Raw genomic sequence first — 72,089 nt, 5'->3', positions numbered from 1 at the left:
TCTTTTGCAAATCCAATATAGGAAAATTATCCAGGTCATTTTGTTATTTCTGTATACCTTTTAATCAGTGGTGGTTGCCAATTTTGTTACTACTGGTTTAGGCACGCTCCCTAATGCTTTTGCACATGTGCAGAAGCATCCAGGTGGGTGGGCGGAGCCTCCTGCTACCACTACTACCGGTTCAGCTGATCCGGGCCAAACCGGCAGCAACCAGCTGGTTTTCTTTTGTATATCCAGTGTAGCATTTTTTCCCCATATCATTCTTGCAGCCCATTTTTAAATTCACTTTCAGATCAGTTTCAATCTTGTTAGGTAAAACTCTTCCTCCTTTTAAATGCAGCCTATTCATAAAAGCAGATACTCTTAAAATTAACTTCTGGTTTCATTGTTCAAAAATATCCTTCAATATGTTCAATGTTAAATTAGTTTGTTCATTAACAATTGTAAATCAAATATAAGTGTTCTTTAATTGTTATCTTTAATTCCTTCTATTTCCCTCTAGTTTCCAAGTTTCATTTTATTACTTTAAAAAAAGAGAAAATAAAACTGAATCATATTCTCATGGGAAGGATTCTTTTAATTAATTTCAAAATCTCATTTCAAGTTTGGGTGAATCCTTAGTCAATTTGTAACTTTCTAAAGGTGAAGTATTAATTATCATGTTGCTCATTCCAAAGTAAATAAATAATACATAAATATATAAATAAATCTTTAATTTTTATATAACATGTCTTTCACTAAGGATTGACAGAAACTAACCCAGTATTTTAGACTTGGAAATCCAAAAGTTCATAACATTTTAAAAGCAGTTAACAGCAATTTCCAAAAGTGTTTATGAAAGTATGCAAACTCATAGTTCTTTTAAAGGTTCTGACTGTGATTTGAGCAAGATGCTCATCTCCCAAAACAATAAATTCGTCATGAACAGTAACAGTCTGGATGATGTAGATGATTTCAAGCCCTCTCTCTACACAGAGAGGGATTATGAAGAGTTGGGTTACATGCTGGCTCTTCATTCTGCTGGAGTCATTGTAAATTCTCAATTTACCATGTCTTCCCTGGAAGTCCTTTTTCCTAAGGTCTTGTAATTGTGATGTTGTTTACACATGAACCTTCCTGTTGATTTTTCTTTTATTTTACTAGATTGCAGTTTGTATTGATTTTTTTAAAAAAATGGGATATGCTCTCTTGTTTATTGTTCTAACCTGTAAGCTGTTTTGAAATGTCATAAATAGCAATATAAGCATTGTTTAACTAAATAGATTTCAGTTGGTTCAGCTAGGCTCAAGCTGCACTGCTTAAAGATCTAGTAATAAATTCAGAGGATAAGGTCAATTATGGCAGCATAAATTCTATATAATTCAAGCAAATGTAGAAAGGAGGAGGGAAGAGGAAAAATACTATGTAAGCCAATATGCTCCAATCCATAACTTTGTCTTCCTGCTGTGTTCACACAGCTCACTGAGCCATATATTAACCAAGAATAATTTAACTTAAGAAATTGTATCATCCTGCTGCATTTAGCTTAATATCCTAGTTTATTTCAATAAACCATGATTCTATTAGGCATAGATAAGCACATTATGATTATACAATGCATATCTTTCAGTATTTTATTACAGCCACCAATTTTTTCCAAGGGCAAAGAGGCTAATTGTTTCAGCACCATGGAAAGCTCCTGATGTGCAACTTGAGGGATAAATAAGGCTTCTAAGCAACCCACTCCCCAAAGAATGTGGATCATTAATAATAGGACTCCTGACAAAGTGAAAGTACTCCTTTGTGTACTCTTCCCCCGAATGTGTTCACTATGTCACTAGGGTAGGCTGTGTTGATTTCTTGGGGCAACTAGTGGCTTAGCTTGCACAATATAGCAGACTGAAACATAACTAGTTAGTTTATGATGCCACCACAATTATCAAATAGCAAATAGTGCTTCAAGAGAATATCATTACTGTTACACTTTTTAGCACTAAATTAATAATAGTTTATTCATCCATTTCTAAGTAGCAAAATCAATATTTCAAGCATGTTTAAATTTTAATTATTATTCCTATTTTAAATTATGTTTTTCATTTTGTTCTTGCATCTGAAACAAAACTCCAATTTTGATGTAGTTCTATAAATAAATTAATAAATACATGTCCACATTTGGGCCAAGGGCATTAAGTTCCCTGTCTCTATTTTACAGATTTGTGATGTCCATAAAATGCTAGCTAATAACACATTTTTCCATGATAAGCAATATATTTGGACAAATGAATGAAACTGTCCTCATGTAAAAGCAGAACAGTGGTGCAAATTATAAATAGCCTAGAATACTGAATATTTTAAAGCAGCTTCAAATAGCAACAAATCAAGTTTTTTTTATTTAAATTTAAGTAATACCTAAGGGAACATTGTGTGAGAGATGACATTATGTACTTTGACATTTATAGATATTACAAATTCTGAAGTTATTTCCGAGTTTCTCATCTTCTAAAGCAGACAGGAACAAACATATGACTAAACATAAAAAAGGGAAAAGAAGGCATGTAAACAAAGCCCCCTATTCCATCCTATCTCCTTTCTCAGCCATTTAGGAGCATCCTGTGTGCTGAGGAACAAGGAAGAAAACCAAACTTCCTGCACTTCCAAACTCTTTCTTTCCCAGTGTTTCTGTCTAACTCTCAGGTAACCCCTTGCTCCTAGGTGCTGTTTACCATGATCTTCTATTATGAGAAAGAATATGGATTCTGGATTGCCTATGGGCTTGGTGCCCCTGAGAGGTGACATTTATTTTAACTGTATCTGGAAGAGAGAAAGAGAAATATATATGGCAATCATGGGATGATATAGAAAGAGGAGCTGGGTCACTTCTGGTTCATAGAAATGGACATAGGAAGGGCGAAGCTATTTTCTCTTTTCTGTTGATGACATTTGGATTTATTCTAGTACACACACACACACACACACACACACACACAACATATATATATATGTGTGTGTGTGTGTGTGTGTGTGTGTTTTGTTTTTTTTATTTGTGCTGATAAATAAATAAAGGGAGACTAGTATAGATCTATTTCAAGCTATTTAGCTCTCATCAGCTAGCCATACCCTTACTGGGATTTGAACCTGGGCTATATTGCACACTAGGCATACTAGGCAGAGATCTTAGCCATTAGGCCACAGGCTCTTATCCGTTTATATATTTATTTATTTATTTATTTATTTATTTATTTAAAGTCACAAACCCTGGTATGCCCAAATATGGGAGGAAGGTCACACTTCCACTCTCTGTCTTCGGCTCGTCACAAGAGACCATCCAGACAGAAACCCAATATTTTTTACTGTTGCCTTTTTGTTACATTTGTTATATTTATGCTGATAAATAAATAAAGGGAGACTAGTATAGATCTATTTCAAGCTATTTAGCTCTCATCAGCTAGCCATACCCATGTTGGGAATCGAACCTGTGCTCTATTGCCTCTTAGGCAGATGTGTTAACCATTGAGCTACAGAGCTCGACTCCTTATCAGCCAGCCAGGGTGAGAGTAAAAAATATTGGGTTTCTGTCTGGATGGTCTCTTGTGACGAGCCAAAGACAGAGAGTGGAAGTGTGACCTCCCTCCCATATTTGGGCATACCAGGGGTTGTGACTTTAAATATATACCTCTCACCCTGGCTGGCTGATAAGGAGTCGAGCTCTGTAGCTCAATGGTTAACACATCTGCCTAAGAGGCAATAGAGCACAGGTTCGATTCCCAACATGGGTATGGCTAGCTGATGAGAGCTAAATAGCTTGAAATAGCTCTATACTAGTTTCCCTTTATTTATTTATCAGCATAAATATAACACACACACACACACACACACACAGATATATATATATATATATATATATATATATATGTGTGTGTGTGTGTGTGTGTGTGTGTGTGTGTGTGTGTGTGTGTGTGTGTGTTTTCCTTAACAGACTTGGGTTAAAAAGATTCATCCTTTCAACTTAAAATGGTAATTATAAACTTTGAACTGCTCATCCAGGTAGTCCCTAAAGTACTGCATAGAAAAAAAGTTCAACCATAATATTTTCCATCATTCCAAAATTGGAAGTAGAAATATAAATGGAGTTCCCATTTGTTCCAAGGAGGAAAAAAACCCACCTGTCTTCTCCTACCATTAAACTAAGTGGTAGCAACCAACCTGTCAATAATCTGTTGAATGAATAAACACTTTCTGGTTACTCTTGGTTGACACATGTTCTGGAGAAGAGCCAAGAGAACCAAATACTCAATAGAAAGGTGTTGGTGTGTGAGAGAGAGAGGGCGGGGAAGGAATGAGCTAAACAGGACAGATTTATTTCATTATCTAGGAGTGGGCTTCAAAAAGTTTAGCAAGAGGTTCTCTGCCCGTTTTCTGGATGGGCGTGGCCATGGTGGCTATGGCCTAGTTGGTCTCTTGCACCATAGCTGTGTCTGTGTGTGTATGTGTGTGTTTGCCCTCCATGGGCTCCAGAGGCTTTCCTCAAGCCTCCTTGAGAGCAAAAACAGCCTCCCCAGGCTCCGGAGGCTCTCTGGAGGCCAAAAATGGACCCATTTCCGGCCTTCCTGAACTTTTGGTAGGCCTGTTTTTTGCCCTCCACGAGCCTCTGTGTGCACCCTGCACTTACCTGCATCCAAAATGGGCTACATGGGGACTCCTGGGAGGGTTGGGGTGGGCGAGGTCAGCCAGGAATGGGATTTGGAGGTTGTCCTAACTGCACAGAATGTTAGCTAGAGCTTCTCCTGAACCCCTGCAAACCCCCAGCAGCTCACCCCTGATTATATCTACATCTTTATTTTCTCTTTCTTGAGGCTGATGCCTGGGAAGTATTAGAATTACATGTAACCATTTCCCACCATCCGCTGAATTTCTGTTTGTCTTGTAGCATTTGTTTCCTTTTCCTTTGACAAAAGATTCCCAAAGACCAGACAAGAGCCCTCCTGGGCTTTACTGCTTTTTAAAAATGATCTTCAGGCATATAAGCCATGAATAGTAATTGTAGCATTACAAGAGGAAGCAAATGATCCTGAATTGTGCAATGGCTTTTAACTGAGGCTATTTACTTGATTGGCTGAGGGAGTGAGAGGCAGCTAATTAAATGTTGGTATCTGTTTTTTAATCAGTTAGATGTTTAGACAATGGAAAGGTGGCAGACGTTTAGGAATTAGAATGACCAATTTGTATTATATCGTTTCATTGTTATTTTGTTGGTTATATAAGGATAAAAGCCAAAAATGCAAACAGTGAGTTGAGGTTTTTAAAAATCTGTCAGTCTGATGCAACACTACTTATATGTACAAATTTAAAAGCTTTTTTTAAGGGAATTGTCCCAATGTGCTGATTATCATATTGTGCTCATATTCTCTCTCTCTCTCCCTCCTCTCTCTCTCTCTCTCTCTCTCTCTCTCTGTGTGTGTCTCTCCCTCCCTCCCTCCCTCTCCCCCCCTCTCTCTCTCTCACACACACACCCCAGAATGAATCCTACTTAAAGAAATTAAGATTCATATGGAGTTCTTGCTTGCTTTAATTAAAAAAACTCCTGGTGCCAGTGATAATGATGCAAAATCATGTGATGGTGCCCCTTGTTTGAAAGGCTGCTGGTTCCTCAGTTTCCTTTAGATAATCTTTCTTGCAATGGAGAGATAGAAATGTGCCACTATTTGAAATACCCCCATGCATTCAGGGGATAAGAACATAGCAGAGAGTTTACAGCAATTATGGGCCAGAGATGATTTTACTCAGTTATTGTTTCAAATGATAGTTGCTATGTACAGGGTCATTTGGATTAAGCTCGGATTACCAAATTATAAAACCTGCATACACATACTGTACACACAAAAGGTCTTTGTATGTTTTGTTTCCTTCAGAGACTCGCCTGGGCTTAAAAGAATTCCTATTTGCTTTGCATGCCTCAGCCACAACAGAAACCTGTCTAGTGATAAGAGGAGACCTTAAGTTACCTCTTGTTCCATCTCTATTTAAATGCAGGTGGTTACTGTTGTTGACACTCAGTGATAAGTGAAGACTTTTTCCATTGGAAAGAATCTCAAGAATCTGAGTTCATTTTTCATATCATTTTCCTGCTAATGCCTTGTTTCACCTATCCTTTTAGAACAGGATGTAGATAAGAGAGGTAAAAAGTCTAGAGGATATGATAATACAGGATCTTGCATCTCTCTTTCTCTGTCTCTGTCTCTCTCTCTCTTCCTTTCTCTCATCTGCAGTCAATAATAGTAATAATATTAGTAACAATGACACACATATTTGTGAAGCATTTCAGATTGTTTTCCCCAGTGAGGCACTATCTTGACATGGTTGTGGAGCTGTAACAGAGGTTCAACCATACTAGACAGACCTCATCAGAGAAGCCAGAAGAAGAGTTCCTGGCCCATAAATAATATGGTGAGACATAATTTATAGAAACCCATACCAGACTGATCATTGCCTGGGTCGACAAGGACATGCTACATGTTGGAGTTTCTGGACATCTGATGACAAATGAGCTACAGGACTGTTTGCTGAGCAGCCAGCACCAACAGCTGCAGGACTACTTGAAGAATCAAGATGCTCTGTGGCAGGGGTGTCAAACTCACAGCATCATGTTGCTGTCATGTGACGTATCATGACTTTTTTCCCCTTTGATAAACCAGGGGTGGGCGTGGCCAGCACATGACACAATGACACACAGGCTGCGACTTTGGCATCCTTGCTCTATGGAAATAACATCAAGAGTCTGGATGAAAAGGATCACTATATATACCTGGGCATCCTTCAAGCTGACAACTGAAGTCAAGAGGAAGTTTAGAAATGAATACACCATGAGAGTGATGAAGAGCTTAAAGTCCAAACACATGGAGGAAATACCAAAAAGGCAATTAATACCTTGATAACTTCAGTCATTAAATACACAACTGGAATAACGGACTGGACTCAGGCAGAACTAAAAACCCTGGATAGGAAGACCAGAAAAATAATGACAATGAAACATGCCCTTCATCCCCACAGTGTTGTTGATTCATTCTACTTATGAAAGAGATGTTGAAAGAACATCAGACAGCTGAAGAAAAAAAGGGCATTAGAAAAATATCTGAAGGACAGCGAAAAACATGCACTGAAGCTAGTTCACCATGAAGACTTACTAAACTAGAGAGACCAAACTGGCCTGAAAAGAAAGACCAAATGAAGAATAGAAAAGAGAGATAGTAAGGCAAAATATTATATGACCAGTACATTATGGAAAAAACCAAAAACAAAACAAGTAGCAACAAGACCTAGCAATAGCTAAGACTAGAAAAGTTGAAGAAAGAGACAGAGAACTAATTATGGCTGAACAAGACTAAATCTTAAGAATTCATGCATACAAAGACTGTATTGAAAAGCCAGCAACAGGCAGCAAATATTCCCTTTGCTAAGAAGCTGAAGAAACAATGGTGATCCTAGTTATCTGCTGCAAGGTGACAGAGAACAACTACAAACAATGGAATGGCAAAGTAGCAACAATGGTGCAGTTGAATAATTGCAAGAAATATCATTTGCCTGCAAGCAAGAAGAAGTGGGAGCACAAAATAGACAAAGTAGTAGAAAACAAAGAAGCTAAAGCGCTCTGGGTCTTAAGAATTCAAACAGGCAAGCACCTGCCACATAACACCCTACACTTAACAATTGTTCATAAGAAAGATAAAAAGTCAGGATAGTGAATACCTGGAGACAGCAGAACATAAGAGAAAGAAATGGACAAAATCACCAAAGACCTGCAAATAGAAGTACAATGATTGTGGCAAAAGAAAGCAAAGATAGTACCGATGGAAATTAAGTGCCTTTGGATGCAACCCCAAAACATCTAGAGCACTACTTGAACACCATCGGCATTAACCGTCAGTCAATTGCAGAACACAGCTTTGCTTGGAACAGCTTACATCCATACTGTAACGATAGCATCAAACACTAACAAATTTTGATTAAAGCAGAGGCCTGATTGCTTTTTTCTGTTCAAGATGGGCCACTGATGACAGCAAAACAGTTGCCTATCTAACTGATCTGTGAGCACTTGGAATACTGGCTTTAAAAGGCCATGTTTCCTTTCCCTACAGTAACAGAAATTGCAGCTGAGTCTTCTAAATTGTTTTCAAGATGAATGTGAAGGTACATGCTTGAGCTTTCTGTACAAGACTCTAAACACCTAAGTGACTCTCTGTGTGGGGTTCACAAGTGGGGAAATTACTTCTTTCCATGACCATGAACACCACAAATTTAGAAGCACATGTTGATAATATAAATGTATCTGCAAAGCTCTTTGTGGCAGCAAAGCCCAAGGCATTGTAATATAAGATGTTTGGATTGCCTCCTTGGAGCATGACTTTATTTTTTTCAGTCAATTTCCTGGAAAGTTTCAAATGCTATAGAGGTTCTCTTATGGACTAATAATGCCTCCTCCTTTTTCTGTCCTCCCTCCCTTTCTTTCTCCCTGCAATTATGCTGTTGAAGGAAGAAGCAGTTCTAACTACTGTGCCCTGCCCTACTGCATAATGGAAAGTATGAATGATCTTTAAAAAAAAGTCCTTGGGAACAAGCAAGCTCAAGGTGTCTGCACAAAGTGCCCTGGGAACTTAACCTAGCCTGGCAAGTTCACCGTGGTTAGACTGCACTGCAGTCATTAATTAGCTGTCTTTTTGGCTGCCTTAATCATCTCCTAAGCCCCTGAGAGCTCCTTCTTTCCATAAGGAAGAACAAAACACCACAACTGTTGTACCGTAGCAACAGCAAGATCTGAATGCAGAGTTGCAGCCTTGATACTAACCCCCTTTATAGATCTGGCCTGCTTTATATTTGTTAGACTCCCACACTCATTGTGCTAGCTGGAAATTATGTCTAAATGCATTGCACTGGGATTTGACCCAGTTGAAGTGCAGATATAGTTCACATGTCCAGTGAATCATAATTACTTTTAACTGGTTCATTGTTTTCATTGATAAAACTGGATTTATAGTGGCCTATTAGCCAAATGCTAAAGTTCATGCTTGGTGTTCAGTCAAAGGGATAGAGCTAGATGATTAATTATCCTGATTGCCTACTGAAATCAACAAGACTATTTACCATGTTTTTTATTTTATATATTTGTCTATTTGCTGGATTGGTAAGACTGCCCAACTCAAGCAATAGGATGCTAGGTGTCTTCCAACAGAAAATCAAATAGTAAATCAAAAGAATCACACAACATACAAATTATTATATGCCAACAAGTTTATAAGATTTGAGGATGGGGGATCAGTGTTTGATTCTTGGTGACTGTCTGGATAGGAATTGAAGCTTTCTTGACAAAATTTCAAATGTGGTTTGTCATTTCCCTTTTTTCTAAAACAGAGAGAGAGAGGGACTGGTCCAAGGTCACCCTCCTCTCTTTCTACTTAAAGCAGAACTTGGCCCTGCAGTTTCTAACCTGGTTCCTTAATTTCTATAGCAAACTATATCTCAGATATGAAATACAAAATATAAATTGGCAACCCACTAGTAAAAGCAACAAAAGGAGGACTCTACTCACCTGGATCCAAAAGGCTTGTGGAAAAGCCAGGTTTTAATGACTTTCTTAAAGGTGAGCATATATCTGGAGTGGGGTGGCAGGGGAGATCATTCTAGAGCACAGGGGCAGCCACCAAAAAGGCATTCTGATATGTAGTTTGCCCTCCCTCAACTAGGATGCCCATTGATTTTAATGCAATTTTTTTGTCAACAGCTTTTCCCCAAGAAAGATTTAACCCTGTTGTACCCCAATCAGGACAAATTGTAAATTGGACGAGTCTCAGAACTATATAGATTTTTAGGCCTGTTGTACAAGATACATTCAAATACATATTCTTCCAAAAATCCAGAGACTTTGAATGGTTATGTGCAACTAAACTTTGCCTATATAGTCAGGGATCTTGCTTATTTTACATTTCCTGATTGTATTGATGCTCCAGATCACACTTTCCACTCCTAATTTGCATGTTGAGTGGGATGTCCATATAGCCCTTTGTATACAATGAAGCAAATTAAAACTGTGGAAAGTAGTTGGGCAAGGGCTGGTCTGTTTGCATAACTAGGATACATCCAGATGTTTATCACAAAACAATTAGAAAATCTAATGGTAGGGAAGTCAAATATACAAATATGAATTGTTACCCAGGGCATTTATGATATTATGAATTGTCTACAGTGAATGATATTTGTGGGTAAGCCTCATCGTGTTCTGGGAAGATATGCAGTTCCTTACAAATTTATGAATTAACTGCATCTATTTTAAAAGTTGGTGTTTTAGGTCAACAGATATGTGTATACCTTACTATATTCCCCAAAAGGATTTTTTTTTGTTCTGTTCATTCTGCTGTTAGTAGCTTCCTGCTATTGGCAAAGTGGGTCATATGACTCATCTCCTTCAGTAAAAACTTGCCATATTTTTAGGTGTGGAAAATTTCCAAAAGTATATGGAAAAATACTAGCTGTGATTGAGACAAATAAATTGGACAACACATTTGTCATGGGCAGAAAGATGCCAGAACCTAAGCATCACTTGGTTGATTGTGGGCATTGACAATTCTCATCTGAGTTTCAATGTTGCTTTACTGGAAACATGAGGTAGATGGTTACTTCATAAACCCATTTATGTAATTTGCATGACATCAGAAATGATGTGGCAGTGCCAACTACTAGATAAAATCTGCAGATTTTCTTTCTTTTTAAAGCTTGTGAGGAATATTTCCAACCGTTCTGTTTATGCAGAAAGCTGACATATAAAGTCAGATTATTTATGTACTGTTGGCAATTCATTGATAAGATAATGGCAAATAGGTAAATAATTAATACAGTAGGTTACTTATATAGCAGTAGTGTCTCTTAGTATCTTGGTTTGAATGGTATCAGAATCAGTTGCCTCGAAGTCTCCAGTAAATAACTTACTCATCATCTGCAACTCATTTTATTTTATTTAAATGATTTATTTGGTGCCCATCTTAAGCAACTCCGGGTGATTCACAATAATAACAAAACCAGTAAATAAACAATCATAAAAGCAATAAAAACAATTACAGAGGATGCACCAATGGAAGACTAAGAACCAGATTTGGCACAGATCCTCCTAGTGAAAGTCTATCTATGGGGTTCCTAAAAATCAACACTGACTTGATGGCATGGAAGCAATCAAGCAAAATCAAATAATCTACTACCCAGTTCTTTTACTGATTATGTTCAGGGCTGGGTCTCAGAGCAGGAATATGTAAGACAACTGTTTTTCTCAAATGGTTTCCGGCATATATTCAAAATGATATGTGCAAAGTCTTCAATACTATTTTTTTTTAAAAAAGTCTATCTGTGGAATAGGGGCGAATACTGAAATTCTTTTCACCCATATTAAAGCTCAATCTTATGTGAAATAAGACCAGCTTTTTAGAAACATACCCATCCTTTTGTGATTGAGCATTAAAGCTGTTCATCATAGGTCAGCTGGCAGGAGAAAGGAGAGCTTCACAAAGCCATAGAAGTTATGTACATCTCATATATTGTCATGCAGGACTAACACTCTTGTTCAACTGGTCTGAAGGTATTTGCAGAAGGAAATTTGGAATATGGAATGCTTTCCAATTGCCAAGGTAACATAGCAAATATTTCCTTTCTGGCACTGGACTGCAACTCCAAATACGCAACCCAAAATAACTGCCTGAGAGAAAAGGGTAAGACGGCAAATATAAGTCAGAAACGTGCCATATCTTTTCAAAAGTTTTTTTTTATGGAAATGAGGATGATTAGGGAAAGCGGGGGAAAAGCCATAGTTACCTGTGCTGAAGATCAAGATTGCTATTCTCTACATCTCTGTCTGCGAATATCACCAACTGTGCCCTTTAATGCCTATAACTGAGCTGCATGACCATATAATATGGCGATTAAAGTTCTGCTCAATGACTGGGTATCCAGAGGTTGAAATCCATTATTTGCCAAAAGTGCCTATTCCATGATTTTGGCCTAGTCATTCTCTCTCAAAACAACCTACCTCACAAAGATGTTGTGGAAATAAAATGGAGTAGGGCCGCATCTGCCATCTTGAAGATGGAATGCTATAATGAAGCCCTGTAATAAAAAGAACAACAACTTACCACAAAGTAATATTTTTTAGTTAATTTGGGGAATCATAGCAGACTTTACTATGTTCTAGTAATTGCTTTAAAGCATCCACTTTGTAAGGGGATTGCCTTGTTTTAGTAAGTAAAACTTAAAAAAATAGGCATTATGAGGAAAGAAACTGAAAAACAATATGGTCTTATTTTGTTTTTCTTTCAAATCATATTCTATTTACTATCCAGAGATAGAACGGAGAAAAAACAACAATTCATTCTTTGACTTGAATCCCATTAAAATTCCAAGCACAGAAGCCTTCCATTCAGATAGCATTAGTCCTGAATGTTACTTATTCCATACTTGGGTGGAAGAACATTTTTTGTGTATAGATCAGCACAACATCCTTGGCGTATCTTCTCTCCCTGGCCACGTTATTGTTTTCTTTGACCTCTTCAAAGGAATCATTTTTCAAATGCCCCTTTTTCACCTTCCAATCCCTATACATATAAAAATGGCTTCTACTTGTTTGTCAACATGTCCCAGTTGCAGTCTTCATAACAGCTCCCAACTCTGTGGCTAGCAGAGAATGTAGAGTATGCCAAGAAAAGAAGAATATTGCCTTTTGTCCCTGTCAAAGTTGAACTGGAGCTCGGCAATATATGACTGTCTCTTCCCAGACATTTTGTCTAGAATAGAAGTCAGCCAAAAAATGAGAATCAATTTATTATAAAACACAACTCACAAATGTCACTCCATTGTGCCAGGCTTTCCTTCACTGCTCTGTTGGAGAAGTAAGTCTGAGGTGAAAAATTATTATTTATTGTCTTATGGGCAGCTATTGAATGCTGTACTGAACTCATCTCAGCATTCATTTTGGAGGATACAACTTTTCAAATATATCACATGCCAAACCATAGCCAACTCTCAGATGTAGTTGGTTAGAAGAGGATCAGAATCTGGCATTATCATAGATTTGTTGAGATTTTTGTCCATTTATTTAGCTCTATATACAATCCAGAAGGAGGTCTATCATTTAATCCTAAACCCAGTGTCCTTCTCTCCTTTTTCAATTGCTACCAGATTGAGTTGACCTTATCTCCTGATGTTTTCATGGACAAGCTCAAATTATTTGGGAGGGGGTCAATTTAAAAACTGCTGCTTTTTCTGAGATGCTTTATAATTGCTTAGTTTAATTGACAGCTCTGTTATCACCTGGTAACCTCCCATTCATACGTAACTAGGTCCAATACTAAGCCAAGGTCACCATCAAACAACTGCCATCAATTGTCCAATAATGCCACATGAATTAGCTCTGTCCATTTGGGGCATTTCAACTTGGTCTCTCTGGCGATAAGTCTGAAGCTGCCACGGGGCATTCTTAAGCCTTTTATTGTTTATTTCCAATAGTTGTTTTATGTTGAAGGCTTAAGCAAAGTGATCAAGACCTGTTGCACAAGGAAGACGCATTTACCTGTTAGCATAGGTGGTGAAAGACCCATCTGTACCCATTGTCATATGGAAGAGATTGCAGGAAATAAATGGGAGTTGCATCTCCTCTGATATTGGAAGTGAAGCATTCAAACAGATCATGTCCCTTTACACGAGCCTAATAATTAATCCTGGGTGGTTAAGGTTACTATGATCACATGACAAAGCATGTTTACATGGTCATCTAGAAAAGAAGGAAAAACACAGAAAAAAAACTCTGAAATGCCTTCTACTGCTAAGTGCATGGGGAAAGGGGCTTTTCCTATGAAACGAAAGGAGGGGGAAACGACTATTGGCCATCACTATATATATCCTAGTAAATTTATTTGTTTGTTAGATTTATATCCTAGTTCAATCAGAAACAGAGTTTTGGCAGCTCACAAAAGATGTTAAGCCTCCCCCCTCCCCATTTTAGGAAGGACAAAAGCTGATTTTGTTCCTGTTAGTGTTCATCTTGGCTTTCATTTTAGTGGATGTGAAAGATCTGCTTCTAGTAAGATATATGCATTTAAATAAAAAATATCTCTGATGAGATTGCAGAGGAAGGAGAAGTAATATCATGATATTTGGACACTTTGAGTAACAGTCTTCCATATTTACTAATTTTTACAGGGGGGGAGAAATATTTTCAACTGTATTTGTCACTGTTTCTTTTTTTCTTTTTCTTACAATAGATTAACAGCAATGGAGGAAAAACACAAACATTCAGCATAATACCTTTGGATTGGTTATGCAGACTTTCATTCAGAAATAATTGTAGTTCTGCAAACATGACTGAAAGTAAAAAGACATATTCAGGTGCACTAAAATAAAGTTGCATTGATAGATCCAGAGAGAGAAATCCATAAAAGTTAACATGGATTTTTTTTTCATCCTAGTCTTGGTAAAGAAGATGCAGAAGAGCAAATAACAAGACAGCAACAAATAAAGATGCAGTTGTTTCTTCCTACTTGGAACTAATCTTTCTTCCATTAGTTCATCACTGAGTTCCTGCTAAACACCCTGTGGGAACAACAGTTTCCAGAGCAGACTATGGAAACTTTCAAAGCACAAACACTTGAGGCATATTCTCACGGGCCCCTTCATATTTGGCAGCTGGAGTTTCCAGTCAGGCCCTGATCATTTCCTTGTGGAGACTGCCACAGACAGAAGTCATCATATGCACAATGATGGCACATGTCACATATCAACCGAGATCAGGCCTTTGGCATGCCACCAAGATCATTCAGAGGGCTGTTCTTTCAGTGGTGTGAACAGCTTTTCTACTCTAATTGTAGCACAACCATTAGGCTGAGTGAGGCAGTTGTCTCAAATGGCAGGTTAAGCAAATTCAACCGCCAGTCTGGCCTGTGTTGGTTCATGAAATTGAGAAACACTATCTTCTTATTTATCCCAGGGAGCACTATTACTTGAGCCTGCACTGAACTACTAGATAATAATGACTCCCTTAGTCTGGAGCAACTATTCTGTCTATCTATATGCATCTATTAGTTATATTACTCTTCTGTAGATAGTTTAGAAATGCAAATAAAAATCAAATATATTTTACATGGATTTGAATATTTACCAGCGGGAACTTAAAAAAAAACCCTCTATTGGCCAGAACCAGGGGTGCAATTTAGCCAATTCTATCCAGTTCGGGTGAACCAGTAGTGATGGTGGTGGGAGACTCCATCCACCCACCCCGAATGTCATCATGTCCCGTTTTTGATGTGCTCACATTTGCGAACCAGTAGCGAAGGTAAGTTGATTTCACCCCTGGCCAGAATTTGTATTTGTATTTTTGTATTTTATTGGTCTTGTATGCCGCCCACTCCCGAAGGACTCCTGGCGACTTACAATAAACGGGGGAAGGAGATAAATAGACAAATAGACAAAACAACAATTTAAAATACACAACATTCATAGTTACCATGGGGCTGGCTATTTCAACAGCCCCCCGGCCTGCCGGAGCAACCAAAACTTAGTGGCTTTGCGGAAAGCCGGGAGAGTAGTAAGGGTCCGGATCTCCACGGGGAGATCGTTCCAGAGGGCTGGAGCTGCAACAGAGAATGCTCTCCCCCGGGGAGTCGCCAGCTGACATTGGCTGGCAGATGGGATCTGGAGGACGCCTAGTCTGTGCGATCTGATCGGTCTATGGGAGGTAATTGGCAGGAGGCGGTCTCTCAGGTACCCAGGTCTGATGCCATGTAGGGCTTTATAAGTAACGACTAGCACCTTGAAGCGAGTCCGGAGACTAATGGGTAGCCAGTGCAGCTCGCAGAGGATAGGTGTAATGTGGGTGTACCTGGGTGCACCCACAATCGCTCGCGCAGCTGCGTTCTGGACTAGCTGAAGTCTTCGAACACTCTTCAAGGGCAGCCCCATGTAGAGCGCATTACAGTAATCCAGTCTTGAGGTCACAAGGGCGTGAGTGATTATCTGAAGGGCCTCCCGATCCCGGTAGGGTCGCAATTGGTGCACCAGGCGAACCTGGGCAAAGGTCCCCCTGGTCACAGCCAACAAATGGTGTTCTAAAGTCAGCTGCGGATCCAGGAGGACTCCCAAATTGCGACCCCTCTCTGAGGGGCATATAATTTCACCCCCAGCCTGAGAGATGGAATACTTGGCCAATATTTGGGAGGAAACATCAATAGCCACTCGGTCTTGTCGGGATTCAGTGCAAGCTTGTTCATACCCATCCAGACCCTGACAGCCTCCAGCACATCATTTCTACTGCTTCACTGAGTTGGCACGGGGCAGACAGATACAACTGCGTATTGTCCGCATATTGGTGGTACTTAATCCCGTGCTGGCGTATGATCTCACCCAGCGGCTTCATGTAGATGTTAAATAGGAGGGGGGACAGGACCGAACCCTGCAGCACCCCATAATTGAGGGGCCTTGGGGTCGACCTCTGCCCTCCAACCAACACCAATTGCGACCTGTCCGAGAGGTAGGAGGAGAACCACCGGAGGATGGTGCCTCCCACTCCCACCTCTTGCAACTGTCGCAGAAGGATACCATGGTCGATGGTATCGAAGGCCGCTGAGAGGTTAAGGAGCACAAGGATAGAGGGTGACCCCTATCCCTGGCTCACCAGAGATCATTGATCAGCGTGACCAAAGCAGTTTCCATGCTGTAACCGGGCCTGAAACCCGACTGAAAGGGATCCAGATAATCGGTTTCATCCAAGGACCATCGGAGTTGAGAGGCCACCACTTTCTCAACAACCTTCCCTACAAAGGGCAGGTTGGAGACTGGACGATAGTTGCTCAAAATGGCTGGGTCCAGAGACGGTTTCTTCAGGAGGGGTCTCACCACTGCATCCTTTAGGAGGAGTGGGAAAATTCCCTCCCGGACAGAGGTGTTAACTATCGTCCGGATCCAGCCACGTGTCACCTCCCTGCTGGTCGAGACCAGCCAGGAGGGGCACAGGTCCAGTATACAAGTGGAGGCACTCACCGCTCCCACGGCCTTGTCCACTTCCTCAGGAGAGACAAGTTGAAACTCGATCCATGAAATACGCTCAAGACCTTCCCTCGGCTGGTATCGTGCAATTGGAGTCCAGCTCTGTCCGAATCCAAGCAACTTTAGCCGTTAAATACTGAACAAATTCCTCAACTCTACCTTGTAAAGGGTCATCCACACCTCTCACTTTCAAGAGGGAGCGGGTTATTCTAAACAAGGCGGCTGGGCGCGATTCAGCGGATGCAATAAGGGCGGCAAAATGCGCACATTTCGCCGCCCGTATTGCCATGAGATAGGCTCTGATATAGGCTCTCATCAGTGCTCGGTCTGACTCAGATTTACTGGCCCTCCAGTGGGGCTCTAGGCGTCTCTTTTGGCGCTTCATCTCCCGGAGTTCCTCGGTGAACCAAGGGGCCCTCCTGGATCCGCTGCCTCGGAGAGGTCGCAAAGGCGCAATCCGGTTTAGAGCCTCCGCCGCCACTGTATTCCAGGCAGCGACTAAGGACTCCACTGGATTGTGGACGAGAGTGTCAGGTATTTCTCCAAGCGCCGTCTGAAATCCCATAGGGTCCATCAGGCCCCTGGGGCGGAACCACCTAATCGGTTCCACCTCCCTACAGTGGGGGATTGGTTTCCAAAAGTCAAGCCTCAGTAGGAAGTGATCAGACCATGACAAGGGCAAGGTCTTAATGCCCTTCAACCCTAGATCACATCTCGACTGCTCCGAGAGGAATACGAGGTCAAGCATGTGACCCGCTGAATGAGTCGAACCCCGAATTACTTTGGTCAAGTCCATGGCTGTCATGGAAGCCATGAACTCCAGCGCCCCGTCAGAGCATTCACCAAGTGTAGGCAGGTTGAAATCCCCCAGAACCATAAACCTGGGGAACTCTACCGCCAACTCGGCTACTGACTCGAGGAGTGAGGGGAGGGCTGTTGCAATGCTGTTGGGAGGTAGGTACGTTAGCAACAAACCCACTTGACCTCCAAGGTCCAACTTCATCAACAGGGACTCACACCTGACAAGCTCTAGAGCAGGGATCCTATGAGGAACTAAAGACCTTCGGACGATGACAGCCACTCCCTCACCCCTTCTCTGGGGTCGCGGCTGATGAAGCACCTGAAATCCTTCTGGGCACATTTCAGTGAGGGCGACTCCTTCCTCCGGGCCCAGCCAGGTTTCAGTAACACATGCCAGGTCTGCCCCCTCATCTAAAATTAGGTCCCGGACGAGGGGAGCTTTGTGAACCACAGACCTGGCATTTAGCAACAACAGCCTGAGACCAGGGCCCTGACAGTTCTCGCCATCTGGCCCTGGAGTGGAACTAACAGGGCCGGAAGGAGGGATCTCTGTGACATAGCAAACCCTCCTTCCCCGGTAATGGCTAGCCCTGAAGTTCCCATCGTACCTGCCTCTCCCCATAGTGACCATAATGCTCCGGCCCACCCCCACACCCGCAGACCCCATTTTCCCTCCCACAGCCTCTGCTCCATCCGGCAGGCGATTTATGTCACTCATTCTGGGATGGCAGGTAGGCCTGGGCCTCCTATCACTTCTGCAATAGCACTCAGTGGAGGAGGCACCAGGCTGTACTCCCAATCCTCTCATACATACACAGCTGCTCATCCATGCATTCCCCACGTAAGTCAATTAAAACACAAAAAATACAACAATAATGAAGTTAAAAAGTGGGTACAGACATCAACCAGGCACACCATTCACAACACATTCCTAAAATTTGCGGAGCACTGCGCAAGTGTGGTTTAAAATAGTCAATGGTGCAGGGAGGGAAGGGAGAACTGCTCTGCCCCTCTCCCTTCCTCCAGGTCCCAAAAACGGCACCCAAGGCCGAAAGTCCTAAGTCCGTATATAGGGAACAAGCTGCAGTCGTTACCAGTATAACATAGATTTTTCATGCTCACTGCAGTGATGGCATTTCTTGAAAAGACGAAGTGGGAAAGAACATAGAGAAGGAGAAATCGAGGAGGCTCCAACCGGGGCTCCAACCGGGGCCAGGGATGGTGGTCACTGGGAAAGATGTTCAGCCAGTCTCTGAGTGCCCCGCCTATCAATCAGAATCAATCAGTCTTAACTTTTCCTAATGTTTTATCGCTCACTGGAGTGTCAAGTAGTGTAGGAAAGGAAGTATATTAAACCTTCATTGTGACAGATTGACCCCCATAAAAATGTTCTTTGCCTGAGAGAAATAAACATCTTTGCTTCTTGGGCAAACAGTATTTTCATGTGGGGAAATATTTTTAAAAGAAAATGTCGTGAATTTAACATCATCTCATCATTGTCATGGATATGAGTGGTATTCATTCCAATGTTTCCGCTAATAACAGCACTTTAAAATAAGCAAATGGTGAAAAGAAGGGTCTACTATACTATTATCATTTTGGGCTTCCTAGAGGCAATTTGATTATTCCAAATCTCTTGGCTTATTATTACCATAATTCCCAAATATTCCTTATATTAGTAGGGGTAAGAAAAGCTAAGAAAAGCTCTCAGTGAGATCAATATCTTCCATCAGATATTTACCTCCTTCTAATGAATGAATATTCCTGAGGTAACAGTAATATAACCTCAACTTGTAATAACTTTCAGTGATATTTCTTAACAACAAACATACTATTCAACTTTTGCTTATCCTGAAGATATTCAGAGCTTTTAGTCAATATTTCCTCATTTTCTCCTATTTGGTTTAACTCTCAGCAGAGTTCTGTAGATGGGGGAGTTGAAATCCACATAGCTTCAACTTGCCAAGCTTCAGAAAAATTGCTATAGAATAAATTATTAGTACTGATGATAAGGTACTTCAGAAATTTTTAGAAGGGAGATCGAACAAAAGATTTCATTGCCATCTATATGAAGTTTGTTGAGAATGGAAGTGCTGGCTTTCACATATCCAGCATTGACTATGTATAAATTTATCACTGCAGGTGATTCCACTGAGCAATTTACTAGCAAGAGCTGAGGTGCAAGCTTATTCCCGTGAGTCAGGATGCTATTGTAATGCTGAACTTAATGTCTACCTAGCTTCCTCCTTTTGCAAGGCCTAACATAATCTTTTTATCAAAGCATCCAGGACTTACAATGGCAGTGGTCTCTGTGTGAGTAGGTACCATGTGGTAACTTCGGCCAGCAAACAATAGACACTAGGTTGTGCAACCCTCCTGGAAGCCATAATTACCCAATGAAGCGGCAAAGCTAGTTTAAATTAAATTAAACACAGTGAACGACACCTGTGTGAGGCAACTTTACTTTGCCTCAAGTAGGAAATTCACCTAAGATGGCCCCTAGTATTTACCCAATTGTATTGTTTTGTTCTTTAGAAGTGCATTGGAGGAGATAGCAAAGCTTTACAAACCATTTTCAAAGGGGTGCTTCACTCAAAGCATCACCACAGCTGCCATTGCAAGGAAGGAAGGAAGGAAGGAAGGAAGGAAGGAAGGAAGGAAGGAAGGAAGGAAGGAAGGAAGGAAGGAAGGAAGGTTATTTTATGAGGCCTTCTTTTTATAACGTAGTTTAATGATGAACCCAGTTACTTGAATCACAGAAATTCATTGACTTGAGTTTTAGTCATTTAAGCAGCATGAACTCCGGCAAAGAAAGACAGAAAGATATAACATCAGCCAATTAACACAAACACACACCCTCATTTCCCAGACAGTTCATGGTATTATTCACTTTCTAAACAGCTTCATTCCCTATTTCAAGTTGTAAAGTTTTTTTTCTGGACAGAACTTTTGGCTCAGACTGATGAAAGATAGAAGTGGAATGGCAAAGAAAGAAAAACAAACAATTGACAGATCATTAGACAGCTGGTATACTGACCATTTTCACTGCAGAGATGGCAAAAAATAGCATGAAAAGATTGTGTGACATGACAGAGAGGATGCATGCAGTAGGAAGAAGGATGACACTGGTAATTCCAACAAAGGAAGAAGGAACGTAGATGCAAATAAATATAATCTCCTTGAGGTAGTAGCAAGGAAATGGAAGATATAAAGCTGATAATTAAGTTAGTCACTAGCAGCAAATTACAGCTCTTAAGCCTGCAGTGACTTTAAAGACTCTTCCATCCACCTTTTTCCCCTCCCTTAAGCACCTGCCTGTTTATAAAAGGCCTGTGACAAAACAACCCATTAAAGAAATTATGAAACGGAGCTGCCCATAACGCTTTCTGTTTCAGGATTTTCCATTCCTTTCTGCTTTGTGTAGCTATCTCAGCTAATTAGGCTTTCAAGGCTCCAGGTGCCACTGCTAATAATACAGCTCCTTTCTTAGCAGATTTCCTTGAGGTTTTTTTCCTCCCTTTGTAAACCAGAATATAATTCACATGATTGATCCTGGGCAAGTACATTGACAGATATAATGACAAGTGAGACAGCCTGAAAAAAAATATGACAACATCATACATAATTTATAGAATGATCCAATAAGTGGAGAGAAAAACTAGGGTGGGGAACTGGATGGTAGACAATCTGAATTTTTATGGAGTCTCCTGCCTCATTGCAGAAAAGGAGAGGGTGGTTTAGCTGCCCTGGATGAAGGGAAATGATTGTGCCTAGTTCATGAATGGCATAATACCACACACATATTTGGGGAGCATGTAAAGTGAATGTAAAGGCTTTAGGTCTTTCAGATTGATAGCCTGGTGATAATTTGGCCACCTAATGAGAAGGAAGGACTCACTGAAGAGCCTAATGCTGAGAAAGATTGAGGGCAAAAGAAGAGAGGACGACAGAGAATGGGGTGGCTGGATGGAGTCACCAAAGTAGTAGGCATAAGCTTTAATGGACTCCAGAGGATGGTAGAGGACCGGAAAGCCTGGAGGAATGTTGTCCATGGGGTCGCGATGGGTTGGACATGACTTCGCAACTAACAACAACAGTAGAAACATACAGAACTTCAACCCTTCTGGACCATGCTAGGGATCATGCAGTCCAGAATTTTCTGCCAGACTGTCACAAGTTCTGACCAGTGACAGTAAATCAGGGGTGTCAAACTTGTGTCATCACAGCATCATCATGTGATGTATCGTGACTTTTTTCTCTTTTGCTAAACCAGGCATGGGCATGGCCAGCACATGATGCATCTGTCCCATGGGCCATGAGTTTGACAGCGCTGTAGTAAATTAATAGGCAGTAATTACCCAATACTCCCTCAATGTATCCATTAGTTGCCACGTAAAACTGTTTAAACTGGTGTCCGTGAGCCCTATACATGGTAAAGAAGCCCCCAATTTAGCTATGGCTTTGTCCTCATTTGCACCTAACCACATCTCAAGCTTTGCCCTGACCACGTTTTTCTTTCCTTCCCCATTCCAATAATGTTGACTTTGTCTCATCCTTAGCCATTTGCTAAGACAGGCTTAAGTTGTCTGCAGATGTACTGGTGTTAAAGTAGAATGTTTCACTTTATTTTAATACAGTCCATGGACAGCCTCAGGCTATGTAAAATTTGTCAGAGTTTGTCATCTTTTATTTTGGATGGGTCAGACACCTGGCAGTGAGTCAGAATAGAGTCAGTTGAAGTGAAATTAAGCATCAGCAAAGGGGGCAGAAAAATTCAGGCAAACTTATTTTTCTGCCCATTCAAGAATGTCTTCCTCCCCCAAGTCCTGTTGGACTGACTCACTATGGCAGGGTGATGTTCAGGGAGAGCTGAGGAATGCTGGGACTGTAAGCTGAAAATATATTGTACAATCCTTCTGGGATCACCCAAGGTATGAAGATCATCTTAGCTGTCCACCTAAAGTAAGCAGGCATGAATTGGCAGCAGTGGTAAACGATCATTTTAGTGATTTAGGCATCAATTGATGCTGTATGGGAGAAAGCAAGGTAAACCACTTCTGTATTTTAGCAACAAAACCACATGGATAGAAAATTTAAAAAAAATATTGCCATATATTGCTGGGTGATGGGCCTATTAGGTTGGATGGCTCTCATCATGCTACTGAGGAAGAACTGAGCTTTCTGGAATACTAAGGGTTTTTATGATATGGCTACATTAAATTGTAACTGCTGGTGTGGCTATATATGGAAAGGAAATCCAAAGCTGCAAAGACAGAGTTAGTGGGAACATGGTATGTAAGACTTATGAACATGAGAAGGCTTAACCCAGTGAAATATGAAATGAAGTCTCTTCTTTGACTATAGTAAGGACTTTTTGTCAATCACATCAAGGTGCAAAATGTGCTTAGAAAAATGAGGCTCCCAGAACATCTTGTCCTAATGCAAAACCAATTGTGTGGTCAGAACATGGTGAAAGATTGTCTCCAGCCTGGCATGAGATAAGGATGAATACTCTTCCCGTATTTATTCAACATATATGCTGAATATATATTGAATATATGTTAAGGAAAAATGGAAGAAAATTAGCATGGTTTTAAAACTAGAGGAAGGAACATCAAAAACCTATGTTACGTTATGATGGCTGAAAATGTAAAGCATCTACAATTGAAGTCAAGAAGCACAATGAAAAAAATAATATTAAATAATCAAATAATAGATACAGCAACCAGCCCAGAGGTGGGTTCCTACTGGTTCGCACCGGCTCAGTGGAACCCATATTGGAATGGCAACTGGGTCTCCAAACCAGAAGGGATGCTCACCACGCCCCCAAACCAGTTCCCTGGTTGCCACGGTATGTGTTTTTGATGTTTTTAAATGTTCTGCGCATGCACAGACCTATTCATAGGCAACTGTGCATGTGCATGCAGCGTGCGACAGGTGCATGCACGCACAAAATTACTTGTGCACCAAACCGGCAGTAATGCCGGCAAAAACCCATCCCTGAACCAGCCATAGTACTGAAAGTGAAAAGAAGTAGGTAGCTTCTTATTTTAGGCTCAAGCATGAACAGTAATGGTACAAGCAGTCAAGAAACTCAGGCAGGCTAGCATTTAGAGTAATTATGAAGGCCTTGGAAAAGATAATCAGATGCCATGATTATCTTTTGGTGGTTACCTATAATGATCATAATAGTGCAGGCAATGGTGTTCCATGTAACACTCTAGGAAAGTGAAATTGGACTTTGAAGAAGCAGGGTAGAAAGAGTATTGCTATTTTGATAGCTGGTGTTAGATAAAACTCTGGAGAAACTATGGTCAGTGAAGAAAACAAATCACCCCAAACTTCTTATTCAGGATGCAAATGATGAGGCTCAAATTGTCCTACTTTGGACACTTTATAAGAAAATCTAGCTCTCTGGAGAGGGTTCCAATGCTGAGAAAAGAAGAAGGGAAGGGAAGAAGAGGATAATCAGCAGTCAGTTATTGTATCAATGAGTGCATCATTGGAAGAGCTGAAAGATCAGGTTAAGATTAGATCATCCTGAAGACTATAAGGTTGCTAAGAGTAAATGTTCTTAATAGCTCAAAGAATGAGAGTATAGAATCTTTCATCATTAAGGTGAAAGGCACCAAATATTGTGCAGTGAATTATTCCCTTCTATTGGTTCTGAGTGTTTTGCAGTGATTCTGAGTTCCAACTTGCAACTAGAAGAAAATCTTCAATCCTTATTTTCCATATCGTACCATTTCAGATGTGTGGATTTCAGCACTTAGAATTTCTTAATCAGTGTGGCCTTTGCTGAGAATTCTGTTTGTTGTCAATGCAGCCAAAGCTGGGGACCGCTAATCTAAAATAAAAAGCCACAGACATTCTAGTCTTATTTGTTAAAATACAGGAACAGCTTTAATCATTTTGATTGTCTTTTTTGTTTTTTGTTTTTTATCTTTCCCGGTTCCAGTGTGATGGCAAAACTGAACAAACCTTTTGGTTTGTTGAATAAAAATTCAGACAGCATTTTCCACAGCTTATTGCCGGATTTCCACTTTCTATTATCCTACTTACAGATCTCTTTGTTTGCTGGAGGAATTTTACTTCTGTCACTTTCATAAATTTTCAGTCATCCTCCTGAGTCCCTGGGGTTGTCTCCTAAATAGATATTATATGTTCACCATTTATTCATAAAGTTTCTATCTCATGATTTTTCTGCCAGGAGCTCAAGATAGCATGCAAACTGCACATTTTTTTCCATTGTATTCTCTGGGGAAACCCTGAGACCATCCCAAGAGTATACAGTGAGTTTGGGGGTATTTGAATCTCAGCAGGTTTTGTTCAATGCTCAAAACACTCTTCTGAACCATCACAAAAGAACTGAAGCCCAGTCCATTCTTTATGTATGTGGAAGCAAATCCCACTTGCTCAATGGGGTATAGTTAATGCACTGTTTTAAGAAGAGTCTTGAGTGTGGCTTGGGAAGCAGCATATTTTTTGACTCTTGTCCAAAATGTGCCACCCCTTCATCTATCGGATTTGACTTTTATTTATATAATAGACAACTGCTAGCACAGATTAATAATGTGGTTGGTTCAATCCGGCTTTCCTCAAGGTGAAGGGGAGAATCTAAGCATCTGGGAATTTCTGGGTATTATGAGACTGTGACAAATACTATCCCTCAACCTGAACGACTTTTTTTTTACTTCCATTAAAAAAGGAGATGGAAAAAGAAAGGAATAAAAAGGCTTTAATTTAATCTCTGAATATTCACTTTCTAGGTCTCCGCGACTGCTTTTTACTGGTAAACTGTATATTGCTCTTTTTGGTGGATGCATCACTTTCTGTTTTCCTAAGTGGTAATCACAAATGTATCCCTGCAATCCATTCTAGATGAACAAGAACACTTTTCAAGAGTTGAAAAATGCATCATGACTGATATAAAAGGTGGTCAACTGATGTCCCCAAAAGCTACCTTTGGCTCAAAATGCAATTTAATCTAACTCTGAGAGCCATTCCAAAAGTCTGCTTTAAAATAAAAGAAAAATTGTCCAAAGCTTCAGTCTGAAGAAAATGATATTGCTTTGAAAGGTAACTTGGGCAAGAAGGAAAAATAGATACCATTCTTTATCTTAATTTTTTTTTCCTGAGTTTATATGTAATGTTCTAACTATGGCTGAGTGGATTTGTTCCATAAATATCAAATCATTTCTACTTTATTAAAAAGCCTGGCTCCCCATGGAGGAATGAAAATGTGTGTTAAAATAAATTTCCGTTCCCAGACCCCTGCCAGGAAAACATAGTCCCACCTCAACCTTCCAGCCAAATTCATAAGGTAGCGATAGAGGGGGATGAAGTGGAGTCTACTCAAAGCCTGCTCAAATCCTTACCTGCCCCAGAAAATATATCCTCCCTTTAATTGCCAAAATCCACTTTTCTCTCGGGGAAAGAAATCTACAGTTACTGTATTTAAACCTGGAAAGTAGAGGTAGGAGCTTAGATGGCACAGTCAAGAGACAGAATTTTAAAGTTTCAGAAAGATCAACTTCATAAGACAGGCTGAGATTGGGGATAGTTTAGCTTCCCATAGGAAAATGAGAAAAGAAGAAAGAAGTTATTAGTCTGGCATCAAAGGTAGCGTCTGAATTTAATCAGAAAATTCTGGGGGTGTGGGTGGAGAGGTGGGAGGAAGAATTTGATGGAATTGAATCATTGTTGAAAACTAAGATGGGTCTTAACATCAGTGGCTGTTAAAGATTGGTGTCAGTTAAGGAAAGCACAGAGGGTTGGTGATAGTGAAAGGGATGGGCCATTCAATGCTGTATCAGTGTTTTGTTCCTGGGATGTTGTGCAGAGGTGGTATTCAGTATTCGGTTCTGGAGAACTGGTAGCGGAAATTTTGAGTAGTTCGGAGAACCAGTAAATACCACCTCTGACTGGCCCCGCCCCCATCTATACTCTGTCTCCCGAGTCACTGCTGATCAGAAGGAAATGGGGTTTTTGCAGTATCCTTCTCCTGGGGAGGGGTGAGATGGAGATTTTACAGTATCCTTCCTCTGCCATGCCCACCAAGCCACTCCCACCAAGCCAGGCCCACCAAGCCAGGCCACGCCCACCAAGCCGGCCCACAGAACCGATAGTAAAAAAAATTGAATCCCACCACTGATGTTGTGATGGTAAAAGATACGCCCACACACATACACATGTGATTGCATTCAATACCAAACTTGTGAGATGTCCACCCCTATCCCATACATATGAACTACTTAAAGTGTCCTTGTAAGACAGGGGTGTTAAACTCCTATTGTCACAGTAGCATCATGTGATGTATCTGGACTTTTTTGCCCTTTGCTAAACCGGGCATGGGCGTGGCCAGTACGTGACGCATCTGGCCCGCATGCCGGGAGTTTCACAGCCCTATTGTAACAGAACAGTGACAGCAGGTTGAACCGACCCTGATTAGCAACAAGTCAGGAATTTGTGCCCAGTAAACCACGTTGTTTACATTCACTGATCATAGCCCAGTGATAATATCTAGCTGCTATAGTGACCTAGAAGGAAGGGAAAAATAAGGAGGTCACTCAGATGGAGTTATCAAAAATATTCTAATCTCAGACTGCACCTTACACAATATCTGCCTTTCCTTTTGTCTTGCCTTTGCAACGAAGTAGGCCTAGGGTACATGAGCAGTAGATGTTCCTCTGCTCAGGGGTTCTCAACAAGCTGCAAGTGCTTTGAGGGGATACATTGATGTATTATTTGTATGCTAACAATATTATGTTGCATCCTCAAAGTAATTTAGCTGCTTTAGGCGAGGTTTAGGATGACACAGTGGTTCAAGGGGATTTTGAAGACTTCTGAAGTGGAAAAGGGCAGAATCCAGAGAATTGTACCAATGAAAAAAAGAGGATGTGTCAAGGGACCTAGTTTATCCTTTGCAGATTATCTTTTTATTGGTTAATTATGGGCCATCAAGTCATTTTTGAATCCTAGTGACCACAGATAGACTTTTTTTCCATGACAAGGATGATCTTTAGTAGATGTTTAGAGATACAGAAAAGCCAATTGTTAGGCTGACTAAGGGAAGCTGCTTGCTGGTATTTTTAAGCCCTTTCTGAAATCAAGATAGTAGATAATAGTAGTGACTGAAGTATTTAGAAGACTAGAAGGTCAGCATATCTCACAAAAAAAACCCTGTATACTTACAAAAGTTTTAGGCCACAGAATTTTCTAGAAGGGAGAAAAAATGAGGCATTTTAGATACCAAGCTGAGACTGCACTCTCTCTTCTGAGTCTTATCAGCAGAAGAACCAATAGAAGACAGGAGACCCCAGGCTTGGTTTGAATAGCTGTAAATCAAGTTCACAGGGAATGTACTTGAAAATTAAACTGTCTGTTTTATAAAGGGGAACAGTTTCTGAGGAGGGTGTTTTGCACTGGCCTATCTGTCAAAACTTGAGAATGGGGAGAAAGCTCTGGTCATAAACATACAATGCCTTTCAGATCCACAGCAGCTACAACTCGAAAACTGGACTTTGTAACCAAGATTTATTTTAGATCACTTTTCAGATGAATATTGTTTTAGGTCCAGATAACATTGCAAGCAACAAGTCTCAGTTAAATAGCTGGGAACAAATAGGCATTCTATGACTATGTTTATTGAGTTGTATGTCTGGCATGTTACACTACCACAACCAAAAAGGTGGGCTATTTAAAAATCTGCCACTCCTCATCTCAGATTAGGATAAAAATTAAGGTCTCCGATCAGTGGTGGGATTCAACAAATTTTACTACCGGTTCTGTGGGCGTGGCTTGGTGGGCATGGCTTGGTGGGCCTGGCAGGGGAAGGATACTGTAAAACCTCCATTCCCACCCCACTCCAGGGGAAGGTTACTGCAAAAATCCCAATTTCCTCCCAATCAGCTGGGACTTGGGAGGCAGAGAATAGATGGGGGCGGGGCCAGTCAGAGGTGGTATTTACCATTCTCCAAACTCAAAATTTCCGCTACTGGTCCACTACTCCAAATCTGGTCAGAACCTGCTGAATACCACCTCTGTCTCCGATTAAGATAAAAATCACCTAGAAAATTGAATTTTCTAAAATATTCCTCCTGAAAAAAACATGTTTTGCTTTCTACTCTCCATCCCAACTATATTTGCAAGCTGAATGAAAGTTGACACAGCAAATTAATTATGCATGCTTTTTCTTCTAACAAGTTTCTTCCTCTAAGATGTTTTCCATTGTTTCTTGTGATGGGAACCCACTTTTCCCCAAATGATTGAATTGTAATTAATCTCCTGGGGAAAGTATTAACTTCATCTTTATACCCTTCTAGTGCTTGGTTTTTAATAGAGCTTAGTCTGGTATTTCCCATGAACTTACTTAGTGTCTGTGGGTGAATCATAATATGGATTGTTTGACTTTAGTGTAACATATGCAGTGCTTTTCATTATGATCATTATAGCCAATCATGTGAAAGTCCATGTAATGATTTATTCATGATTCATGAAGCCATGATTTACCAAATGGGTGGAGGCATTTTTTCACTTGCTGTTTCCTGATGTTTGATTTCCGCCAAGCCAAACCCAACCCAACCCAATCCAACCCAATCAACACATGTGTTCAATTTGTGGGTAGCATTCATCTCACCAGGGACCACTGGAATAGCAAAACTCCCAAATCCACTCAGAAATTAATTTCAGGAAATGGTTTACATCCCTCTTATAAGACTCTTTTAAAAAGGTATAAAGGAGAGACAGAGTTTAAATTAATTACATTTAACTATCATGTATTTTGGTAGTAGTTAAACATATATTTTAAACACTCTCACTGAATCAATCAACCAATTTCGTTGTATTTAAGTACAATGACAATAAAGATTATACTTATACAAAAAAAGAGAGAATCCAATGAGATTTTGAAGTAGATATTTGATATTTTTACTTATTTGCATGCTTGGATTGTATTAAGCCTGAAAGGAGGCTTTGCTCTGATGCATCTTTGAATGAATCATCTTCAAGCTGCTTTATTCACTTTTAAGTTGCTTGGTTTTGCTGTGCTTCAGGGACCCTCTCAGCATTCTCCCACAGCACCTCAGAAGTCTGAGAGGCAGCAATAGCAATAGCAGTTAGACTTATATACCGCTTCATAGAGCTTTCAGCCCTCTCTAAGCAGTTTACAGAGTCAGCATATCGCCCCCACAGTCTGGGTCCTCATTTTACCCACCTCGGAAGGATGGAAGGCTGAGTCAAAAAGCAAGTGCTGAAGGGGATGAACCATCTACATCCCTGAGGCTCTCCCTCCTTCTCTACTAGGTGACTCCAATATGTGCTGTATGCAATCATCAGTGCTCCTATCAGAACATGCCAATGTTCTTTTAGGCTTGGTGATTTTGGCAAGAATTCTGAAGTGCTGTGGACTCTCCACAATGATGCCACAGCCTCATAGCAGGAAGTCTCCTTTCTACAACCAGGCAACCACACTGTGGGGAATCCCCAAACTGCTCAGCCTGGAAGCACACGGACCTTCTCTTCCTGTAACTGGCCTGCAACAGTCAAAGCCCACCCAGCCCCCTTCACTGCTTATTGCGGTAAATCATGTGGCCTCTTCGCTTTGGTGGGATTGCATGGCCATTGGGGCCTGAATTGCTTCATCACAGTGTGTGTGTCAGTTGCTTCACAGACAGGGCTACGGTCCTGTCTGAAATTTCTGCAAGCTCTTTAGAGATATGGACAAAAATGAAGGTATATCACAAGGCCACACAAGAAAGGATCTCAAAGCCAAAATTCCATAAAATAGATAAAATTTAAAACTTTGGATAAGAGGAGTCAAATATCAGTGTATCTTTAAAATAATCTCCAATCTTTGGGCAGTAAATCTCTTTGGAGGTTAATATAGCAATAGCACTTAGATTTATATACCACTTCATAGTGCTTTTACAGACCTCTCTAAGCAGTTTACAGAGTCAGTATATTGCCCCCAACAAACTGGGTCCTCATTTTACCCACCTCGGAAGGATGGAAGGCTGAGTCAACCTTGAGCAAGTGAGATTTGAACTGCTGAACTACAGTTAGCAGTCAGCTGAAGTAGCCTGCAGTACTGCACTCTAACCACTGAGCCACCTGGGCTCTAATATGCATTTGTTTTACCAGCTTATTTATGAACCTGACACTTTACGGACTTATTGTGATTTCATTGTGCTGGAAAGTGAAGCATTTCTTTAAAACAAAAATCTGATAAGTAAATGCACCTTCAGTTAGAAATTCATTACTCTTTTTGTCCTTTTCGGTTATGCAAGAGTAAATCTATAAACCTGGAGAAGCCAGCATTCACTTTTGTTCAGTTAAAAGCATCCAGATATCTACCTTGTACTTCATTTTCTGGGACAAATTAAATAGAAGATACTTGTATTAATGATTCAATTTATCACACAAACCCAAACCAAGTTGCTCATTAGAGCCTTTATTTCCACTACACAATCAAACCCACGGGACCTTCAACTCAAAGCCACATGGTAAAGAACTTTGTATAATGAAGAAACAGAGACTGAGCTCACACAAAGAGCGATGTGCTTTCACAATGAGAGTCATTTTATATGTAACATACAATATATAATTACAATTGTTCCAAATGAGAATGACTCAAATTTTCCAGTAATCTTTCCTGTTGGTGGTGTGTAGAATGTAGTTCCAGTCATTTTTTCCTATGACTTTGGACTTTAGAAACAATAATTAGCAAAGTCAGCATGTTATTAACTTTGTCAGTAACCTTTCACTTACCAGGCATCTAATATGTTCGGACACAGATTCAGAACAGTCCTGAAAGTTTGCCTCTGCTGTTTTTCAAATGATGTGAACAATTATAAAGTGTATATATCACAAATATGGGTGCAGAACATTTGGTTTAAGTATTTTGTATGTTATCCTCTTAATATGCTGGTTTTTGAGTAGCCAAATGAGAAACTTTTCCTTTTCATGAACAGAAAGGGGAAAATATTACATATAAACCTTATTAAAAGCATGTATTAAATATATCTTAAATAGTTAAATGAGAAATACATAGAATTAAGTGCTGATAATTATTGTAGTGAAATAATGTAACAGTTGTTTCTCTCTTCTGGCTTCACCCACTTGTTAGTTGTTAGCCAAGGCATTCCACTTGAAGGTCAAATCTGAGCAGTTCTTGGTCCAAAAAAGATTGCATCTCATTCATATAGTCTATAAACAGGTTACACACTTTTCTTAATCTGAAGAAAAGCAATGGAAAATATCACCGTATTTTTGCATTCCAGGGCAAGCTTCTATGAGATTCTAAAGAGAGTATATTTGAGAATGTGCAGAATACACTCACATCCATGTTAAAAAAAACACTGAATCTATGAGAGGATAAACACTTGGGGAAATTGGTCTATTTAAACTGGATTAATATACCTGATATAAGAGCCAAGGTGGCGCAGTGGTTAAATGCAGCACTGCAGGCTACTGCTAGATCAGCAGTTCAGCGGTTCAAATCTCACCGGCTCAGGGTTGACTCAGCCTTCCATCCTTCCGAGGTGGGTAAAATGAGGACCCAGATTGTTGGGGGCAATATGCTGACTCTCTGTAAACCGCTTAGAGAGGCCTGAAAGGCCTATGAAGCGGTATATAAGTCTACTGCTATTGCTATTGCTATAGATGTCAAATTTGAATGGATTTACATACACTTTTTTCCAGGCCCAACAACTAAGTTTATCATAGCTTTGCATGCTGATCTGGTATTGTAGCCCAATATATCTTGAAATATATATTTAAATACTTGTTAGATTTGAACTGAGATTTTATGTGACGATAACTAAAAATCTCAGTTGCCCCAGTGATAGTCCTGATGTGATCATTGTGGCACCAGTCATGGATAAGATAGAAAGATCTGCAGTTGAACAAAGACATTTTAAAGAAGTTGTCCTAACTGGGTTTGTGTGTGTGTGCCCCAGATATAGCCCAGGAAAGACTGAGTATAGTAAGTGGACACTGATTGTTAAAAACTGTATGGGGAGAAAAAGAATACCTGAGGGAAAGAAGGATAATAGAAAAACTGAGATTCTAAACATGAGCATATTATGGCTTCCCCTTTTTACAAATCTTACTTGCTGCTTCTGAATTCAATTTACCTGACAGTTTTGACTTTAAAAGAAAGCAAAAAAAGGAATATGCAGTGGTGGGATTCAGTCTGTTCACACCACTTTGGGAGAACCAGTTGTTAAGTTTCTGAGCAGTTTGGTGAACTGGTTGTTGGAAGAAATCATTAGGGCAGAGAACTGGTTGTTAAATTATTTGAACCCCACTACTGGATGCCTTTTAAATATTTATTTAATATATTATTTTAGGGTGATTTTTCTTTTTTGTGTTATAAAAACAACTTACTAGTCTTATTGTTACCTTTTACTAATGTTCTATTAAGCAATACTTTTAAATATATAATTTTATTAAACATCAAAGTATAAAATATAAATGAAAATGAAAATAGTGGGAAATGGGGAATGGTAAAGGGAAGACAGGTGTAGGGTAAAGAATTTTTTTTTTAAAAAAAGCATTGACTTCTGCCCCTTTTTAGCACAATAGAATAAAATAGCATTACAACTTTTTACTTTTCCATACTTAGTATGTATTAACCATTTCCATAACAATGAATTCAATCTAATCAGCAAAACTCAAAGTCAATGTTAATTTTTTTTCATCTTAAGCAGAAAATCCAGAAGTGGTTTCCAGGTAAAAACAAAGTTGGATGTGTTCATTCCTTGATTAGAGCAGCTAATTTAGCCATCTCTGCTAGTTCACTCAGTTTTTCCAGCCATTTATCCATTGTGGGAATTAAAGTATCTTTCCTTTTTGTGCATAGTAGTAAATAATTATTTATGTTCGATCTGTTAATGCTTTGCTATAAAATAAAAGGATAGTCAGCTATTAAATTGGAACTGTTAAATTTTGATCTTGCTGCCTTCAACGTATATAACTCAATGGTTTCTCCCCCTCCCCAAGTTCTTTGTCTATTAAGCTTAAAAAAGATCTCTGGTTTAATTTTTATATTTATTTTAAGAATCTTCTGTATTAAAATATGAATCCTTACACACATTTATTTGCTTTATCACAAGTCACCAAAGATGAAAAAGTCCTTCTTTGCATTGTACATTTGCAACATACATTTGAAATATCTTTGGTCCGTCTGGGACACTGTATCTGAGTTAAATACGGTGGGACCTCATTTTATTAAAAGAAAATATTTTAGATAATAATCAAGATAAATTTTAAACCTTCATGTTTTTTTCCATTGTTTAAGCACATTATACCCAAAATTCTTTGCCCATTGAAACATGCAATCTTCATAGATCCATTCTCCAAACAAAATAATGTTTCAATAACAATTATCATTGCATATAATACAATTCATTTTTACAAAGTCAACCCATAACTATGTTTATCTATTTAAGCATTTTGTTTAGTTGTAAATATATAACCAGTGACAAATGCACCCTTGTGACTCCAGCTCTTCTTTCGACTTAAGGTAGATTTACCTTTATTAAAACGTAGTGTGTGATCATAAGTCCCCCGTCTCACCATTGTTTCTTTCTGAAAAGGCTTCCTGAAGTGAACTCAAAGAGATACTTTCATAGAGAACATTGGTTTATATTTTCATTCAAACATGTAGGTGATTTTCACATACATTTTGCTAGCCTGTTAGAGAGCAGTTTTTTTAAACAGATGAGATAGTTGAAATTCTTACATTTACAAAACCATTTCAATCTACTTTATTCTTATCATTGATTGGCCTAAGGAAGGGTTGACACCACTGGACTTAGTTCCTATGAGCACTCGCCCTGTTTTGGATCTACTGGAAGAGCAACTCCCAAAATTGGCCCTGTAAGAGATCTGTAGCAGGAGATGTTTTACTCTCAAAATATCACAGAATAATCCACCAGCATGTAGAGAGAGTCCGTAGGGACTGCTAATTCCCTTGACTCTTAAAGCATTGAACCACTGCTTATAAAACAGTTGGCCGGACAATACTCACAATTCATGAGAACAACAGTGTGTGATCTTGTGATATGGAAAGGGCTTATGCAACGCTGTCTGATCCCTTTATGTATCAGTGTTTGTGATACCACAATCAAGTATGTCACCTTCAGCAGTCATGTGCATAATGAACATGGTGGTAGTGGTAGTAAAAATTTCCCCGCACCGAGATGCCAAAAGCTACTGACAGCAAGTCTTCAGGCAGCTGCATTTTATCTTGGATTAAATTTGGGATACAAAGAACAGTGAATGCAGAAGAGAATGCATTACACAAACATTGCTCCTAAATCTGCTCCTGAAAACACTGGACTGAGTCACCTGTAAGATGAGGAATAGTTGCAATGCCTGCAAACAAAAGTGCCAAGTGTACAACATTATTGTAATATTGAATAAATAGTAGTAAAAGTACTTAACAGTGGTCTGTTAATAGTTGTGAACCTATTATGTCAAAATTTCCAATATACATATTATAAAAGGAATGTTCTTTCCAGGACAAACATCTGTAGACATCCATATGAACTATGTCCTCAGATAGTTCATTTTTATTCTTGATCAATGATGATAGGGCCACTTTTTCACGGCATTGTTATAAAAGTCACAAAAAGTTATTTATATAAAAGGAATGGATTATTCTTATTTGGCATTCTCCTATAATACCAAGAAGTAGATTCAAGAGGATGTTTGCATCTGCCTTTTCAAAGAAGAGTAACTGTAGTTTAATTCTACCTAAGTGCAGCAATGAAGCCATTGTCTGCTAGGGCTGCCCACTGATCTTGAAAGGTGTCCTTTGCTTTAACAAAGGCTCAAAAGAGGAATTTGATGAAAGCTGTTTTGCATAGCAGTGTTGATCCCTTCATATCTAAGAGCAGAGAACATAGAATAATAGTGTTGGAAGAGAGCTTGGAGATTAGTCCATGCCCCTACTTAAGTAGGAGACCCTATACCATTCTGAATAAATGTCTGACCAGTCTTCTTGAAAAGCTCCATTGATGGAGCAACACAACCTCTGGAGCTAAGCCATCCATTGATTAATTGTTCTCATTATCAGGAAATTTCTCCTTAATTTTTGGTTGGATCGTTCTTTATTGACCTTCCATGTGTTACTTCTTGTCTTACCTTCTGGTGCTTTGGAGTATAGGTCAACATACCACACACCCCGATAGTCCCTCAAATACTAGAAGATTGCTACTTACCCCAAGTTTATCTCTTCACTAGACTAGACACACCTAGTTTCCTCAATTGTTCATTATGTGGCTTAGATTCCAGAACCCTTATCATCTTTGTTGCTCTTCTCTGCACTCTTTCTAGCATCTCAACATATTTTCTGTATTGTGTTGACCAGAAATGGATGCAGTTTTCCAAGGGTGGTCTCACCTGTGCAGTATAAAATTGTGCTATCACTTCATGTGTTCTTGAGACTATATTTCTGTCCCACGACTAGGACTAGGTCGCAACCTAGCTTTTAGGGAAGATGGAGCACACTGCTGGTTCATACTTAAGTAGTGGTCTACTAGGACACATATATTCCTCTCACAGTTGCTATTGTTGAGCTAGGTACCACCTATTCCATACCCGTGCATTTGGTTTTTCTTGTGTAAGTGTAAAACCTAACTTTTCACATCACTGAATTATATTTTGTTGGAGAGAGCCCAGTGTTCAAATCTGTCAAGATCCTTCTGAATTTTGACTCTATCTTCTGAAGTGTGACCTCCTAGCTTAGTATCATCTGCAAATTTGATGACTTTCTCTTTTGTCCCATCATCTAGATCATTTATGAAGATGTTGAAGAGTACTGGGCCTAAGACAGGACTTTTGGGTACCCTACTGCACGCTTCCCTCCATGTAGATGTAGTTCCATTGTGAACTACATTTGGTCAGGCAGTTGTGAATCCATCTGGAGGTGTTATTGTCTATCCCACATTGTTCTACCTTATCAAGAAGCAAAGCAGTTTTGGGCTTTACCTCATCACTGCTCATGCCCGGGTTTCCTCCAGCAGTTGCAATAATCAGAAGAGGTTTCTCTATGTGTACAGAAGCTTTGTCCAGGTATTTGAAGGACCAGAAGATCCTCTTAGAACATACAAAATGCTTTGTCAAGACTAACTGAACCACCTTTTCATTTTAGTAAGTTGCATCCCATTGCATTCACATTGCAAAATGTTCTGACAAAGTAAATAAAAGCCACTTTACATGGGCCTACTGGCTTACTATACTGATTCAGTTGTAAGCCTTTTCATATTCCAGAAGCTTTATCTAAGGAATGATTTATTCATATCAGTCTTCCCAATTTGAGTGTCTAACAGATGTGTGTTGGCTTCAGTCCCTAGAATCCTTCAGCCACTATAGATGTTGCTAGGAATACTTGGAAGGGAAGTCCTGGAGAATGTTTATGACAGGAATAGTTGATTCAGTATCTATGTATGCATGGATGCATGCATATGTACACACACACACACAGACTCACACAAATTGACACACACACTGAAATAGGTGACCTGTTACTCTTTAATGTTATTAATCTCAATCCTGTGAGTCAACATGACCGTTACAATGAATTGTTGTATCTGTAGTCTTAAAAAAATATGCAAACACAGACAGAAGCAAAAAGTAGGATGTCTAAACTGTAGCCTTATCAAATGAGCTGCAAAGGTAATATTTTATTTGGGAGAAATCTCAAGAATATTTGACATTTTTCTAGAGAAGAGGAATGGAACATTGTTTTGCATAACAAAGTTGAGAATTTATCATGATCTGTTTTGCAGTCTCACAGGATGATAACAATTGCCTGAAGAGCACATGAATCCATCACTGTGTCTCCACAAAAAGTCCCCAAGGCAAAGGAAAAGAAGTGAGAAATACGGATCGGTTATTGCCTAGTTAAACCATAGCTATTTTCACAGGCCTAGCATAAATAGTACAAAATAAAGCTCTTCCATTTATTTGTCCAAATTGAAAAGAAAAGGAGAGATTATTCCAGAATCCCTTGATGCTTTAATACTGTATCAAGGATCCCACAATTCTTACCACTTGCAACAACCCATTCTTGCAGTTTGTAGGTTATTGCATTTCATCCATACTTTATGTATAGGTTGTGGTAAGCTTAACTGCCCACAAATTTTATAGTGACTTTCCCTAAACCGGCACTTCCCTAGTGTATTAAGAATGAAAACTTCCATGCAGCATGGTCAGTTTCTAGGAGTTGCAGTCTCAAACACAACTGGATTGAGATAGATGTAGGCTGCTCTGTAGCATAATCTACATCTTCTCTTGTGGAAATATGTCTCATGCTATAATATCATCATGCAAAAGAGTATCTCATACTAGCAACGGGCTCTGTGGTTGAAGAGTCACAACAAATAGAAATATTGCTGCTGTACTTGGTCTCAACAGTCTTCTACAAAAACTAGAGAGCATAATCTATAATGCATAGATTTGGGTTTCACCTCAGAAAGACTGTAACACTATCCAATCTGTGATGGAAAAAATCCACTCCTACAGAGAAACACAGTGCAAAGTGATTAAATTACTTCAATACTACTTTCAACCTTTTGAATGCACTAGGACTTATCATTATACTGTAAGAGTCAATCAGGCAATGCTCAAATTAGGTTATAACCATTGGGAGAGACAAATTGGCATTATATGGACAGAAAAGATTGCAAATTCTATAACCCTCAGCTAAGGAATGGGGAAGCCAATATCCCAAAACAGAGCATAAACCCCAGCAGAAATAGCAAAGACATGCATTCATCTCATGGTCCAGGAGAAATATGAACACTGCCCACTAATCAGAGACAAACCAGCAATTATGTTGGTATCACAGCATAGGATGCCAAAAAAATTGGGATATTTGTCAGCATGTAAGCCTTCAGCCCCACAAATTATATTATGGTAGTGTTTTTACTCTATCAATCAGTAACTCATTCCATAGGGTATCAGATTAGGAGTGGGGCAATTCAACCAGAGCAAAAGTCATGTGTAACAATTATGTGCTCCTGATACAATAATTATAACGTGGTCAAACAAGAGAAAGGCCACATATGCCTCAATTCAAAGATACATTGCCATGCCCACAGGAGACTTCAAATATTTTTACACTTCTTCAGCCTGATGACCTCCTCAAGAACTGTTTGATCCCAATTCCCAATCAAGTGGCTACTGGCCAAGCTGGACAACAATGATGGGAATAGTTGTTTAGCATATTTAGAAATCATCAATGTTGCCCTATTGTTCTTTGAATTGTTTCCTGCCTTCTACCTAGGTTTGAAAGGCCAATGTAAAGTCATGCATTAATCAGAGGAAGCTGTTTGGAATATTATTTACTCATGGAGGGGAGGAATGATTTAATTTTAGAAAACAATAAAGTTGCACACATGAAGAACCTTACCAACAGCAGGAAATGCCATGCAGGCAAGAGCACATTAAGAAGCACAGGCTGAAGGAGGAAGTACAAGAAATACAGTCAAAGAATTGGTGAGATTTTCTCGTACTCAACTTGACATCCTCTTCTTTATGCATGCTTCACTTCCTCAGTTGTGTTTATCAGATGAAGCTGGTGGTTTCTGGGTACATTCATGGTGAGCTTGCAGCTCAGAGGTCTGTTTTACAGAGTAAATGTGCAGTACATGCTTCCTTTGTGGTTATTTTCCTCCCTGTTTTTCTTCCTATGTTGGTTTCTCCTCTTCATGACCCACAGAAATAACATTACATAGAAAAAAAAGTTCCATCATCAACTTTCGGATTTTGTTTCCTGAGTTTAAAGAGCAAAACTTCTGAGTATTTTTTTTCCCAGCTGAACTTGCTGAAGAGGAGTGGATGTATCTAAGTCTTTCCTATTCTGTGGCATGTCTTATTCTGGGAATCTAAACAATCACCTGCAACAATCAATCATGTGAATTGATTACTAATTGTGCACATCAATTTGTTCATAAATACAGCTTCCCAATGAACATAAAGCAAGTTCTTCATAGAAAGCTAACTCTGTATGTTCAATCATGGAACATCTGTAAAAGTAGTTAAGTCCACGTTATGATTCATTTACGTCATAAATTTAATACTTAAAAAATGATTGTAGTCAACTGCTCTTCCAACATCATATGGAAATAGTTAGAACATTAGAGGAAACATATTTGGACTGCAAAACTCCAGTAACACCAGTTGGTACCTAAGGAATGTTCCTATATACTATTTGGTGGTCCTTTGAATTTTTGCAGATCAGACATTGTAGATTTACCATGGTGCTGCAGGAGAGTCCAAACCCGCCCAGGGTTTATCGTGGTGCCCAAGATTGCATCACGATCAAGATACTTGAAGGGCGTCCTACAGCAGATAAGATTTCGTTTTTAAACTGCCCTCAATGAGGCAAAGGAGGCGTGGTCAAAGAAAAATCTACTCAGTCCTAGGGCAGACAGACTGTGTTTAACTGTATTTAAAAAAATGAACTAAACAAACAATACTTCCTCCCACTTTACTTCTAGAACTACTTAACTACCTTCCCTCACAAGGTGTTTTATTTGTAATGGTGTTCTGCTTTAAGTATAATATTCTTAAGCTTAAAGCTTTAACTTGAAGAGACACCATTGGGCTCAGTCCATGCTCCATCTATGGATCAAGCAAAGAGTCCATTCAAAAGGGGAAATTCTGGTCTCCTGTGCAAAGCAGTGAGACTCCACTTCATGATATCTTTCTGACTTGGGGCCTTGAGATGATACTCAGTAAGAAAGATGGCTTTCCTCCAGCTAAGGAAATTTCTTTGGCAGAAATGTTTTGAGTGTACATGCAGAAAAATTGACAAGGGCCAACTTGGTGATAATTGGTGATGCCTTACTACTTAAATCCATCTCTCAAGGATGGCAAGGAGTGAAGGAATATTTTAGAAAAAGCTTCCCCTAACCCCACTTGTGAATGTTTTGATTTGCTTGCTTTAGATTAAAACTATTCCTGAAATGCCTTTTTTTTTTTTTGCTATATACGTATTTGGATTTACATTTATGCAACAACCCAATAGATCTTACGATGTTAATTTGCAGCTTTGGTTGCGTTCCTACCCTCTCCTGGGTAACTAGCTAAGGAAATGGTGCAAGTATTGCTCCAGCAGGAGCCCACAATCATTCTGCTATCACACATTTCCCACATGTCACAAGAGTTGGATAGCATAACTGCTCTGCCTGAAGTGCAGGAAGGTAGCAGAGGTATACTCTGTTGGGATGAGATTCAAATGCCCATTTCCCAGTGACACATCTGCAGAAATGGCTTTACTTATCAACACAGGGTTGGCGCAGTATCACTAACCCGTTTCCTTAAAAATAAACCCAATTGGGCTTTTGAGTGCATACGCTAAAATAATCCTCCCCTGAAAATAAGCCCTTCCTGAAACTATTGCAACAGCAGCAGCCATGAGGTGACCAAGCTCGCAGCTTCCTGACCCTCAAAAATAAGATGATCTCCCTGAAAATAATGCCAAGTGCTTATTTCAGGGATCAAAAGACACAGAACCTCTATCATAGAGAATAGTCAAAAATCAGATCCTCCTGGCTTTGGTGAGAGGACAGTGAATGTGCTGCCACTATACCTGTGATGGCAAACTTATGGCACGCATACCACAGGTGGCACACGGAGCTGTTTGTTGGCACATGAGGCATCGCCCAGCTCAGGTCCACTGTGCATGCGGGTGCACCTCCCGCTAGCCAACTGATTTTTGGGTCTCTGTTGCTCATGTGGGAGATGTGTGCATGTGTGGGGGGTAGAAGGGTCATGTGCATATATGTGGGGGAGTGCTGGGGAGGTTTGGCGTCCCCCCCCGGCCCGTTTTTGGTCACAGGAGGCTTCAGGGAGGCCTGCTAGGCCCAAAATGGGGCATTGGGTGTGTGTGTGATTTCGGCACGCAAGGACAAAAAGGTTAGCCATCACTGCACGATACCAATGGATCTTCTTCTCTCCATCTTTGCCGTAAAATGAAGCCATGATTGCTCTGTTCAGTGAGATGATTCCACCTTCATCTGAATTTCTGAGAAATGTTTATTTAAAAAGCTGTGGGAAAGCCAAAGCTTTAAAAAATGTAAATAAATAGGACACCTCTTAAGAATTTGGAAAGCATTTTCAAACTTTATTTACAACTGTCACAGTGACAAAAGTAGTTTGAAAAAAATGCTAGCTTTTTCCCTGAGGCTCAAAAAAGAATTTTACAGAAATATAGAATGTAATATATAACAGGAAAAGTTCCACTGGAGTGCTTTGTTCCTCAGACACATTCAAAAGTGACAGAAATACAAGCAACAATTGTATCTTTTAAAAAAGCAGAAAAATGATATGCAAATATTCAAAGACAAACAACAACCCCACTCTGTCCTTAAAGCATTAAGGATTTTTGTTTTTCTGAGTTTGAGTGGTTAACATTTGACAACTTCAAACTGGGACAAAAATGGAGAACCAAAAAGTGACTTTTGAAGGGGAAAAAAATAGGGCAATTCAGGTTGGGTGCAAGTGTGAAAGCTCATTGTACTGAACACCAAGACAAGAACAGATTCAGGGATACAAAAAACATCTGGATCCATCCATTTTAAAGCAACCTTGACAAGGCAAGGGTGCAAGACAAATTTCAGTGATGCTCAAACACCCACCAAGACAGGTAGTATATGTGTTACAGGTTCTTGGCTGAAAAACACACACAAGAACACCCAACTACATCCCTACAATCTCACATCCACATGTAACAATGATTCACAGCTGTTAAGTTATTGCCATTATGTGGAAAACACATGCGAGACGAGACTGAAAAAAGTAACCCTGCTGATTTCAACAAGCAACTCTAATCCATTACCAGCAATTTTACTACTCATGAGGTATCAAAATAAGTGTACGTGTGTGTATGCGTGTGTCTTTTATATATAGCACATACATAAGAGTTCCAACGAAGTAGGAAAGGAATGGAAAAGATCATGGGAAACGAAGGATTTTTGACTATCTTGTTAAGGCTATAATGTTTATACATTACGAAGTTTTAGTTTCTGCAAAATTAATATGGAATCATTGGCTTTTAGTATCTGAAAGTCGTACTTGAAATTTCAACTTTGCAGAACTTCCTGCCAAGAAGCAAGATACTCTTTTTCTTTTTAATGAGGCTGCCAATTTAACTTATCCAACTATTTGTTTGCCTTCTCGGAGGAGAGATATGGGGCATGAGGAAAGAGATTATAATGGGGAATTTAGAACCTGTGAACAAGATAAGTCAATAAAAAAAAATCCTTGGTTCAAAAAAAGTGTTATCTTCTTCACAATACTGAGATACTGTAATACCTTTTGTTTTTGAAGATAAGCCCTGCTTTCACCCTCCTGCTTTTAAAGGGGATACCAATTATCTTAAGGTCTTCCTAGTTAACAGCCTTGGTTGGCCCTGTACTATTATCATGAGCTCTTGATCCAGCATTAACACATGACTAAATTCATAAATCAGTCCTGATGAAAAAGCCGTATTTCACAGCAGCATTGCTGACGGAGAAAGTTAAACAGCAGCTTCAGTAGCAGGAAAGAAAATATACTTTTTGTTTTCCATGTCAAAATCTCCTGAAGTTTTTTCTGAAGAAGCATTTCTTCCACAATCCCACCTCCCAAACAAAACAAAATGTGACTGTTTACAGCCTAAACAAGATAACTGCAGAACAAGTAGTAAAGGCCATTTCTACAGTCAACAGCACAATGGCCATACAAAGCTATTCACTGCGATGTTAAAATGCATGCCTAAAGAGGTGCCAAGAAAAGAAAAGACATTAAAAAATATAGTTTATGTGCAACAGGTGAGCAAGCCAATGCTGGAGCCTGCAGCCTAACAAAGATGGTGTGACTTTAAGAGGACACTAGCTACAGAAGGCCAACCTAGTCATTGACCCATGGCTCCACTCTGGAGTTCTGCAGGAAGACTGCCTAATGGGTCATAGGAGCATTTCATTGGCTTGTCTTCCAGCCTCTAAACACATGCACACATAAAACCAGAAAAAACACTATGAGAAGGCAAGGTTTTGAGAGATGAACACTATTCTCATGCATTTGTAGCCAGAGGCAGTCCCTTACAGAACTCAGCTGCATTTATACTTGCAGCTATTTCTTCTAATACCACACACTTCAGAAGAGCATGTTTCCTGCTGGCCTATTCCTCCACCAAAGCGCCCTCTAATTTCCTGGCTGCCCCAGGCAACCACCACAGAATTCAACAATGATCTTGAGAAGGGCAATCATTTTGGCTTCCTTTGCCTGCCCAAACTTTCTTAGTTTTAGCTGGAGATTGTCACGTCAAGCGCTTCAGTTCTCAATAGAGAATATGAAAAAAACTAAGATCTTGCAGGTGCAAAATTGAATGTCTTTTGTAGAAAAGACACTTCAGAAAGCTGTTCTCCTCCCTCAAGATGACCTAACATCTTGAGTAGAACAGAAGATCTTCGGTGTTTTTATTGTTCCTTGCTCTCTTTCTTTGCTTCATCACAGTTCTGTTCCTCTTCTCCTGAACCAGGAACTCCTCAGGTGGCCATCTTAATTCTCCACTCTCCACATCTCCTTCTGTTGGCTCCACCACAATGGAAGGGAGGCGGTCCTCAGCTTACAATAACGATCAAAATCTGAAGGGTCAGGGAAAATCTGAAATGAGAGATTTACAGTAATCAATATCTCCAATCTAATGTATTTTCATTACATTTTCATTTATTCACAGCTATCCAAGTATCCTCCTATAAACTTCAAAAATGAAAATGTTTTAATCTTACGTCCATATTATTATATAACTGATAATACCTTATTGTAAGATTTAGAGCATAATAGGTAGCTGAGATTCTAAGGCAATTTTTTGTTGCTTTCCTTAAGTGATTATTTTAAAGCCCTCCAGATGTTATTGATCTACAACTCCAAGCAGCAGGCATGAACACTGGTAAGGAATGCTAGCAACAATGTCTAGGGAGCCAGAGGTTCCCATTAGTTTATCTTTGCTTACTAGTTGGCTGGCAGGTAAAAGAACTTTGGCACTAATGACACTTACCCACTTTGGCACTCATAGCAGTCAAAAGATCACCACATCCCAAGGGAATGCAGTTTTCACAGCTTGATTTAAAGTCAACACATTTTTGACTGAAAACAAACATACCTTTCATGCAATTTGGACAAGATCTATCTTCAATGGGCAAATTACAAGCTGTCAATGACATTCTTCACATTCAGGCTTTTTAGATGACACATTCTATATAGGCTGGCCTTGAAGAACATTGGAAGCTGCAACTGCCATGATGCAAGAACACATCATGACAAGCATTTCATGAAATGTTCAAGTAACACCACAGTTCCACTTGCTTACAGGGTGAGTTTTAGGTGGAATCTAAGGTTCTGATGATCACTTATGAATCCCTACATGATAGTATAGGTTATTTATGAGTTGTTTGCCTTTGCTCATTTGGCTAGACCCAATAGGATGGGTAAGTTCTCTTCTATGGAGCACTGCCATCTAGCAGGATACAGGAGATACGCCTTTTCAATCATAGGCACCTGCCCCCATGGAAAAGACATTCCTCTCAAAGTCTAGACAAGCTTGACCCTGTCAGTCTTTCTTAAGGTGCCAAAGGCTTTGCTTTTCCTAAGGTCTGGTGGGTTATTAGTCTGCTATTTGATTGGCAAAATAGAAGGGATTTTTTTGGACCTCATGAACATTGCACTTGAATATTATATTTTTTTAAAAAAATGTTTACTCAACTGCTGTATTTGTGAGATATTGACCATACAAATGGTTAAACAAGGAACTCTTTGTGCATTTTGTACACAAAGGACATTCAGAAAACTGATCTTCAAGTTACTCTAATGTCTATAAATAAGTATCAAATGTGATTATACTGCACAAATCCAAAATGCAACAGATGTCCTGCCCATCAACTTCCTGAAACCACTATATATAGTTCAGTACAGGTCACCGACAATGTATGAATTATGGTAATGTTTGACTAACTGGACATCATCAGGCAACTCACTATGTTATGACTCAAATTCTCTCTTGGAAGGATTGTTCATCTCTATGCCTGATACTCCACTGGATTCTTGCCAACATCAGATCATACACAAGTATACTTTCAGCCATTACATTAAGTAACCTACCATTTTACTCTGGCCAGGTTAGTACTGCCAGATGTTACTGTTGACAAACCAGCATCTTGACAATTCCACTGGCCCACTGTTGGAGCTCTTTGCAGATACTCAACAGATACCATTTCCTTAGTAAGCTTTTGCTGACCCTGGTGTTCCCAGATGTTTTAGACACTAGCTCTCAAACCAGCACATGCATTTGACCTAGAGATATCTAAGAGCTGCATTCTAAGAAATCTGAGTATTATATAAATATCCAACTACTCTGCTACCTAGATATTTTTCAAAACTTCAGATAACACTAATATCTATTAAAGCTCATATGGAAATAATGGCAATATTATTGTCTGATCTATTCCATCCTAGGCATTTTATAAACTATGCTGGAGTTTCCATCTCACCATTAAAACACACCAGATGACCAAATAGCCCTGCATGGATTCTACAACTTGTGTATAAAGCATCAAGTTTGTATCCCCATTCAAGAGGGGGAAAATGTTGGCATTTATTAAAAGTTGCTTTCCTCAGCAGAGCATTTCCAAATTGTTCAGCACTACAATTCCCATTATCCTCAACTAACACTATCAGGTGCATTTGGGGGAAGAGATAAACTGCAGCCAAGCCCAAAGTTCATAATTTGGATAAGACAATATGCATCCTCAGTAAGGGAACAACACACCTCCTATATCTACACAGCAGCACAGGACAGAATAGCATTAATCCTTTGTTATGGTAAGAACATTAGGTCAAAGTGGAATAGCTGTTTGGAAAATGCTGACCTACCCCATTTTAAAGTAAGGAATAAATGATTTCTTTAAATAAACAGCCCCCAAATATATATGTTTTGTGTGTGATTTAAATAGCCTGAAGAATCTTATCTGTAACAGCTGCAGAGATAGAGGAGGTCAGGATTTTTCCACTAAGTCATGCTTTTTAAAAATAATCAAGGAAGCATAAAAATGAGATGTTGCAATTGCACTCAAGGATTAAGGATGGCCCAATGGAAAATAAATGAAGTCACATTTCCCAGCACATGATAGAGAAACAAGGATAAGCTGTCAATAGAAGCAAAGAAACAAGAGCCTTTGCATAATGACATTTTAATCCATGAAGATATTCTACTGAATATTGCTTGCACTCGTCTCTTTATAAGAGGAGGAGAGAGACTTAAAAACTATCTCTGTAGTTTTCAGAGCTCAGCATTGGAGTCAACATTGTCTTCCTCTCTGAATGTTAGCTGTACAGCTAGTCCTCAAATTATCCTCAAGTTAAGCCCAAAATATATGCTAAACCTTTGTTAAGCGAGTTTGCCCCATTTTACGACTTTTCTTGGCACAGTTATGATGTGAATTGTTGCATTTGTTAAGCTAGTAATATGGTTGGTAAATGATTTCCTCATTTGCTTGTGAGAAGATTGCAAAAGCTGATTACATGACCCCAGAACCCTGCAATTGTCATAAATATGAACCAGTTCCCAAGCATCTGAATTTTGGTCATATGACCCATGGGGATGCTGCATTGGTCGTAAGTGTGAAAAAGTCACTTTTTCAATGCTGTTGTAACTTTGAAGGGTTACTAAATAAACTGTTGTAAGTCGAGGATTATCTGTACTTGAACCTAGCCTCTCCTTGAATTCAATTCCTGAGGACTACTTGCAAACCCTATAGTTTTCTTGCAACTTGATTTATCGCAGCTTTCATCCAGGATATACTTTTTCAATTTCTCAGTTAAGTCTACAACTCATAAGAACTCATGTTGGTTTCCTATCCAAGTCGAACCAGATTCAATCCTGGTTAATGCTGGAGATCAGCTGTGAGGTACTAGTAATCTGCTGTAGACAATTATTCTCTGCCGTCCACAAACATATTGAGTCTACAGTATCTATCAAGATTAATTCCAAAGTGCAGATTTTATAGCTGAAATATAGACACCTATCCTTCCACTTCAACCCATCACTTTTTTTGTTGTAGCTTGCTCGTTGCTAGAATCCTGCACACTCTTTAGAGCCATTCTGGTCAGCCAAAAGCAAAGCAAGTTATAGATTTTGTACCTTTTCCTCAAAAGCCGCTTGTTATTGTCTACCACATTCCTTTTGTTCATTTTTTGGAGAAGATTTATTGCAAATTCTCTTTCTACTCTGCATTTTATGTAATTTTTCACTAACCTTCATCTATGGCAGCAATAACATTTTTTTTATACAACTAAACATTTAAACAAACTCTTTCTCAGGCCACAGAGACATAAGAAGCAGACTGGTAGATTGTGAATGTGCTCTGTGGCTGCCATAGGAAGAAACCAAAGGTCAGAAAAATCACTTAACTGTTCAAATACAGTAACCAGTAACCGTTATTTTTATTGTTATTTAATTGGAATATTCACAGGTAATAAGAATACTTATTTGCTAGGCCCCTCAAAGAGGAGAAAAAAAAAGAAAATTCAAAACTTGAAGATAAACATCTTTTCCTGTGCCAAGTGACACCACACCCCCTTCCTCTAGAATTGACTGAACCTAGCCCCAGAATGGAAAAAAATGCTTAACCAAGCCTTGCTAGTAAGGTAACCAATAATACGGAGAAAAGGTTTTAAGCACCTAGCTAGACTACTGACTGTGTTAGAGGTTTTAGAGGTTTTATTCAACTTGTATGCCGCCCTATTCCCGAGGGACTCAGGGCGGCTAACAAAACCGAAGGGGAACAATACAAAAGGAAAGAAAACAAACACAACAATACAGAAGCAATTTAAAAGGTCACAACAACACCAAGTTTGAGTGTGGATGGAACTCAGCAGCCCCAGGCCTGCTGGAACAGCCAGGTCTTAACGGCTTTACGGAAAGCCTGAAGGGTGGTGAGGGTACGAATCTCCACAGGGAGATCGTTCCAGAGGGCCGGAGCAGCCACAGAGAAGGCCCTCTTCCGGGTAGTTGCCAGCTGGCATTGGCCGGCAGATGGAATTCGGAGGAGGCCTAGTCTGTGGGATCTAATGGGTCTTTGGGAGGTAATTGGCAGGAGGCGGTCTCTCAAGTACCCAGGTCCAATACCATGTAGGGTTTTATAAGTGACAACTAGCACCTTGAAGCATATCCGGAGACCAATAGGCAGCCAGTGCAGCTCGCAGAGGATAGGTGTAACGTGGGTGTAGCGAGGCGCACCCACGATCGCTCGCGCGGCTGCATTCTGGATAAGCTGAAGTCTCCGAACACTCTTCAAGGCTGCCCCATGTAGAGTGTTCTAGTCCATACAGTCTACAAGACCTTCACTGAGATTAGCAGTAGTAGGCAGGGGCATATTTATTCAGTGCTATCTTGATTGCATTGTCTGGTTGCAACCCCAGGCATATGAATCCTGATTAAGTCAACCTACCAGAACACATTAAGACTACCTTTTGCCACCCCATTAGGATGACAAAAGCAGCAGCCACAGGTCATCCAATTGGTCCATTTTGCGTTTGATGAACACCAGCGATATTAACAGTTCAGAGGTTTGGGTGTGGTGGATCTCAGGAAGATTTGTCTTTAACAGTGCGAAAAACAACACCCACAAAGAGAGCCCAAAACAAAACAAATGTGCTGTGCAGTCCAAGTCATGTACACCAGAATTGCTTCTCCTTCTACAACTGATAAAGAGATCTCACTACAAGGGATCACCCCGACTTCATTTGCAAAGAGAAACTTATTCTGGGGTACTACTTTGGCAGGCTTCCAATTCACTGCTGCTTCACACAACAGGCTTGAGTGGTTTTCGGATCAGCTTTGAATGCCTGCTGTCATAAGGATCAATGCACTTTGTTACCACTTCTTCATAGCAATTTAAATTTATATAAAGAATACTTGCCTCTGAATGTTGTTTATTCAACCCAGTTACCACAATAAGAGGCAGATTCTATTCTGAGGTTTTTTTTAAAAAAAATTCTTTTAACAGAATTTCAACACATTATTTTGACAGCAGAGTAGGGATATTTTAGTCCTAAATCAACTTCAATTTCAAATACTATGATTAGTGCTAGAGTCATTTGCCATTAACGATCAACTTGGAAAAAGAATGTAGTCATTTTCTGGTAGAAAGAAAATAGGAGAACGTAATGGATGTGATCCCAAATTCAGGCTAAAAACTAGCAAACCCTTTGCTTCAATAACATTTAAAAAAGAATAAAATTCCCTGAACAAGAATGTTGGGATATTCACTCACCATTAAATTAGATATTTTCTTTTGCCATTTTGCCACTTTCAGCTGTATGTTTATCTTAATAAGATATAGAGGGAGAAGAGTTCCCATACATTAAAAATGTATTAAAGGTAAAGGCTCCTTGCACAGTCGTTCGTCCCGACTCTAGGGGGTGTTGCTCATTTCTGTTTTAAAGCCGAAGAGCCAGAGTTGTCTTAATATTTTTAAGGGTAAAAAAAAGAAAGCATTGTCTGAAGCCTCTCCGGGGTCATGTGGCCAGCATGACTAAACACCAAAGGTTCACAGAACAGTCTTACCTTCCCACCAAAAGTGGTTCCCCTTTTTTTCTACTTTCATTTTTGTGCTTTCGAACTGCTAGGTGGGCAGAAGCTGGGACAAGTAACGGGAGCTCACTCCGTTATGCGGCACTAGGGATTCGAACCGCCGACCTCTCGGTTGACAAGCTCAGCATTTTAGCCACCGTGTCCCTAACAACATTATTACACAGTCCCAAAGTCTATGTATATTCTGGATGCATTTCCTGCTTCCATTTGCTATTTATTTAGCAAAAGAGGCCTTCTCTGACCTGGCACTTTCCTGTTGTTGGACTAAAGCCTCCAGCATCCAACCAGCATTGGCAATTCTATCTGAGGATGCTGGAAGCAGTAATCCAGGATGTCTGCAGTTTGCCAGGCTAGGGAAATCTCAGCTAAAGGATTGCTAATTTTATCAGTTAACATTGGTCACCTTCAATAATAACTGGACTTTATTACTTAAGGTGGTGTTGAAAAGGCCTTTCAAAAGAAATAATGTCTGTTAGAAAAGAAAGCTGGCCTAGATGTTATGTGGAGTGCACTGGAGTGGGGTAGATTGTGAATTTTAAAGATGCAAAATCACTACTGCTTGTGTACAAAATGGTACCACTCAGATAAGCTAAAGCTTGGATGGGGGTTCAAATTTAACAAACAAAATAACTAGAAAAAAAACCTAAAGGTTTTAAAGACAAACAACCTTATGCATTCCAGATGCTTTGGGCTACAATTTCTCATTCTATGAAATTCATGTCAATCAAAATCCCAAACCAAACTGAGTTATAGGGAGTCTTCAATTATAACCACAATTCAGCCCAAAATTTCTGTTGTTTAGTGAGATGTTTGCTAAGTGGGTTTTGCCTGATTTTGCCACCTTTCTTGCCACAGTTTTAAATGAATCACTGAATAATCTGGTTGTTAAGTGAATTTGGCATCCCTGTTGACTTTCGTTGTCAGGTGGTCACACACAAGGTGATCATGTGACCCCAGGAACACTGCAGGCGATTATAAATATGAACCAGCTGCCCAAGCGTCGAATTTGATCACATAATCATGGAGACGCTGCAAAGGTTGCACCTGTGAAAAATGGTCACAAGTCCCTTTTTTCAGTGCCATTGTAATTTTGAACGGTTGCTAAACAAAACGTTTTAAATGAGGGCTAACTGTACCCTATTGTCTATTTGTCTCTTTCTCCTTAAAGAGAGAAAAAGAGAGCAGAGTTCCTCACATCCTCTCTCTCTGTCTCCACGTATGTCATTAAATGAATTTATGAATTTTATTTATAATTAGTTATCACTAGTTAATAATTAATAACTATTAGTTAATAGTTATCAAAACCTTTTTCATTGGAAAAACATTGCAAAACTTCAAATCAAAGAAGCTTGTAAAGAACTAAGCCAAAATCAAGCAATAGAAAAGTTTGGAGGGCAACAGAGGACAACTTCAAATCCACTTCAGCCGGATCGCATCTTTTCTATCTTTATCCCATTCCAGGTTATCTAAATGTGATCTAGTAGATTCAAGTGCCATCTACTTGGTAGTTTCCAGAGTGGGCTTCTAAAAAAAAATACTGTTGGCAGGGGTCCCCAACTTCTAGGCCACAGTGCACTGTTGGGCTGTGGCCTGTTTAGAACTCGGCTGTATGAGTGGCAGGCCAGTGTACATGTGTGCATGCAACAGCTTGACTTGCACTAGTGACCCAGTTCCCATGTCGGGCCTCCAAGCCATAAAGGTTGGGAACCACTGGTGTATATACCATTTGGTAATTTCCATAACATGCCTCCATCCAAAAAATAAAAATAAAAATGGGATGAGGGCATAAGGGGCAAAATGGCTAGATTTGCAGATTCTTAAAGCAGCCATTTCACCTTTTAAAACTTCCAAGAACTCTTGCCCAGATTGGTCCTGGCTCCACCCACTTTTAGGATATAGCCCCCAGGTATGGCTTGCAAAGCAGAGCATTGTTTCTTCCTAGAGTTCCTATCCAGGTCTTGAAGACAGATGCCATTCTGCAGCTTTGCTTATTCATAAATGTATTACTTAGCAGCTGATTGAGAACTCAGAACAGGAGGGAAATAACTCTCAAGATCACATTTGAGTTGTTACACTTCTCAATTTGATTGGAACGGGCAGCTGTTACTTTGGTTGAATGCTGACATTTGAAAGTGCACAATGCAATAGAGACATTTTTTGGTAGGAGTAATACATTAGGATGAGAAGATTTTTTTTTCTGCCCATCCCAGAAACAAAATGAGGCTGGAGAATTATTTACGTAGATTGGAAATCACCAAACAATACTACAGTATAGTAACCTTCTAAAAAAGTGCAGTTCTCTTCAGCTTCCTCTTTCAGATTTACAAGGAGGAAAAAATGCTCCTCTAACCTCTGAACCAGGTGGATGTATGTATGTGTGTGTGCATGCGTGCGTGCACACAGATTAGTATCTACCCCCTAGTGTATCTCTAGATGTTTTCCGAGAGATAAGGAACCTACAAGTCCCAATTTTATAGCTGCAGAAACCATGAAGATCTAAACTGGTCTGTAGATTTGTGTTCAGGTTCACCAAGAAATCCTAGAGCCACTATTTGTCATTTTCAAGGCACATAATGTATGCCTAGAGTCATAATGGTATCGCCAGCCTTACAAATTTATATTATAATTTTTTTAAAAAAATCTGGATCTTCAGGTTTCTTTTCAGTGGTTAGCAAACTTTTCGATTTAACTTAAAAGTTTTTAAATGTAATTTCCCCCTATTATTTAATCAGATAAGAGTTAAAATGCAGGCAATATTCAATTTAGAACAGGGGTCCCCAACCCCAGTTTGTGGACAGGCACCAGTCTGCGGCATTCCAGCAACTGGGCTGCAGAAACAAAAAAAAAAGTCCCATCTGCGGGATACAGGCAGCATGCAAAACCACACCCACTCTGGCCTGCAAAAACCTCCATGGAACCGATGCTTGGTGCCCAAAAGGTTGGGCGCCTCTGATTTAGAACATAGAAAAAACAATGTGTAGACAGTATTTCTCTAAAGAATACTAGCATCCAATGATTTTGTCTTGCAAATATATAGGCAGCCAATGAATCCATACTGTAGGAGTTTAGATAATCATTTAGACATTGTAGCACCCTTCAATGATCTGAACGAAGAGTACAGGCCAGTGGTGGGATACAACCGGTACAACCCCGGTACAGGGGTACCAGTGCCTGCTGGGAGCACCAGGTACCATTCTGGTACAGTGTTCCGGAGGGCCTGCCCGCCCCGCCCACTCCCTTACCGCTATTTGAGCCGGCTGGGGCTTTTGCACACACACACACACGGAGCATACAACGCCTGCGTGATGGTCCGCCGAGCAGCTGGCACATCACGGCGGTAAGTAGCATGCGTGCTGTGCATGTTCACATGGTGGACACTGGGCCCCATTGCAGTGTACTGGTTGCAACGGGATCCAGAACCCACCACTGGTACAGGCATAGCACATGAGGATGAGGTCAAAACCAAAGTTCTAGTTATTCTAAATGGCGATTTTTGCTAATACAACAAATGAGTTTCAGGGGTTCACTGAATTCTAGCTTCTGGTTTGATGAGTTATTGAAGTTAATGGCCACAAACCAAGTTCAAACTACATAAATTCTAGTATATTTATAAGATAAGAGCCTATGTCATCTAGCATAACCTTAGAATTGTTTTTGTTCTGTGAGATAGAGATTAAGAAAACATTCTTCAAAAACACTTTAAAATCTGAATTGCTGGCAGTTTGAATGATTTATGAGCCAAAATATAGTCATAAAATCATCCCAAGTCCAAACACTGCCAAGTCTTTGTGGGCAGAAATAAGCAAAAAGCAATGTGCTTAAGGCCATTGATTTAACAGTGCTTCTGCTTCACTCAGTAGAAGTTGTATTGGTAGTCTAAACATATTGAACTCAATCCAGCTGGCCAAAGTTGTCTGAAATTCAAAGTTTACTTATTCTAATTCAGGCCAGTCTCAAAATAGTTAAGACCCTTGAGCCTTACACTGGAAATTCATGTGGCTTTTTTCAGTTCTGATGCAATGTTTTCTAACTGTATTTTTCCACTGGGATTCATTCCAAAATCAAGCTAAAAAAACATTGTTAAAATTAGTCTGAAGTAACAAAGATTCCTTGCACTACCATTCATCTAAAGGAAATTTTATTTTCTGAGATAATTGAATGTGAAAGATAAGTCGGAAGTGACCTACACACCTTCCATTCAAAAGACAGAGCAGAGTTAAGAGCCGCTGAGGGGGGAAATCCTAATGGGATTAGAAAATGCTTCAGCAAAACCTGCTATTGCTTTACAAAATCAAATTGCCACTTTATACAGTACAACCCACACATAGTCCTCAGGGTATGACCACAATTGAGCCCACTTAATATTTGTTAAATGAGTTTGCCTCATTTTATGACTTTTCTTGCCAACGTTTTAAGTGAATCTTTGCATTTGTTAATAATGTGGCTGTTAAGTGATTCTGGATTTCCTACTGATTTTGCTCGTCAGATGGTTGCAAAAGCTGATCACATGACCCTAGGAAACTGCAGCCATCATAAATACGAACCAGTTGCCAAGCAATTGAATTTTAATCATGTGGCCATTGGGATGCTGCAATGGTTGTAAGTGTGAAAAAATCTTTTCTGCGCCATTTAATTTTGAACAGTCACTAAATGAACTGTTGTAAGTCAAGGACTAACTGTATTTATTCAGAAATATGTTGAAAAAACTCCAGTAGTATTCAATCAGATCAAAGCCCTATACAGCTCGTTATTCTGTCTCTATAGTGATCAGACAGATCACCATTGGTTATCCACAAATTGGAGCTGAATGGAACATTTACTCATGCCTGTAATTTATACCATTTATATGCTTTTCACTTTCATTTCAGGCTTGCAAAGACTAATAAGGCAACATCCAAAGTAACCAATCATTACATCCAACCAAGAATTTGTTAAGAACAACTAAAAGTCATCAAAACCAGGGTAGAAAGAAATGCTGTAAGGCTATACATTAGCAATAGCAATAATACTTCATAGTGCTTTATAGCCCTCTCTAAGCAGTTTACAGAGTCATCGCATTGCCCAAAATAATCTAGGTCCTCATTTTATCAACTTTGGAAGGATGAAAGCCTGCAATACCACATTCTAACCACTGCTCTTAAACTAAAGTATGCTACTAAAGGAAGGGAGGCTTAATCAATGTCAAATTTATTCCAAGTTCTAGGAGGCAATATAAAAAATAGCACAATTAGATGTTCTTGCTAAACGTATCTAGATCCAACAGAACACACAACAGATCCAACAGGATATCTAGTCCATAATGGAAACTGCAATACTGCCACATACATCCAGATTAAGCCCAATACCCATAGTCTGAATGAACCTAAATAGCCAGTATTGAGACATAGCTATAACGTTTAGTACCATTTATATCTTATAAGAAGCAGATCTTGTCCTTTGTGAATTTATCTGCTAGACTCTTCAATAAAACTTTTTCTTCAAATGGTTAAGTTTACATTTACTTGTAAATAAGTCCATCCAAGATCCCTCCAAACCCAAAACACTCTGTCCTTTCTAACTGCTCTTGCCAAGGAAGCATTACAAATAGCTTTGAAAATTTTAAAATATTAAGAACTAATTCATCAGCCTTCTAAAAAGATTACTATATAATCCCAATTGAATCTATTAGCAACTTGCAGTTAGTTAGCTGCATTAAGGTTTTTTGCATGGCAGTGAATTTACCTGATAGGATAGGCCATCTTTGCGGGGGCTTAAACCAATCTCATCCATAGTTGGAGCGCTCATCACCTCAGTCATGTCAGCTGATCTCAAATAATCAGGGCTGAAAACAAAGGCAGAGAGACAACTTCAGCAATTACCCTTTTATTCAGTTGCAATTAATAGTAGATAAGCAAATAAGACCTGGGATTCCATATTGATAAGGAATTCTAGTACAGATTAAGAAACTTAACCATTTCAATGCATATAACCAGTTTTATTTCTGAGTCACTTTGAACTGCGAGGCGGACAGCAAATTATTTTATTTTATTTAAAAAATAGTTATTTTGGAAAGAAACTACTTCAACCTATTTTGGAATAGATTGAAAAACACTGTCCTACAGATTCTGTGAAGGCTTCAGAGTTAAGAATTTTAAGCCACCTAAGTCACCCAAAGGTTTCAGATTGATTCATTCTATAGCCCAGGTTTCAATTTCAGCCTTATACTCATTGTTTCCATTAGAACTTATTTTGAAAGCAAAAGTACATTTTACATGCATTCAAGCAACTTCTGTATTTTAGCATGTGCTAATTCCACCTCAATTTCCCAGCACTACATTTCTTTAAAGTTTCCTGCACTCACTTAAGTTTCAATATAAATAAAAACAATGCATGTGGTAGCATAAAGCTGTCATAAAGGAATAATATTGCAATAGTATTGCATTGGCTGTTCTATACTGAAAGGCATCTTTTAGAATAGTTACTCCAGATAATAACACACAAGAATGTCAATATAAAGAATGTGAACCCATCAATCACCAGTGGCTATACCATAATGGGTAGGTGGTTATATTGCACCAGTCAGTCACGAGACTGGTCTTTATTCCTTGCTTGCTCTTACAGCACCTGCTGCTTTTCTAAATTAATACTTTAAGTGCAAATACTGAATGTCCAGCATCAGCTTTGCTTAGCTTAAAAACAATAAGCCAGATCATCCCAAAGAATCACTTGCACAAGTAACAATGGTATCATTACAGCATATTATATATAATACTAGGATGCATATTGTACTTTTAAGTTATCACAAGAGATTTCTGCTGCTGGGAGGAGCTTACACTTTTATATTTTGATTAGACAGACTAAAAAAGTAAGAAAACATTATTGGAGACACCTAAAGTTGTCTGAAAGATGGACAGCTATATAAATATTTTAAAGAAAAACAACAATGTATGCTCCTATGCATTTTAGCTATATATTCAAGGGAAGCAACACTTAGTTTTATATTCCAGATTAAATAGACTGAAAACACTGTTGATTTTTTCTTCCCCACTTTGTCCCTTGGTCTTACCTATATTAGAAAACAAGACTTGCATCTTGTCCTCAGAATACATACATACACATCTTACTTCACCCCTCTCCTCCCTAATGGGGTGCCACAACTCTGCACAGCAAATTCAGAGAAAAGTATCATCATCCCTTAAACTCTAGAGTTGGTGAAGAGGCAACAAGTTGGTCAGAATTATTTAGGAAAATGATTTAGAGCTATCAGTAACACTTGGGGGGGAGGGTTGTTAAACCTTTGAGTGACTTTGTTTGCAAGAAAATGGGGATATAACATTGTGATAGGGATTTGAGGTCAGCCAAATAGCTAGACTTTAAGACAATCAGAATAGAAAACAAAAAAAAAATGTTGCAACTAAATAGAACATTGGTTTCTTGAGGGTTTTTTTTAAAAAACAAGGTATATAATTGTTCATTAGCCAGGGAGCCATCCAAGCCGCAGTGTCCGGCAACAGAATTATATGTAAAGCAACAAGAAAATTCATCAAATAAGATAAAATACATCAGTTGCCAAAGATCTCAGCTTTTCATCTCACAGGCTTTACTGAGGAAACTTCACTTTCCTTACACTGTTTCTGCACTAGCTCTCTCGGAAGAGATGCATATTTTGCGTCATACTTTCCACTTGTACTCAGACTACTGGATTCTGGTAAAACTGCTAAGAATTTACTGTCTGTTTGCTAAAAGGTATTTATTCTTCTAATGGCATTTGTCAAGAGAAGCAACACACAGAGACAATGGGAATACATGCACACCAGGGCTTAATATCTGAGAGGGAGAGCTATTTCCCCCTCGTGCTCTCTGCCAAAAGGCAAAAATACTTTAAGCATCCTTACTTACATCAAGCCAGCCTTTCTTGAAAACATTCCAGGGAGGAGGTTATACAACTTTGCCGCAGCTCACTCCTCATCTTAACAACAAAGAAATCGGGCTGCACTCCAGTTCTAAAGTGCAAGCCTAACCCCATTGGGTGCACCTGCTATAAAATGCACATTTGGGGGCAGATATGGAGCCCCCGTTTTTGTGAAAGTCCAAATTTTCAAATTCGGGGGTAAATCCGAAGGAACCAGGAGTTTCTGAACTTCTATCCAGAACCCCTTGCTCTCCACTATGTTCGCCCACATTCAGGATGATGGCTTGGGGCTTCTGCGTTAATTGAAGCACCCAGAAGGCAAATGACCAAATCAATTTTTCTCTCCCCATGCCCCCCCCCCATCAAAGTTATTACTTCCCAACCGGAAGAATAATTCTAGTGGCTTAGGCAGCAGGCTAGTAAGAAGATTGTGCATTCAGCCGCCACCTTATCCATGAAAGCCAGCTGGTTGACTGGACTGGTCACTCTTCCTCACTCCAACCAACCTCACAGGGTTGTTGTGAGAAATATAGTAGTGTTGGATAGGTTTGCTGCCTTGAGTCGTTTGTAAAAATAATAAAGGCAGAATGCAAATAAGTAAAAAGCAGCAACTGTGGGAGCACCCGTTCCAGAGTAACGTCTGCAGCCTCCTGCCTTTGTTGACCGTCTTGAAAGAAGCAGCTGTTTAGCAGCAAACTTCCTACTGCGATTACGGTAGGATTCTTACCGTAATCGCGTCCCACCTCGCGGGGGGAGACGGGAGAGAAGCCCCGATAAAGAAACGGGGGAAAATATTTGGGACTTTTCATTGCTATTTGCAGAATTCTTCTAACAGACCAGTTCTTTTGTTCGGATTAATAACCCTGACCCCCCTCCCTCCCCGCTGATGGGATAGTGCTCCATATATATATATAGGGAGCTAAACAGTTGCAATAAGGAACACCGGGGGGGGGGGGAAACAGCTGCTGTGCCGGTTATTTATTTATTTTCCTACAGAAACTAAGCCAGAAGTAGCTGTTTTGTTCTCTCCATGGAGCTCCAGCTGGAAGAAATCAACACTTGCGGACAAAAAAAGTCCCCCCTCCCCGGGACATCATCGCAAGCAGGCAGCCTCGATCCAGACACCACCACCGCCCCACCGCCTTTCGCGAAAGGAGAGCTGCCGCCTTCGCCCCGCAGCCCACTCCTCCACCACCCTTCTCGCAGGAAGCCCAGATCCGCTTGAACCGGTTCTCCCTGGCGCGGGGAAGCGGAGGACAAGCGACGGATAAAAGAAGCGCTTGGGAAGCAATCTCTCCCCTCTCCCTCCCCCACCCGAAGCAATAGGACGTGCCGAGACTGCTAAGGAGGTCCCGGGAACGCCACCCGCCGTTTCCGGGTAGACTTCGGGCTCCCGAGCGCGCTCAGCGGGAGCCGCTTGCGGGTGACCCGGGACAAGGACCGCAGGCGCCGTCCTGCCCCCGTTTTGCGCCGGACTGGAGGGGCGCGCCCACGGGCTTGTGTTCGTGGCGCCCCTCCCCTCCCCCGTCCTTCCTTTGTTTCTCCCTCCCGCGCCTTCAACAACGCGCGCCCCCCTCCCAACATTCCTTGAAGTTCTCGGTCCAGGCGGTCTCTCGCAAAGGTGGCGTAAAAACCTCTCCCGATTTCGCACCTCTTAAAAACACCCACCGAGCCCCGCACCTCGCCAGCCACACCGCAGCGCCACGTTACTCACCAACGAATGGAGAAAAATACAGACATGTATGTAGTCCTAACAAAGAGGTCGAGCCAACCTCCTTTTGTAGCTCAGCACAGGAGTAGTGAGGAGGAGGGGGACGGGGACGAACTAGAACTAAACCAACACAAACAGAAAGAGAGCGAGCGGGCTAAGGTTCCCCGTGAGAAACTCTGGCTAGGAGATCTCTCAGAAGATTAAAAACTGATATTGTTTTTTCGGGTTGAAGCTGCTCGGTGAAGCGTCTTTCTCCCACCCAACCGCAGCTACAGGTTTGCTCGCATTAAACTGGCCAGCACAAAGAGTTTGAGAGCTATTTTTATAGACAAGGGGGGCGTATCTAGGCTCACAAAAGCCCGCCCCCTCCCTCCGATGATGTCACAAAACTCATGAATGGTTTCGTGCCTTTGGCCTGTAAAGCAGAGCCGCGCCGCGGAAGAAAAGAGGCGGGACTGCGGGGCGTTTCTATTGGACGGCGGACCTCTGGCATCATCTTCGGCACGAGCCCGGCTTGCCGCTGGTGCGCCGTGTTACCTAACGCTGATCTCAGTCGAGCCAAGTTTGGCCATAAACCCTCCTCCGGTTTCTCCCTCTCTTCGCCCCCCCAACATATTTTTTTTTTGAATGCGTGGCTACGGGCTCAAAGGGGAAAAAAACGTATTTAAAGTATAATTCTTTTGGGAAGGGCGAGAGGTGCCTTTGGTGACCCCCGAGTCTCCTGCAGAAGCAGAATACGGTCCTTGAGGAAAATCGCCGGCAGACGCCTTCAGCCACGGTGTTTCATTCATAATAATGGATTTTACAAGCGCTCGCCGTAACCTGCTTTCGTACACTCGAAAAAGGCGGGCCTTTCGCCTCCGTCAGAAAAACCCGTTTATTCCTCTCACCAGCTGCGTTTAAGCATCCATTAAAAAAAGAAAAATACGCAAATGCATGCGCGAGTGCGCACAGACCGGAAGGATTGAAGCAGTCGTTAACTCGCTGCCTTGAGGAAGCCGATGCTCCCCCACCCCCTATTTTATTTTATTTTGGTCTGGATCTGCGGGTTATGGGTCAAGCTGGTTTCCTATTTTTAGTTCCCTAAACCGGGAGAGGAAAACGTCTAAATAATCCTTGGGAAAGTGGGCGGAGTTTGCAGCGTTGCAGGGCCATCAATTGCTAAGCCGGCTGATTCTGTGTTTGGCTTCCGTCTCTCCAAAATAGGAATTATTTTTAGCGCTTGGGAGAAAGGAACAGGGTGTGTTTTAAATGTGTGCTTCGGTGCTACCGAATTGTTTTCCCACGAGAAGGGACAAAAGGAACGAGAGAGGCTTGTTTTTTATTTCTTTCTCAGAGGTGAGGTGGGCAGCTCTGTATATATCACCAACGGGGAGCAGTTCTCAAGAGGTCTTTTCTACCCTCCAGAAATTGAATTTGTGGGACCGTCTGCATGTCTGCTAATCTCATCTGCCTTTTTTTTATCCATTCATACAGGCTTTGTATCCATGGATGTACTATTCTTAATTTCACCAGATGAGGGAGTTCACAGATCGCGTTGAGGGCGCCACCTTCTTCTGCTGCATGCACTTCAGTTCCTAGAATTCTCAGCAATGGGGGTTAGGGAATTTGGAGAGCTGAAGCACATACATCTGAAAGGTCACCTATGTTAGGGAAACTACAGTGGATGCCTTTAAACAATAATGTTAACCACAATGTGTGATTGAACTATAATTGCTGTTGCACCAATGCTAACTCAGTTTTTACAGCTGTTCCTTTACCAGAATCTGCATTTAAATAACTGACATTGAAGTGCTCAAGAGATTAGCCATTTCACCTTGTCATCCTGGAGCTAAACTGATCAGATCTTGCTGCACCCTTGTGTTGGAAGACATCTCAATGATATGTAGTAGAATGGGCAGTGAAATGTCTTGGAAATGGGAAACACTTCTGTACGACTGCCAAGAATACGTCTATGAAGACTCTAGGAGTCAGATTTGAATAAATCTTTTAGCTTAAAAGGGATGCAGTGGCTCAGTGGCTGAGACTCTAGCTTGTCGATTAGAAAGGTCGGCAGTTTGGCGGTTCAAATCCCTAGCCCCACATAACGAAGTGAGCTCCTGCTATTTCTCCCAGCTTCTGCCAATCTAGCAGTTTGAAAACATGTAAAAATGAAGGTGGAAAAATAGGAACCACCTTTGGTGGGAAGGTAACAGTGTTCCGTGCGCCTTCGACGTTTATTCATGTTGGCCACATGACCACAGAGACGTCTTTGGACAGCGCTGTCTCTTCGGCTTTGAAACGGAGATGAGCAACATCCTCTAGAGAGGGAAAGCTATACCTTTACTTTAGCTTTAAGGTCAAAAGCCACAGTGCTTTATTTTGTAGTGCACCAGTCATGAAACAGCCACATAGCATTTTCTTGGGTCTCGACATCAGCCTTCCTTTAGCAAGAATGATCACCAGATTCATTTAGTTTTTAGAAATTGCAATTCTTACAGGAAAAGTGCACAATTCTCTCCAGCCTTGAGTGGCATATTAGAATTGCCAGCCCCCCCCCCCCCAAAAAAAAAAAAAGATAGCGTGGGTAAAGAAAGAGAATAAGCTTGGGTTGATACAGCCTGATACTAAATATTAAATGTAATATAATTGTCATGCATTTAATCAACAATTTCAAATGTAATCAAAACATTTTTTTTAGAAATCTTTGCTGCACTTGTGTAGTTTTTGCCTCTCTGACTATAAATACAGGTAGTCCTCAACTTACAACCAAGGTTTAGTGACCATTCAAAGTTACATCACTGAAAAAAAGGACTTGTGACTGGTTTTCACAGCATTCCTAAAGTCATGTGGTCAACATTTCTGTACTTGGCAACTGGCCTTTATTTTTTTATTTATTACCTTTGTTTGCTGCCCGTCTTGATTAGAGGCATGTTTTTATGACAGTTACAGTGTCCCAGGATCATTTATAACCTTCACAGCTGGCTTCCAACAAGCAAAGTCAATAGGGAAAACCAGTTTCCCTTAACAAGCGTATAATTCACTTATCAGCTATGGCAAACGGTCATAAAACAGGGTACAACTCGCTTAACTGTCTTGCTTAGCAATGGAAATTTGGAAACTGGATGCTTTCCTCACTATAGCAAAGAATACCATCTCTTTTGAGGCATGAGCTAATAAATATTGGATAAGAAGGAAGGGTGAGGGGCTGTCAGTTAATTATGGATTAAGCAATGCAAGAAATGAACATTGTTGCAAACCTTGAATAAACCACTTTTTCTGTGCCTAGTATGAAGGTAGATTCAGAATTAAATACAATGTTGGGACAGTTAATCCAGTAACGTAGAATGGTGCCTCAATCCAAACTATCAAAGTGTCAAAATAACTGTTTTACCGTGGATTTTTATCTATACTTTATAAAAAGGTGCTTTTCATTTGGCTTGTAGCTGTGTATGAAAAGGTGCATTTACATTCACAGAGTCCATAAAACACCAAAGCTGGAGCCAAAGAAAATACTGCTTCCAGAGTTTATTACTTGGCACATACAATTTTCTATCTGGTATACCTTTGTTTACAATGCATTTCTCTATTTGTTCACCTGTACAACCATGAACATTTAGCCTCTTCCCTGAAGAATTTGCTATCAAACATTTTATGGCCGTGATGGCGAATCTATGGCACGCGGAGCCATTTATCCAGGCATGTGAGGCGTTGCCCTGCATGCTGGCCAGCTGACTTCGCCCTTCTTTTGAGGCCATTTTTTTGCTCTCCGGAGGCTTCAGGAGCTTCCCTGAAGGCTCCGGAGCGTGAAAAACCAGCCCTATGGGCAAAACAGAAGTTCAGAAACGTACTTCCAGTTTGCTTGTAGGGCCAGTTTTAGTCCTCCGGAGCCTTCAGGGAAGCTGAAGCCTCCGGAGGGCAAAAAATGGCCTCAAAAGAAGAGCCTTCAGGCTCCAGAGGGCAAAAAATGACCCTATGAGCAAACTGGAAGTACATTCCTGAACTTCCAGTTTGTCCATAGGGCTGGTTTTTCGCGCTCCAGAGGCTTCAGGGAAGCTCCCGAAGCCTCCAGAGGGCCTCTAGGGGGGATGTTTTCACCCTCCTCAGACTCTTATAAACCCTCTGAAGCCTAGGGAGGGTGAAAAAAAGCACACCAAAAATGGGGGGGGGAGTGCTGGCCGTGCACGCATGCGCACTGGGGTTGTGCATGCATGCGAATTGGGGTCGTACGCATGGCATTATGGGTGTGGCACTCCCACGCATGACCCCCCTGGGCTCCACTCACTTTTGGCACACGAGTCACAAAAGGTTCGCCATCACTGTCCTATGAGCTGATCAGAGTTGCTTCTTTATTGTTGCTTGCCTATTTACAAGAATCTCACCAGACTGAAGGTACTCTTTGACCTACAACAGTTCTCTCAGTGACGGTTCAATGTTACAACAGCACTAAAAAAGTGTCTTATGACCATTTTTCACACTTATGATTCTTGCACCAGCCCCTTGGTCATGTGATTTACATTTGCTTGGCAACTGGTTCATATTTATGACAGTTGCAGTGTCCTGGGGTCACATGACCCCCTTTTGCGACCTTCTGACAACAAAGTCAATGGGGAAGCCAGATTCACTTAACAACCATGTTACTAATTTAACAACTTGCAGTGATTCACTTAACAACTGTGTTAAGAAAAGTTGTAAAATGGGGCAAAACTCATTTAACAAATTTCTTACTTAGCGACATAAATTTTGGGCTCAATTGTGGTTGTAAGTTGAGGACTACCTGTATATTCTCTTGGAAACAGTCTGATAAAGGCACTAGGAATTTGGGGGTGGGGGTTGCCTCCATTGCTTCCTTTTCTGCAAGATATTGCTAGTCTTTTGATTCCTCCACCTTCAGTTATAGATTCCACTGGAAATTATGTTGTTTCCTCATTTTAAAAATGAATCTTGTAGAATTAAGCAGTTATTTTCCATACCTTGCTTCAAACAAAACAAGCAAGCAGCAAATGTTTGGCTATCATTTCTGGGTTCTTTTTGAAAATCTAGCAGTTTACTCATTATGCAGATTATGAATGTAAATATATGCCTGAAAATCACAATCTTACATTTTAAATAATAAAAAGTGAAGAATTGTAGCAGACATCTGTCCAATTGTATCATCTATGCAGCATATCTCTGTTTTATTTTTAAAAGGACATCATGACAAAGTTGAATGCTTTCATCCATATCTTCTTTTTATGCAGAACTTCCATTTCTGGCCGAGCATCCTGAATGCAGGTGGGTTTGTTAGGAAGGCCTGTGTGTAGAAAAGGAGGCAGATGCTCCAATAAATCTTCTCATACCTGGCCTTCCAACTCTAAATACTCAGTTAAACTAATGAAAAATCCTGGATCACCCATATCACTAAGCTGGAATATGGTGTAATATTATGGCTTCTTTATTGCCATTGATTTCTGCATCACACTAGATCAATCTTTTCAAGCAATAAAGGGATGACTAGAGCCTACTTCTCAGATACATTTTTTTTCCAATTGGGTAACTGAAATTTCCTTGCTATGTGGAGTGGGAAAAAACCCACTACGATTTATGTTTAATTAAAAATCATGAGTTATCATTTTTGGCATATACGTATCTTCGCAGAGGGTCTCCAGAATGGTGATTTATTTCCTCCTTTAACAGTCTCTGGGACAAACAGATGCAAACCAATCTATCATGAGCAGAGATCACTTTGTGCTTAAGGAATAATGAGAAAAGGGAAGATTGGCGAGATACCACATTTACTTAGGTTTATTTTTAGAATTTGCTAACACTTCCTTAAGCCCAAATAATTTTATTTCAAAGTGAGGGAGAATATGCTTGTCTAGTTCAAGAGAGGTAAATAGGAAATGTGGACTATATTTCCATGATAAAATACACTGGACTGTTCCCACCTACGTATTTCGATTCTGACAATTATGTGAGTAGGATTTCATGTGCACAGCTATTCTCTCTTACTTTCTGTGCGTGTTCTGAAGGTACATGAATGTTTAAATTTAATTACCCATGAAAGAACTAAAATGTATGTCAGAATGCATAAATTGGTGTCATTTAGGATTTGTGGGTACATATGAAAGAAGAAATCCATTTGCCGGTGACAGCTGCATGCTACACTCCAGTGAATAGTGATAATGGGGGGGGGGGGGAGATGGGTTTTGCAATCGTGCAACATTATGAAGAAATGCAAACCCGAGGAAAAATTATTCTGTTAGATGACGTGAATGATGGGTGGGAAAAAGATGTCAGTACAGAAAAAAGTCATTAGGCCATTTGGAAACCCTTGAGTGAGCAAGAATGGTACTGTTTGGTATTTTAGGTAAAGTACATGTTTGTTTCAAATATATGTTTTAAGCATATACCCAACAAACAAATTAATTTAAATCTAAAAATATGATTCAGTTGCTCATAATGAAAAATTTAGAGAATTAATGAAGAATGCAAGGGTAATGAGAAATTCCGAGACCATTGTTGCTAACATCATACCATAGATATTGGCGGAAAGTAGATTTTTGGGGGGAAAAGCACAGAAAAAATTGAAATAATAATCACAGAAAGAGGCAAATTGAGCCCTATGTGAAAAAGTAGATAATGTAAGAAGAGAGCAATATTTGGTAGTACAAAATCACAGGTGTGTTAGCACCTTTTCTGACTAATAAATAAAAAATATATTTTATTTTATATATAAATGTTAGTTGAAAAAGTTACTGGCAGATTCCTGTTGAAGCCTCTGCCTCAACAGATTGAATAGAAAGAGGATGCAAAGAATGCTGTATACAGGTGGGTAGATACAAAAGACTGAATAGTATGAAAGGAGTGGGTTGGGTCATACAATGAGGATTAAATCACAAAATAAACAATAAAAAGATTGAATGGATTGAGGGAAAAGGAAAAATTGAAAAAGTTATGGTTGGATAGAATATCAGAAACAAGAAGTTTAAAGAACAAAAGGCCAAGAAGGAAGAGGTGTACGAAATATAATACAAGCAAGGATTGTTTGCAAGGTTAGAAAGTATAAAAGAGGAATGATGAACGATGTTGATTTTAGTTAGATGTAGTTTGTTTCTTGTGTCATGCTTTCAATTTTGGGTCTTACAATTCCATACATCCGTTTTGTGTTTCACATGACACTCTTTAGCGTGAAAGGAAATAGTATTGCAGATATGTTGGTATGCAGGAATGCTTGCATTTAGCCTGCCATTTAAAGTGCTAACAAACAATGTTTAAAACAAAATAATAGGAAAGGGGTGGATGAAAAGAAAAGATCCAGATCTGCTTTACATTTCTCTTATTTTTAAGCTCATCCAGGCATGTTCCAATAAATGAACATAACTATTTGAATGGTTTCATTTTGGGGATATTTGTTTAGCTCCAGACTCCTGCAAGTCCCTTGGACTGCAAGGCAATGAAACTGGTCAGTCCTAGAGGAGATCAACCCTTATTGTTCTTTAGAAGGCCAGATCCTGAAGATGAAACTCAAATACTTTGGCCACCTAATGAGAAGGAAGAACTCACTGGAGAAGAGCTTAATGCTGGGAAGATTGAGGGCAAAAGAAGAATGGGACAACAGAGAATGAGCTGGATGGAGTCACTGAAGCAGTAGGTGTGAGCTTAAATTGACTCCAGAGGATGGTAGAGGACAGGAAGGCCTGGAGAAACATTGCCCATGGGGTCACGATGGGTCAGGCACAACTTTGCAACTTACAACAACTGGCCTTTGTTAAAATTATTTTTTGCTTTTTCTCTCTTTATAGCCATTGTTGTTTTAAGTCTTTTAGATTGTAAAGATATTTGCTCATTGTTTGTTATTGACCTTATTCATATTTTAAACAAGAAAAAAGAACAAGTCAAGAGCAGATGTGTGTTAGCAAGATCAGAAAATGTCCTTCATGCAGTCAATATTTTGGACTGCAAGCCATTGTAACCAATGTTCCCTCTAATTTTTTTTCAGTGTGAGCAGAAAAGTATAGTGTTTGAGCGGCATATTTTCATGCCTGAGCACCTGAATTTTTTTCACAGATGTCACCTAAGACAACAACAAAATCAGTATTATTTGAAACTCAAAGTTATGTTTATTCAAGGTACCCGCTTAATTAAAAGTGTTATATAATATCAGTATCACTTAACAACGGTCCTGCTTAGCAACCAAAATGTTGGCTCAGAAACTCTGGCATTGAAGCATGCAAGTCTTAAAGCTGTCAAGTTACAAGACCTTTGCACCCCTAACCCTTTAGGAAAAAAAATCACAAGGGTCTTCAAACCTGACAGCTTTAAGCCTTGTGGACTTCAACTCCCAGAATTCCTCCTCCAGTCATGTTGCAGCAACATCATCTGCGTGGATCTGCTCTATCTTCGTTTTTTTCACAGGGGGCAGGGCTGCCGCTGAAGATGCCAACGAGCCCCCGCCGCCACTAGAATAGCTGCTGCCGCCTCCTCCTCCTCCTCCTCCTCCAACAGCACCAACATATTTGCTGCCCAGCGCTGCAGCCGAGGTGAAGCCTCCAAAGCTCCCGCAGGCGCCCCCGCCCATGGCAGCGGCGGCGGTGCCTCCCCCTCCGCTTGGAGCACCTCAGCTGGGCTCTGGGTTACCCCTGCCGCCGCCTCTACCTCCATGGTTTTTCAGAAGCCATGAGGCCTTTTTCCCTGCTCCCCCCCTCAGCGGGGGGGGGGGAGCAGGGAAAAAGGCCTCATGGCTTCTGAAAAACCACGGAGGTGGAGACGGCGGCAGGGGTAACCCAGAGCCCAGCTGAGGTGCTCCGAGCGGAGGGGGAGGCACCGCTGCCGCTGCCATGGGCGGGGGTGCCTGCGGGAGCTTTGGAGGCTTCACCTCGGCTGCAGCGTTGGCGGCAAATCTGGCAGTGCTGTTGGAGGAGGAGGAGGCAGCAGCAGCTATTCCCCTCAGCTTCGGGAGCCTGTGGCAGAAATCACTGCGCGCAGTTTGAAACGGCTGTGCGGTGTTTTCTTGCCACGTGCGCGGCCACGCAGCCGCGCACCTTAGAGGGAACAGTGATTGTAACCCAACTGGGCATTTCTTCAGAAAAAGCAAGCGACTACCAATTAAGAATATTATTTAATACAAGACTTTTATGAGCTTCATGCTGTACAATAACTTTTCTAAGTCATAGAACTGATACTATCATGATTTGCACATTTCTCTTTCTTTCTCTCTTTTTCTTTCTTTCTCTTTCTTTCTTATCACACACTCTCTCTCTTTTTCGATTCACATGTGCATATGCGCACCAGCAAAATATCCTCCTAGGCTGGGATCATGGCATTGAGGACAGGGACCACTCCTCCTGTTGCCACCACTGTGCAGTCAGGTGAGTAGCTGGCGGCATAGCACGGGAGATCCCCGCTGCACAGGAGACTCAGTGCCATATCCCCTTGGTGTTGGCTCAGGAAGGAGGGGAACGGGGAGCTGCAGTCATCACCAGATGCAAGGAGGAGAGCTCCAGCTCTTCTGTGCAGTGCAGGAGAGCCCTGCACAAGGAGAGCCCTGGGCAGCACAGGAGAGCTGAAGCTCTCCTTCCTGCATCTGGTTACAGTGGTTGCTGCTTCTCCCCATTTCCCTCCTTTCTGAGCCAACATAAAGTGGACCGTGGCTGGCCTGTGAAGGACGTAGAATCGCAAAAAGCAGCCGGTCCCAGGCAATGTGGAGAAAATGTTAGGGGCACTTCAGCCATGTGGCTCTGCAGAGAGGCTCATGCCTTCTCAGGGCAGATAGCAGATTTTGTGAATGGGTCAGCAGGGAGCTGCATAAGAGGGGTCCAAGAGCCACAGGACCCAGCACATTGGTAAGACTATTGGCGGGTGGCCCTTGGTGCAGCTGCTGCTGCTGCTCTGGGTCTGAGAGGGGTGGCGGCTACACTCCGGTAGGGCAGGTGTGTGCATGTGCAGCAGCCCTGGGACATCCACTTTGTGCTGCCTCCTGGAGCACCACCATCACTGCTGGCCCTCTCAGCCCCAGAGCAGAAGCTCTACATCAAGGGCTGGCCACCCACCCACTGGCCAGGCTGGGCTGGACACTGACCTTGGAAGGCAAGCAGGTGTGGGGGACTGCCAGGAAGGCCTTGTGGAAGACAGGCAAGCATGGCAGGGCTGTGGGGAAGGGAGTAGGCTGTTAGCTGGCCCAAACATGCTTGCCTGCCTTCCACACAGCCTTCCACTTGCCTGCCTTTGCAAGCTGGCCATGGGGACACCGGGAAGGCCGCGTGGAAGGCAGGCAAGCATGGCAGGGCTACAGGCTGTGGGGAAGGGAGTAGTGGAGGCAGGCTGGGACAGCGGAAAGCAGATACTGGGTGGGGGCGGGATGAGTGAGCGGCAACCAGGGGACAAGTTCAGGGGCATGGCCAGCCAGTGGTCCCTATCGGTTCAGTGCTCCAGGCCCAATGTCTGTTACTGGTTCTCCTGAACTGGTCTGAACTGGTAGGATTTTACCCCTGCTTCTGCACATGTGCAGAAACGTCCGGGCGGGTGGGCAGAGCCTCTTGCTGCCAGCACTACCAGTTTGCCCGATCCAGGCCGAACGGGAGCAACTCACCTCTGGTGTGCATGCAATTTTAATACATGCTCATTTCCATTACGTTATGCAGAAATATAACTTCTGAATCTAGCAACATCTAGGCAATTAACTCCCACCTTTGGAGAGCAGGTAGGCTTTTAAAGAAATTAAAAAGGAGTAGACCTCCTGCTTGTTGCATTCTTTTATTTTCCTAACAAAGGATAATTTCATCCATGAAAGGCCTTGAAGGACATCAGTGAAGTTTATAGTAATGGAGATTTAAAAAGATTTCTTGAACAAATATTAGGAGAACAAGGTTTATTTATTTTAATGAAAGAAGGACTGGAGCCATTAGATTGATCAAATACAAAATAATCTGGGTCTCCTTGGAACAAAAAAAATCAAACAAGTAAAAAGTTCAGTTTTGCAAGGGCAAATGAGAGCAAAGATTAAGTACTTCAGCTAATCGAGGTTAGTTAAAAGTTCATATCGGTGGCAATTGCTCAGTTGCTCAGAGAGTGCCTAATCCTGTAAGATAAAAAGAAAGACCTATAACAAAATGCTACTCTTTGTAGAAAGCTTCTTAGATTGGACATTGGACATTCCATTTTATCTCTGTTCTCACCATTTTCCAAAAGGGCCACCACTAGGCTTTTTTTGGAGCTTGCATATTTCCTTCAAAGGCTTTATATTTATTCAACCTTTGTGGTTTTTCTATTTCCCTTCCCTGTAAACGTGCATTTTGGGATTGTATGTGCAATTCTGGCAAAATAGACTACACAATAGAAATAAAGGAAGCACTGGACTCTTGGGGAAAGCTGGGAATGGAAACCAGAACGATGCAGAGAATCCTCATAATGCCATACAACTGTGTTTCCCACTGAGCAGATTATTTGTTCTTGTCATGTTCAATTTTTACTAAAGCTGGAAAAGCTTCTCAATGCAGGCAACATAAAGATTTTTGTTTTGTTTCTTTAAAATCTCAACTAAACTCAGACACAAGTCTTTCTGAAAATAGATATAAATAAATTAATAGATCTAAGTCAGTGACTGATTTCATACATTGGGCTAAGGCCATAGTTCGGATAAACTATTTTTTTAATACATTGCAATTGATTTAATACATTGCAATCAAGGAGTATTAATTACACAAAAGATGACAAAACAACAAATTAATAACAATAACAAAACAAATGCTTCCAGTTATTATTTTTTAAAATATACTGGATTGGTGTAATAGAAAGAAGAAATAATCTTGAGGAACAGGAGAAAGAGCTCTCAACCAAGACAATGCTCTGATAAAAGAAATCTGAATCTGGGTCAGAACTATAACCTGAGAAATATCTTAGGCAAGATCCTCCCTAGTTTTCCTGAAAATAAAGGAATAAACGGGGAAGCAGATTCATATTTGCAAAATTCTGTTACTATAGCTTTATAATAAAAGTAGTATTAGCATGAATGACTTTGGTTTCCTAATCTGGTCTAC

At 40.4% G+C, this 72,089-nt stretch overlaps 1 protein-coding gene across 1 annotated transcript; it reads right to left on the bottom strand.

Moving 5' to 3' along the window:
- Positions 1–42,765: 42,765 nt before the first annotated feature.
- LBH (LBH regulator of WNT signaling pathway) lies at positions 42,766–60,381 on the bottom strand. The gene is given in 5 exon segments (XM_032215991.1): positions 42,766–44,368; positions 44,371–44,463; positions 44,466–44,505; positions 56,213–56,312; positions 60,097–60,381. Coding segments are annotated over 5 exon segments (309 nt in total). The 5' UTR covers positions 60,123–60,381; the 3' UTR covers positions 42,766–44,318.
- Positions 60,382–72,089: the final 11,708 nt, after the last annotated feature.

This window comes from Thamnophis elegans, chromosome 4 (assembly GCF_009769535.1).
Source record: "Thamnophis elegans isolate rThaEle1 chromosome 4, rThaEle1.pri, whole genome shotgun sequence".
NCBI classification, from domain to species: domain Eukaryota; kingdom Metazoa; phylum Chordata; class Lepidosauria; order Squamata; family Colubridae; genus Thamnophis; species Thamnophis elegans.
This window is presented reverse-complemented; position numbering and strand designations above follow the sequence as displayed.